The sequence below is a fragment of the Lampetra fluviatilis genome, chromosome 5 (genome assembly GCF_964198595.1).
Source record: "Lampetra fluviatilis chromosome 5, kcLamFluv1.1, whole genome shotgun sequence".
Taxonomy (NCBI): Eukaryota; Metazoa; Chordata; class Hyperoartia; order Petromyzontiformes; family Petromyzontidae; genus Lampetra; species Lampetra fluviatilis.
The window spans coordinates 13,505,671-13,575,054 of record NC_136279.1 but is presented as its reverse complement, the minus strand read 5'-3'; the positions used below and the strand labels follow the sequence as shown (position 1 = coordinate 13,575,054).

The window sequence follows — 69,384 nt, the reverse complement described above, 5'->3', positions numbered from 1 at the left end:
CAGTGTTAAGATAACAAAAGGGGTTCCACAGGGTTCCATTCTCGGCCCCCTCTTGTTCTCTCTTTATGTAAATGACTTGGGCACTGAACTGGATTATTCCAGGGTAAATCTTTTTGCAGATGACACGGTACTAATTACTGCTGGCCGCTCTCCGGATGACGTGATTGCTAAGCTCCAGAGTGATTTCAACAAACTACAACATCAGCTAGTTGCTCTTAAACTAGTCCTAAATCCTGCCAAAACCAAGGTGCTATGCTTCTCACCAGGACTAAAGCGGGAAGTTATTTTCCCCAAATTACATTCCTTAAATAATGATCAAATAGAGCAAGTTAAGATCTATAAGTATCTTGGGATCATCCTGGATTCAAAACTGAATTTAGAAGATCACATTGATTATATTGGGAAAAAGACAAAAATTAAAATTGGTTTTCTATATCGACACAAGCACTGCTTCCCCCCTATGTTCCGTTTGGAATTGATTAAAGCTACCATACTGCCTCTACTTGATTACTGTGACATTGTTCATAAATCAGCCCCAAGTACTGTACTGAAGAAGCTTGACTCAATGTATCACTCGGCCTTAAGATTTGCATTGAACTGCCCATATAGGACTCACCACTGTGACCTCTACATTGGGTCAAACTTAACATCTCTGAATGTTCGACGGCTTGTGCACCAGATCTTATTTATTCATGATGTACTTGCAAAAGAATCTGCAGATTACCTGCTGGATCTCATCTCTGTTTCAAAGAACAAATTTGGCCTAAGGTCTACACTCATTTACCAGCTTAATATTCCCTATTGCCGTACATATACTGGAGGAAGGGCCTTTGCTATTGATGCCCCCAGGGTCTGGAATGCTGTTGCCAATAAATTGAAACTTGAGTCACTACCTATGAGATCTTCACTCAAAACTGCTCTAGAGGAGTTGTACACCCCTAGCTGCCAGTGCTATTCAGTGACCTAAAATAAAATGTTTCGCTCCGGATGATCGCTACAAAGTATGACCTGTGTTTTGATTTAGTGTGCTGATCTTAAAGGTGGAGTGACTCATGCAGCCAGCTATGGCTGCAGGGTTTTGGTAGTACATGTTGTTTATGCCATTTATTGTGAAAATTCTGTCACAGTTCCTATGATTGCTTTTTCATTGCTTTCATGGCTTTATTTTGGTGATTTCGAAAAGTGTATTGGTTTAGCCATGTTTGTTTGTTGTAGTACAGAGTTAGACTGATGGCCTTAATCTAAGCTGTCTTGTGGTTGTTGTTGTTTGACTTGCATCCCACTGGGATTTTTGCACACAGCGTTGGTGTGCGGTGTTTTTTCTGCAATATTTTGCTGCCTTTTCTTGGATTTGCTGTTTGCACTTAGTCACATATTCACTTTAAGATGTTTTTTGTTCATGTTTTTGTTTGTTGCGGTTGCACCCGATTCAAGAGCTGAATGGCTCACAGGGCTATACCTAATAAATGAACTTGAACTTGATGTATAGTGTTCACGTGGGTGTTATGTGTTAATAAATAGTATTGCCTCCAAGTCGAGTGTGCGCCTCAATCGGACCCATTACACATGCACACATACCTCCCCTCAAAGATCCCCCGTATAGCTCGTTATAGCAAATTCTCGATTCCTACACTTTGGAAAAACAATTACCAACGTACTGATTATTACCATTTAACAATCGTGGCTTGAATACAACACTAACCCATATGACCAGCTCACCATCAGCGAGCCGGACCAATCAGTTTTTTTTGCGTGTTACTGGCTGGGCTACATGGTGGATAGCAAAGGACGGTGCAAGCAAAATTCACTTCTGTGTTCGGTGTTCCGCAGATCACCCTTCGCACACTTTTACAGCTCAACAAGGCTCTTTCACAACAGACGGACGTCTTTTATGAGAGATACTATCTTGAACAAGTTCCTTCCCTGAGTGTTTCAAACAACGTTGGGGAAAACCCATACCACATCGATAAACAAGAAACTCCAGTCAGGCAGGCACTTAAATCGCCAAAAGGATGAACACTGAAACAAAATAACTTACAGTATATCTGAAAGGCGCATTTCAACTGTAGATGCACGATGTATGAAAAGCAGGAAACGAACACAACTGCGGTTAACGGTCGGATCTAAGATAGAAAGGCCAAGTTAAACAAGTGAGTTTTCAAGACAGACTTAAATAGCTCTTCATAATTTTTATTTAAAGCTTTCGTGACTGCAGGGATTCATATTCTTGGTTCTTTCGGTAAAGTCACGTAGAAGGGAAGTAAAAAAAAAATATATAAAACAATAAAAATTCTCACGACGTTTCGACTGCAACACAAGCAATCAGGTGTGAAATCCACAGCAAGAAAATTTGACACTTTTTTCAAATTTATAAGGGAAATAATAAAATAATACAAATATAAACAATTAAAATTTTCACGACGTTTCGACTGCAACACAATCATCATCAGGTGTGAAATCCACAGCAAGAAAATTTGACACTTTTTTAAAAAATGTTTGCTGTGGATTTCACACCTGATGATGATTGCTTGTGTTGCAGTCGAAACGTCGTGAGAATTTTAATTGTTTTATATTTGTATTATTTTATTATTTCCCTTCTACGTGACTTTACCGAAATAACCAATAATATAGCTCTTCATTATAAAGGTTTTTGGGTTAGATCGCGAAAGTATATATGTGTCGTAGCCCTCCATCACCCGACACAGCCAGTAAGGTTTATCACGTAAAAACGCGACAGTTTAGTTACTACTTCAGCCCACCGCTGTGTTGGAGAGTAAATCCACGACATTTACAATTCGAGTACGACGTTTCGCTGGTAATCAAATCCAGCAGCATTTATCTGATCTAACCCAAAAAACCTTTATTATGAATAATATTTGGTCGCGAAAGCCTTTAACAATCGACAAAAAAATTACCAGCGAGGCAAAGCATGGTCATATAACTCCCCCCCCGCCTCCACGGCGTGAGGAGGGCTTCATCCAACAGTGGATTGTCAAGGCGAATCGCATACAGTCAGACACGCAGACAATTCACCTGGTCTCGTCGACAAGGGACGCGATTATACGCACCGTTTACTCCGAATCCGGTTACAAATACTGCGCTGTACAAACATGGAAGTTTCGTGTTATTCTGGTGGCTAACCATCCACAAACAATACAAAAAAACACATCGACGGAGATTTCTTTGGGGTCTTTACCAACCGCACTGACCAGCGAACGGTGACGTTGTGAGGAGGAGGAGGAGGCCGTCATCCGGGACTGCCAGCATGGACCGAGAAGAAGGGCGGTGTGGACGCACACCGCAAGAGAGATTGCGACACAGCGACCGTCCTCTTGCCATGGCCCCTTATCTCGTTCCCCTCATCCAGATGGACTTGGGACTAAACATAAGCCAGGAATTTGTAAACACACCGGCCCAAATTCGGGCTATGGGTCAACTTTTGTTTTTATGGGCTGTGCGGCAAACTGCATAGGGCAGTCCTCGACTTACGATTAGAATTCGCCCATGAGGCCCGTCTGTAATTCGGAGGATACCAGCTGTGACGAGGGAGGGAAGGGGAAATTACGCGGTTGAAAAAGCAGAGGAAGTGTGTTAATAGCGATAAGACTTGAGCTAGGAAATGGGTGTGCTGCAGACGCCGAGGCTAGAGAGGGCGAAGATGAGTGTAGAGTGATATATAGAAGACTTGGCGGGGATGAGGGGCAAGGGAAGAAATTAGGAAATCGTCCTCCATGGCTACTTCTAAGGTAGATAGAAAGTGGAATAGAAAGGGAGTGACAGGATTTCTGAGAAGATGGGGAGGACTTCCATAGTTGTTCGGCTTTACGGAGAGAACAACGGTCAGATTTGAGCGAGGGATTCAACCATAAATGACGTCACGCGATTTTGGCCGATTTTTGACTCCCCCCCCCCTCGTCACACGGCGGCACAAAAAGTCAGACCCCCCTCAAATATGACATGGATACAAAGCTATGCCCCCCCCCAAACCATATTTCCATTTTGAAAATAAAACGTGCTTCAAATCATTTTAAACTATTGTCATTGTAGTGCGTATTTAATGTGGCGCTGCACTCTGATGTTGTAGGAGAAAACATTTATTTAAAAGGAGGCTGTTGGAAAGCTGAAATTTAGCATAAAATTCACTTGAAAATATTCAACGTCTATCTAAATCTGCAGATGTTCAGAATATTATATTGAAATTATTTTATAATCATAAAATATTAAAAGTAATTATAACTATAAAGTAACTTGAAACTTTGTAGTAGAACGAAGCAAAATGGAGAGTACAATTATAACAATCACATATTCATTCCACAGAATAAAAAGCCCTGGTATAATCATTAAAATCTAAATGTTTAATAACAATCATTCAAAACATTTACATAAAATAGTTAATCATGAAATGTTATCAAAATGAGTGTTGTTATCATAATTATATTGACCCCCTCCCCCCCTCTAGGTGTGTGACGTCATTTATGGACGGCCCCTTAGGTGATGGGGAGCAGAGGTGTATGGCAATAGGTAGTTGAGTGAAGAGCATAGTGCCATAGATAGGGAAGAAGAGGCAGAGGCAGGGTGGAGGGAGAAAATATCAGTGATTGAAGGAAATAAGAGATGGGGGCGGTCAGGAATCAAGTGTCCAGGGAGTGAAGGTTGCGGCACAGAATAGGGTAGGTGGGTAGGTGGGGGGGGGGGAGTTGAAGGAGAAATGGGAAGGTAAGGAAATTGTGAGGGGGAGGAAAAGGTCGTTTTAGGGATGAGCAGAACTCAGTAGAGATAGGTGTCCATGGTACTGCCAGATGGGTAGTGGGGGGATGAAAGCAGGTGAAGGTCAAACGAGTTGATTAGGGGGAGTAGGACAAAGGCAATAGGGGGGCTGCTAAGATGGACCTTGAAATCACCAAGAAGGATAAAAGGATGGGAGAGCAGGAGGATAGAGGAGAGGAGGTAGTTGAGCTGTTCAAAGAAGGAGCAATGGGTGCCAGGGGACAGTAGATAATGAGAAAAGTGATTCAGTAGGGGGAGGCGAAAGAAGTGAGTTTAAATTCAAGAGGAAAATGACATCGTTACACGTGCAATACGAGACTACACCGACGGTCACCGACCGGTGGGATAGGCTCTGCCGCTTAGCCAATTAGATGGATGCAATCAATTGGGCCAAAGTCCAAGGGCGGAGCTCAAGGGTGCTTGTGGGTAACCATCGAGAGGGTTCGTGAGGGGGCGTGGCTATAGGCGGGGCTTGGTGACGTGTGAGAGGGGTTATAAGGGGAAGCAGAAAGGGGCTCGGGGTTAGTGTGTGGAGTCTGGAAGCGGGACCACGTCTCGCGCCTCCGGAACGCCAGCGGCCACGTGGCGGGCCGTAGGCTGTCTCCTTGCGCGCCGTCTGCCAGCGGTGCGCGGGAGCGGGGAGCGTGAGCGAGCCGTGCGCGGGACAGCAACGACTTACACCGCAGAACGAGGAGCGAGCAGTGTTGATGTAGGAAGAACGCGGAGCTGTCCAGCCGTCGAGAAATGAATAATAAAGAAGACACGAATCCAAGATCGTCGTCGAAGTGCTTTATTACACACGCAAAGGGAATGGAGGGCAGAGCTCCACGAGAGGAGAAGTCAGTACCGCCACCTTTCTCTCACTTCCTTGCATGAGAAGTTTATTTTAAAAGAAATTAACACTACAAGAATGGAACCGAAAAAGGTTATTAATGATCAAGCTCGCCTGTTATATAAGAGAACCAGATTCTCGTTTCATGACCCTGCCTCACTATAGCCGAGTTACTAGCTAGAATGGTCAAATCCCAGCGACACCGTTTTTCGCATCCATCCGAAGCCGGAAAGACCTTCCTCTACCCAAAACCAAGGAAATGAACGCGTGCTTCAGGGAATTCTATGAATCCCTGTACACCTCTGAATCTCCAACTGGCGAGGAGATAGACTCCTACCTAAGATTACCCTCAATCTGGATCGTCAACAGAGTGGAGAGCTTGGTAAGCCTATTCGCTCCTAAAGAACTACTTGATGCCATGGCCTTGGCACCTGTGGGAAAGGCTGCTGGCGCTGACAGCATCCCAGTGGAGCTTTACAAAACCACTTGGCACCCCTCTCACCTCCCAGTTAATTCGTTCATTCGTTTCTCAGTCCATTTGTCCTGGTGAGGGTCGCGGCGGCAGCATGTTGAATAGGGCAGTCCAGACCTCCCTTTCCGTGGCAATAAACTAACTCTTCCTGGGGAATTCCCATGCATTCCCAGGCCAGCTGAGCAACATCGTCCTGCCAGCATATCCTGCGCCGGCCCCTGGGATCTTCGCCCAGTGGGACGTGCCTGGTAAAGTTCCAGGGGGAGTCTATCGGGGGGCATCCTTACTGGGTGCCCGAACCATCTCAACTGGTTCCTCTCAATCCGGAGGAGCAGCGACTCGACTCTGAGGCTTTCCCAGATTACTGAGTTCCTCACCCGATCACGGAGAGTGAGCCCAGGAACCCTGCGGAGAAACAGCATTTTGGACCCTTGTAACCACGATCTCACCCTGTCGGTCATTACCCAAAGCTCATGACTATAGGTGAGGGTGGGAATGTAGATCGACCTGTAAATCGAAAGATTTGTTCAAGGACTTCCACTTCACTGCCACGGAACGGTGCAGTGCCCGCAACACTGCAGTCCGAACTGCCAGTCGATCTCCCACTTGCCATCAATCACGAAAAAGGCCCCGAGGTACTTAAACTCTTCCACTAAGGGTAGCTGTTCCCCCTCACCTGGAGAGAACAATTCACCATCTCCCAGGAGTGAACTGTGACCTCAGATTGGAGATTCTGATCCTCATCCCAGCCGCTTCACACTCGGCATCAAACCGTCCAAGTGCACGCTGGAGGTCACAGACTGACGAGGCAAAGAGGACAACGTCATCTGCAAAAAGCAGCAATGTCACCTCCATGCTACCATACTGGATAATCTCCATACCTCGGTTGCGCCTTGATATCTTGTCCATGAAAATCTCAAACAGGAGTGGCGACAAGACGCACCCTTACCGGGGTTTCCCTCTCCCCAGTAAAGGCCAAGCGCAGGGGCATTAAGCCGGTGTAGAAAGTCTCCTCTACGCTGGGGATATGTCGAGATAAATCCCCTTTTCTGCGCCTCTTCATAGAAGGTCCCCGCTTTTGGGTAACCCCTCGTTGAGAATGGGAGGCAATGAGATAAAGTGGCACAGCTGGAGAGTGGTAGGACTCGAAATAGTCGGTGACCTCTTGTCTGAGGAGGGCAACCCGTTCTCTTTTGAACAGCTGCGAGCAAGATACAACAGTCGACGGACGCATTTCTTTAGGTACTTACATATCAGAGATGCCATCACTAAAACCCCAGACAAGAATCTAGTCCACTCTGTACACCTGATAACATACTGGCTAGAGATACTGAACGTTTAATACAGACTAGCAGAGGCATACCGCGTTGTGCATGTTAAGGGATTTCAGACGATGCTTACCACTCGGAAACTCTGGAACAGGCTTCTGAGCGAAGACATTCCCCAACATAAATGAATCTAAATCTGGCGGGCCCCTCTGGCCCAAGATCACTACCACTAAATCTCATCCAATTCACCGGTATGACCAATGCCAGATGGTCCTCATTCCTACTGAGCCTGACTTGAGGTTCGCATGCAGGGAGGTTGGGGGGAGGGGATTGGTATTTCGGGTACCACCCCCTGGGGATAGACAGGAGGTAATCGCTGCTCTTGCGGGACTTACACTGATGAGAAGTTGACTCGGTGTGTGTAGGTTATTTTGTTTGGTAGATTTTATAATGTGCACTTCACCCCGCCTCCGCTATTTCTACCCCTTCTCCAACCCCACTCCTTTTCCCCCTTACTTTTGTTCCTATTCCCTTGTCTTCCCTTCTCCATATGAAAACCTGTGTTCTCGCTCGCAGTCCCTATGTGAGTGGGGAGCTGAGCCTCATCTTTTCCCCTTCCCTGAACCCAGGAGCACCTAAGTTCCGGCTTCAATCCGTGGAATTTCTGTAAATAAAACATTACGTCACTCGACCATTGTAGGGATATAGGAACACTGTCAAGGATGGATAACATAGTCTCCTAGTTGCTTCCTGTCTGATGTCAAATTCGTTCACATGGATTTGCGATTTCTTAAATTTAAAAGTGACCACAATTTGTATATTTTGTGAACGCGAAATTTCATAAAACCGAGCATTCGTACTTCGAGGAATACCAATAATAGGTGGGTAGGGTAGATGGGGGGAGGTGGGTGGAGGGAGGGGTGGGTGGGTGGCGGTGCTAATTAATTACAGATGCTAATGAGGACTGGAAGAGGCGATTCGTCTCGCATGCCCACACAATGGCTACGAACCCAGCAACCCTGGCTCAATTCCCAGCCGTGGCTGTATGTTGAACTTCTTTCGCACCGTACATAGCCAACCGTGACAATCAGAGCTGTGGGTGGACAACAGGCGTAATACTAAAAGCAATTCGTTTTCAATCTAGAAGAGTGTTCCTGCCTGGCTCCGACTGCTCCCTCCACCCACTAACATTCAACATAAATGCTAGGCACCTGCACGCACTGCGTTTCTTCATGGTGTATGATAAGTGTTCCATTTGATGTTTAAATATTTTGTTTTAAAATTCTTATTTGTATTTCTCACGTCAAGAGTGGAAAATGTTGGGGCTGAAGCTTGCCCCAGCCTTTACCATGGGAGTCAATGGGAAAACGATGATCGTTTTACGAGTTTTCTCTTACCGAGCAATTTTCGCGAAACGCATCTCGCTCGATAAGCGAGACTCACCTGTATACGCATAATACTTTATAACAACATTGCTCCCTACTGGAAAAACTTGGTATGACATGCCAAAAAAAAGTTGAAAACTCAGTGAGGCTTCCCTTGATAAATAAGCGTAATGAAAATTATATGAAATCAATCTAGTTATAAAAATGTTTGAATGTCCAATTAAAACTGCAATGTCTTCTCATCTGAAAGTCATTGGCCTTCTTTACCAATGATGAGTAATAGAACGTTTCAATGGAAGTAGTGTACATAGCAATCTTAACTTGTGGGGTCTTAACAGCAGAGAAACGCTGACCTGTTAAAAACTAAAAAATGTCAACCTTGAAATGTACACATTACGATAAAACGAACCACATATCGTCCTTTAGAGTGAAGACCTACAATGAAGAGAATGGCAGAGCAAGCCAGCACTGCATGGACAGTAAACCAGTGGATTACTTTCGATTACCATGGTTAGCCATGTACGGTGCAAAAAAAGTTATACAAACATAACGTGTTATGTTCCTAAAAAAAACATTAGTGGCATCGAGAGTAAACTTTGTTAGAAGGAATGGCGACTCATGGTCGAGACGAATGACACGGTGGCAGGCAACTGGAGACAACGCCACACTGACGATAAATATTGAAAGAATATCGTTATTTAAAAGTTCAAATGTTCAACTTGTATCAATTTAAGGGATCAGTTTCAATCGCTCCTCAATGAGCAAACATTTTGTAATGGGCTGATTTTGTGTATAAACTAAGCCACAATATGCATCCATTTTTAAATAGCTTCACACCTCCGATTAGCACGGTTTCCTATGTACGGTGCGAAAGATTCTAGGAATATTCATACAGCATGGCATTGACAACCACCAAAATGGTACAGCTGGTGCACCCTAACCTAAACTTATATTTACCAGGCAAAGCCCACTTGGCTATTAGCTCCCTTTCAGAAGCAATCTGACCACAAATGATAGCTCAACGAAGTGGCTTATCATGTGGACATTTATAGCAGCCAAATCTTAACGCATGTTTATAAATATAGAGGGGAAAACTGGAGGACCCGGAAAAAAAAACCCCATTCTACCACGGGAAGAACATGCAAACTCCAAATATACAGGTGTCAGGAACAGGACCGAACCCACGACCTCCTCGATACAAGGTGAGGGAGATGATATCTCGCCACCGCTGCTCCCATACATTACAGCAACAACAAACAGCTATATGGGAGTGATCTCAGTTACATTCATTCTATGATTCTTTTTCGTTGATTGATTATATTTGTTTACGCGAGTAAGACACATTCAGCCTCAAGCCTTTTTATATGAATGACCCGTTTTTTTTTTATACAACAGATAAAAATGTGACCCAAGGCCAGCCTTAGCATACAAGGTTCCCTCGGAGTTGACAACTGTGCCCCTCACAGCGTTAGGCTCTGTATGGTTGCCTTTGATCACTTCTCTGAACGCCTGATCTGCGTACAACCTGTGCCTGGTCCATCTGTGTGTGCAGCCTGTCATCGAGTTTGCTGTGTGTATAGCCTGTAGTGTGCTCTCCTGTCTGCATATAGCCACAATATGGAGCACAGGTGGTCATCCGCCAATCATCTCAGTCGGTCAACTCATGGCATCATGGTCTGTCCTGTTATCTGCCAGCGAGCCCTATGACAATTCACATGGCCTCAAGGTGCATCTCGCCTGGCACGAGCACTGGTGACGTCACCACCACTTCATGTTTAATGGCAGTTGTTGTATAGAGTCAGTTATGTGATAATTACCCGTCCACTGTGTTTTGTATGCGTGCTCATGGATGTGATGATGACCTTTAAAACTGATGTCTGGAAACCATGGAATGATCTTAATGTGTGCAGGCATATCGGAGTATGCTGACGTAGGACAGATCAGCCTTGGCATTGAAAGAATGCGTCAGATGTTATACATGCTAAATTGTGAATCATAGAAATGTCTCTTATCAGTGCTTGCACATCGTGGTTCCAAGATCATGAATCCCAGTGTGCCTCTCTTTGAATTATTTTGTTCCAGTCTTCATTGCCAAATGATGTCAACAATAGTCATCATCATCATCATCGCACACTGAGTGATGCATTGCAGTAACATATTTGCAGGTGGCTCAGTGAGAGAGCGAGCGGCTTTTAATCGGAAGGTTGCGAGTTAAAATCCTGGTCAGGGTTTGACTCAGTCCATGATCCCTCTGGGGTCGATTAAATAAGCCCCACTTTGTGGGGAAGTACCAAATGGGAATTCCTCCGGTACAGCTATTGAAGGCTTCACGAACTACGTGGTCAAAATAGATGTTAAATAATGTGGGAGCCAGAGGACATCCCTGTCGCACCCCAAGGTGTACAGGGAATGGCTCTGACTCCCGGCCACGTAGTTTTACCCGGGCCCGCTCACCATCATGAAGGTCCTTAATGATCGTGAGCAGAGGGTCAGGGACTCCGAAAGCCCGAAGAACAACCCAGAGCCCAGGCCTACTGATTGTATCATAGGTCAATAAAGCAGAGATGTAGGTCTGTTGGAATTCCCTACACCTCTGCTGTAGCAAACAGACAGAAAATATGGCTTCTGTGCATGACCGTTCTTTCCTGAAACCACATTGCGGCTCCGCAAGCTTCTCCTCAATGTGCCTAGCAAGGCGATGTTGGATAATCCTTGCCAGGACCTTTCCCGGCACACTGAGGAGTGAGATGCCCATGTAGTTGTTACAGTTTTTGCGGTCCTCCTTCTTAAAGAGGGGGGCCACCATGGCATCCTTCCAATCTTGTGGAACCCGTCCAGTTGTCCAGACTGTTATTATGATGTCATGTAGGCCAGTCTGTGCACAAACGCCACCCTCCCTCAGCATTTCTCTTGGGAGATCATCTCTGCCCAGTGCCTTTCCTGGTCTCAGACTCTGGATCGCCCTCAGTACTTCCTCAACAGATGGCACCTCAGCCAGCCACTCGTGGCTGAGGGATTTCCCCTCCCCCAGGACCTCACAGAAATGCTCAGCAAATCTGCAAACCTGTTCCTGGGAGTCGGAGATTGGGTCACTGTTCTTTCCCCTAATTATGGTAATAGGTGTGGCGCTGCATGTTACTTTTTTATGGAATTAAAGAGCGATTTGTGATCGCGGGCCACCACCCATCTTTGCAGCGCCTCACGGCTCGCCGAACCTCCGAGCGAAGGCTGCGGTAAGCCTCCTCATTCTCCGACGTGGGACGCTGTAGCCGATGAGAGTGGGCCTGTCGCTTTTTCTCAGCCAGCTTGAACACATCCTCTGTCAGCCAGGGTCTCTGGGGAGGTCTGGACCGTGTACACAAAGCAGCCATTGCAGCTGCATGAGTCACAGTCCTTAACCTCGCCCATTTCCCCTCGACATCAGGAGGAGTGGGGGACGATGCCAACCCCAGCTGCAAGTGATGATGAAATTCTCGCTTGGAACTTTCATCAGCTAGCTGAGACCATGCCACTAAGGGTTTGAATGGAGTCCTGGGTGTACACCCACCACCCGAGTGGAAGAATGGCAGGCGCATCTTACAGATGACAAGTCGATGGTCAGTGGGCAGATCAGCGCCACGGTAGGTCCTGGTGTCAAGGACAAAGGCAGACAAACACACACACACGAGGCACGCGCACACACACACAAACACTTTAACGACAACGATCCCCCATATAGTCTTAACATACTGTTGCAGAGCAGCGCCTATGAAGGCCGGCACGGCACACGAGGGGGTGAGTGGGCAGCTCCACGCCTGGCCACCATTCATCATCATTGACTCCCCAGTGGCGATGTTTTCACACCGAACCAGGTATTCATTTGAGGTTGCATCGACCTAGGGGAGGCACAGGACCCATTCAAGATAATCGTCACTGGTGTTGGTCACTCGCTGGGATTGTAGCGCAGCACGCTGAACATTGCACTACCGCTCCCCACACACAAACACGCACGGAGGCACGCGCGCACGCACACACTTTCACGCACTCACTTTCAGACGCAAACTCACTTTCACATACACACATGTGAGCGCAGGCGCACACACACGCACAACTCCTATGGTTTCTCCTGGAAATCCTTCAAGCCAGCTCCCTATCTTCTATGGCTTGCCAGGAACAGTCAATTTGATGTAGCCAAAGGGTTGTAAACTATAATTATTGTTTGACAATCTGTGCCTGCTTTCTTTAATCAAGTGAGTAACATTTTCCTCGTGTACTGCTTTAAATATGAAACAGTGAATATACTTTGTTAGGATTGTTTTTAATGCAAATAGCTTCGCTTCAATTTTGTGGTCCATTATTTTAGGCCAGATGCGCTATCTCTGCCACAGCAGATGTCACGGACAGGATGGGCTACAAGAGGCAAGATTAAGGCACCCCTATCTTACGTGGCCGCCAACAACAGCCTTGGGCAAACTGGCCAAGCCGATGCCCCAAGTAAGCATTCAAGGCCCCTGCTCGGATTTCAATTGTCTTATGTACAATTTATGGTAGTTTTCTATCTTGTGTAGACAGTGTTGGTTAATGCATAGGCCTAATTGTATCAGAATTGTATTTGTATAAGCTTTTTAGAAATTGTCACAGATTTTCACACAATGATTGACTAATGTGTTACGACCGTACACAAATATATCGATAACGTTTTGATTAATTGTTGCACATTTACATGGTTAGTACATAGCATAACTCAATCAAGCTGTGCATAGGAAGTGACCATCACAAAACGAAAGAGCCCTCACCATGAACAAGACAATTAAACATTCAATTAGGTTTTCCAGGTCAAAGTAAGCATGTATCATTGTGCAGGTAGTGACCGATATGTGGTTAGAGAGGGACGCCGCTGAAGCTACGCACTTTCAAATCTAGATAGAAAATTATTTTCTTAGAACTGCTTTTGTGTTTAGTTTGTTGTCCTTCCTCCACACCTCCGATTACCACGGTTGGTTACATACGGTGAAAAAAGAGGTTCAACATACATACATTTTCCAAAATCCAGCTTATAGATAAAACAAATATTTCGCTGCCATGCTATAACAGCAGGGCTCTTTGAAAAGTGCAGCATGTCCCTCGTTTTGATGAGGTAAATGTTACATGGAGTGATTCACCGCTTTCTGTTGGAATTGGTAACGGATACTCATCACGTAACACGATGGGCACATTTGTAATAAAATTGGAGGGCAAAAATCGTTTCATGCCAAGTTTCACGCGTGTATCACTGTGCTATGGCTGGAATGCCAGCGATTGAAGTATCTTTACTAGTCATCGGATGAGTGACGTTTGAGTTGAGCAACGCTTTTAGCAATGCAGTATTGGGCAATGAACAGACATAACTCGTGATAGAATGCAACTTAAATGCAGTAGAGACTTGTCTACATTTCTCGTCAAACACACCAGAATTAATACCGGTAAGAGTTTTGTATAAAATATAACGATTTATGATTGCCATGTCAATTTTGGGTTAGGCTACATGATAATTTGACCCCCCTCCCTTCCTCGCCCCGCCACCACCCAACACAGCCAAACCAATGATTTGTCACGTGTACAAAGAGTTTAAACCACGGTCGTAATATGTTACCTTCATCGCCTGGGATACAGGAGGTCGTGGGTTCGACGCCGACCCTGACGACGCCTGTATATTTGGAATGCATGTTCTCCCTCGGTCGCGTGGATTTTTTCACAGGTCCTTCGGCTTGTTTCCCTCCACATATGTTCATATTATTTGGCTGCTATAATTCCCCACATATGACAAGTTGCCATGTGTGGCCAGGTCGCCTTTGAAAAAGAGTTCATGGAAAGAATAGTTATCTGTAAACAGTTTTGACTCGGGGCAGGATAATAACATCAAACAATAGAGATGGGATCTTCAGAGCACAATAATGAAAGGGACCTGGGAAGCATGACGGTGAGGTATAGGAAGCCACACGCCCCAGGCTGATGAGAATTCTATCAAAGATTTGCAACCGTGGAGGAATGTTAGCAAGGCCTGCCGAGCCAGAAGTCTTCTTTACCTCCTCTCCAAAATGATGAATAAATTGCCCCCTCGGAATGGAGTCGACTTATTGGGTGATTTTAATGTCTGAATTGATGATGACGCGAGGATTTTGGTGGGTGTGAATATAAACTTTGGGCCAGTTATTCACAATACTGTTGAAACAGCAACTGGGCCGTGGTGGCTATGCGCATGGGTTGTGATCCAGCACTGTGGATGTTGTATTAACTCCCTTTTGGTGAGTTTGCCAAGAGAATTCGATACAGCGAAGTGCAGACTAACATTACCTGTCTATTCTGCATGGGACAGAGTGTTACTCCCCTTTCTGCATGGGATAGAGTGTTACCCCTGGCACGTGTGTTTTCTCTGGGTGGTCGTGTTTCATTTCACATGTGTAAATGCTCATTCATTGTCTAAAACATCTTAGCATATATGCAAATCCTCGTTCTTTATGCAAACACTAGGGGGGTAAGCTTTCCATTCAGCATGCAATGTCACGTGATAGTCAAGCCAATGCCCTCTTTTTAAATTAGCCAGATCAAGTGATAAATCAAATGTAATGAAGTTGTTTGCGTATATTTATTGGATAATAGGATAAAAGCATCAATGTTCTACCCTTGGGAACCTGGTTGAACATGGGTAGCTAAAGCCCAAATTCGACATTAATCTACCTTGCATCTGTAGTAAGTATTCAGGAGGCTTGACGACGGGATCGGAGGCACACTTATTTATTAACACCAACTTGTGTACAGTAGCGGGTACACACAGTACTTAAAGGGTTAACGTCCCCTTTACTCAACTAACAGGGAGACACAACATCTAACCCCGCTAACCTAAGCCCAAGTCCTCCACTACGGAGCTAAGGGAGGCTACCTATCCCAGCCCTGGTCAAGCTGGGATCCCGGCACCCTGAGTCTGGGCTCTCGGGGCCACGCCACCGGCTTGCCCTGGTCGGCCCTGACAAGGACAGCGAGCCAGGGGAGCTCCGGGGCCTATGCTAGCTGGTCTTCAGTCTTCGCTGGTTAAAGCTGATACTCCGACCTCGAGCCCTCCGGCTCACCACCTTTTATAGTACTCGGCCCCCGGGAGGGGCCCGTGGGGGATGCAGGTGCGGACGTCGGTGTGAGCACCTCCTCTGTGTACGGCCCTAACCACGCCCCTTGTGTTTGTTAGCCATCCGCGCCCATACACAATTACACCTCTACACATCTGTGCGCAAGCTGATTTCATTGCTTCTTCTCTCCTTGACTGTTAATCCTTCATTATTATTGACCATCAGCCATCATCATCCCTTCTATCTCCTGACTTGCGTTGACCAATCCCACCTTTTTCTGAATACGGGTTGAATTATACCATGAACCCGCGGTGGCGAGATGTTATCTCCCTCGCCTGGTGTGCATGGAGGAAGTTGGTTCGATACTGACCCTGACGATGCCTGGATATTTGGAAAAGCACGTTCTCCCTCGGTCGCGTGGTCGCAAGGACGTTTCTGCGGGTCCTCCCGTTTTGCCCTCTACATTTATAGACATGCGCTGAGATTCATTGACCGATGTAAATGTCCCCACACGATAAGAGCCACACAAGGTGTGGCCAGGTCGCCTCTGAAAAAAGAGTCAATAGCTCAGCGGGGTTTTACTCGGTTAATATAACAAATAGTTATGCACAATTAACTCCTCTATGTTATCTAAATCCACGCGACGTCTTTGTTGTTCTAATCTAGATTGTATCTAGATTTGTTGTTCTAATTCTAAGAACGCATCTCCCCCCGCCGCACTCTTTCCATCAACACGGGCGTGATCTTCCAGCCCCTGCTGTGCGCAGAGGTCCCGCCCACCGGTTCAACACGCGCGTCTTCACGCGGCTTCACAGACCCCGTGCGCGCACTCCGCTGCCCATATAAACCCGGGAGGGCGAGAAGACGAAGACGGCCAGGGGGAAGGAGGGGAGTAGCCCGCGCCGAGTGAAGTCTCGCGAAACGGCATTTGCGCGACCCAAAACTTGCGAGTGAGGTGGCGAGCAGCAGCAGCAGCGAGGGAAGGGCAGAGCGAGCGAGCCAGGGGAGCGACCCGCGCAAGTCACACGGCAGTAAGTGAGCCATCAAATTAAAACTCACTCTCTCATAACACGTGCGCACACGCAAACGTACGCACTCTCACGTGCGTCACATTTGCCTGCAACCGCACATACACACACACACTTGAAAATGTTGCATATTTCAGAAAGCCGGCAATTTTGTGGTAATCTCCTCGGCAAGAGACGCAGTTTTTGGCTGGCTTAATGTTTTCCTCCGACGTACAGTTTTGGAGATACAGAGCGCAACGGACTCTTGCATTCCCATAGATATAGATGAGGCAATCGCGTAACGGTGGGTGGTGTTGCTGCATGAGCCCTGGTGGCCGCCCGAGTTCGATTCCTGGACATGGCAACCAAGAGAGGCACGAAGAATATATTTAGAAGAATGTATTTGGTTTATTTGGACAACGTGATGATACCGTTTCAAAAAAAATCTCGAGGGAGCGACGTAAACAAAAAGCGAATTATTTGGTGCTGCTGCTGCTTCGTTGGCGGTGCTGCACAAGCACAACGAACAGCAATAACAACCTAGCATCCTAAGCGAAGGGTTTGTGTAATGTTTACGTGCAAATATATAAACGGTAAATAACACTGCCTTAAAGTTAAAAACTGAATAAGGGCATTTCGGGGAACAGCTGCCATATCACATTTCAGAGGCAGGTGTGTTCAAAAGGAGCAAATTCCACACAACATATAAGTAAATTTCGATTTAAAGCTTTCGCGACTGCAGGGATTCATCTTCTTGGTTCTTTCCGCAAGTAACATAAGTAATATAAGTACACCGCAAGTAACAGCTTCAGAATTGTTAGTACATATAATTTATTATTTTATCTTTATACGTGACTTTACCGAAAGAACCAAAGAATAATTCCTGCAGTCACGAAAGCTCCAAATTAAGTTTAGTACATATACCCATGTCTCCTTCTTTTCTGGTTTACAGTGAACAACCGCTTCATTTCGAATTGCCGGTTTGAGAGCTTTTACAGCAGTTGTGAGTGTAGCGTAATATTCAATTGTACTCGTGGTGTCATTTCTTGTTCTTGCACTTGGCCTACGGAATGTTTGGCTCCAGCTCTCCGAGTCGCTGCTCAAAAATCTCCGGTGCCACCACCCCACATCCAGAGCCCATGGAGGGACCCACAGCGCCCACGAACCAGGGCCCTCTGCAGGGAGAGCCGGGCCCCGTGCCACCCCCGCACGTGTACGTGGTGACGGGCGGCGCGGGCTTCCTGGGCGGCTTCTTGACCGCTCAGCTGCTGGAGCTCGGGGAGGAGGTCGCGGAAGTTCGACTCGTAGACTGCGCCTTCAAGGGCGATGAGATTTTGTCCTATCCAGGTACTGCGAGTTCCTGTGCAATGGGCACGGTGTCTGTGTGTCTGTGTGTGTGTGCAAGAATGGTGGGTTGTGTGCGTGCACGGTGTTTTGGTGAAGGTCTCATATTTTTGCTGACAATGGTGCGTGACAAATCTTGGATTGATTGCTCTTAAGCTCAACGATCAGCAGAGCGTACTGTTTGTGTAATCATTTTATTCAGATCTCCCCCTCTGAAGTTATGCTGATTTCTTTCTGAGTCTATGGCAGCTGTTTGTAGTCAACCGTGACGACGACTTCTTCTTTTTTCTTGAAAACTTGGTAGATCGACTCTCGAGATGACAATTCCTTTTTTTTATGAATCTCTCCCGCATGAACACAGTGCTTTTTTCTTGTCCATGTTCCAAAGCATTCAGAAGCCGAGTCATGTTTTCTCAGTTGCATGTTTTTGGTCACAAAGTTGCGAAGCTTCACATGCGTGGTAACGTTGTACAGATATTCCTGCTGCCCAACAAATACCAGGAGAATATTTCACACTTTTTCCGACAAGTTCATGGTTTTCTGCTGCCTCGTGATTGCCAATGCGTTTTGAGGTTGTCAGCTCACATCGCACATTGCAGATTGCCAGCACCTCAAGGTACACAAGCTACAAGTGACCTACACACTTGTCTGTGTTTGACGAACAATTCCCTTCAACGTATTAAGTGTGTGGAAGCTGCTTGGCCTGTCAATGCATACGGAGCTCCGAGTGTTCTTGGCAACAGTTATGCCCTCTCCTTCCTATGCTTGCATGCGTGCAGAGGCCGTGCGAGGCAAGATCCGCGTGATCCAGGGCGACATCCGCGATGAACGTGCGATGCGTGCGGCGTGTCGTGGCGCCCACGTCCTCCTGCACACCGCCTCGCTCATCGACGTGTGGGACCGCAACAGCGAGACCGAGATCTTCTCCGTGAACCAGCACGGTGAGATCGGGGGTTACGCTTCTAGAGCTGGGATCTTTATTCGATTAAGTCGATTATCCAACTACGTCATTACAATGTACTATTTTCTTTCGTGGTCAATTAATCAGGGACATTTAAAAGCATGGTGGCAGCCCTCACATCTTGCCTCATGAAGGTGGGAAACTCCCTACGAGCCACATCCAGCACGACGTGGTTAATTATTTCTGATCGAAATTAGGGATTTCGATCGGATCATTGGGGTGGGGGCACGTGCCACCCCACCCCCACACTGGCTCCGCCAGTGGATAAGGGTCTTAGTAGCAGGTACTGTATAAGAATGTGGGAGATGTGCAGATGGGATTATGAGGTCCTGCAGAGTTGAGGGAAATCGGAAGAGAACGAGAGCTCAGGGTCAATGACAACTCCAAGGTTTTGCACATGTTTTTATCAGTGTTTAGGAGGCGCATGTTAAATGTGAAAACATACGTTTAATGCATCATATTTTTCTGTCATCAATCGTGACTGCTCTGAGACCAGGATTTTAACTTAGGATCTGAGTGGTACCAGTTTAGCGCTCTAACCTCTGAGCCACCGAACCACGTGTTAAGAAACCATTAAGGACTACATTCCATAAGACTGAACTTTGATATAGAGTGTATCTCTCTCTCTCTCTCTGTCCCTCCTGCCCGATGCCCTGACTGCAGGCACGCATGTGCTACTGGAGGCCTGCGTGCACGAGGGTGTGAGCGTCGCCATCTACACCAGCTCCGTCGAGGTGGCCGGGCCCAACGGGCAGGGTGACCCCATCGTCAACGGCGACGAGGAGACTCCCTACAAGCACAACCTCTGCTTCACCTACAGCCGCAGCAAGGCAGAGGCCGAACGTCTCACGCTATCCTACGACGGCGCGTCTCTACCGGGCGGCGGCACCCTGACGACGTGCGCACTGCGCCCCATGTACATCTACGGCGAGCGCTGCCGCTTCTTGCGCTTGCACATAACCAATGGCCTCGTCAACGGGCGCGTGCTGCTGCGCGGGTCGCGCGCCAGTGCCCTCGTGAATCCCGTCTACGTGGGCAACGTGGCGCACGCGCACGTGCTGGCGGCGCGCCTGGCACTGACGGGCGGCACCGAGGCGGAGCGACGTCGCCCCGGCGGGCGCGTCTACTACGTGTCGGACGACACGCCGCCCGTCAGCTACTCGGACTTCAACTACACGGTGGCGCGCGACCTCGGCTTCGACATTCAGAAGCGGCTGCCGATGCCGTTCGTCGCCCTATACGCCATGGCGGCCCTGCTCGAGCTGCTCCGCTTCTTGATGCGGCCGTTCTACAAGTTCGTTCCGTCAATCAACCGTCAGCTCGTGGTCATGGTGAACACGCACTTCACGTTCAGGCACGAGCGCGCGCGGCGCGAGCTGGGCTACGAGCCCCGCTTCTCGTGGGAGGAGGCGCACGCCCGCACCAGCGAGTGGCTCGCCAAGGAGGTGCCCTTGATCGAGGCTGAGCTGAAACAAAACAAGAAATAACGTCTTCTTGGTTCTTTCGGTAAAGTCACGTAGAAGGGAAGTAATAAAATAATAAAAATAAAGCATAATGAAAATTGTATTTTATTATTATTATTATTATTTTATTTATTATTGTATTACTTCCTGCAGTCACGAAAGCTTTAAATCGAAATTTAAGAAATAAAGTGCCGTCGACGCTTTGGGAGCTGAAAGAAGATGCAACCCGAGGAGCAAATAGCTATTGTGGCTAGTTACCTAGGCCAGTAGAGTGTAGGCTGGTTGGCATGGGCCCCAGTGCAAGGAATAAAATGGAGCTGTCCAATTTTGACCCCATCTTCGTAGCCTTGCCTGCACACTTGATAACTACGCTAGTTATTCTATAGGCTGTGTCGCTAGGTAGTGTGGAATGCTTTGTCATTAGGGGTGGAAGAATGTATCGATTCATCATTTCATTTTAATTCTTAAGTCTAATAAATGCACTGAAGTATGAATTCATATATTTTTTAAAATGTGTTTTGGGTTTATGTCACCTTTGTTTTCACCATGAGGGGCGCTACCATTCATAACAATGTAAAAATATGTTTTATTCTTTTCAGGATTCATGACCCTGAATCACATGAATTTGTGGAAACCCCCAGGCGAACACAAGTGTGTCTCGCTTAACGAGCGAGATATGTTTTACGAAATTAGCTCGGTAACGCGAAAATCGTTCAACAATAATCGTTTTCCCATTGACTCACTCCCATCTAAAAAGCTGAGCTACATTTGAGCCCCAAAGTTTTCCAATCTTGAACAACTTTTTTTACGTGAGAAATCCAAATTATCACGTGATAATAAATGTAACACCGCACATGAAAAAACCACAGTGCATGATCCCCCGTATAGACTTTACAGACTGTTGGGCCAAGTGCTGTTAGCGAGCACCTATGAAGACCGGTACGGCACGTGATGGCTGGGTGGCCAGCATGACGCCCGATCACCTTTAGCTCCCTAGTGGCGATGTTTACACACCGCACCAGGTACTCATTTGAGGCTGAGTCGACCTAGGGGAGGCCCAGGACCGGTTCAGATCATCGTCATTGGGTTTGGCCGTGAGCGAGAATTGAACTCGAGTCGCTGGGTTCGTTACACCGCTTGATAACTGCTACGCTACCGCTCCCCTCCCGCCACCCACCGATTACAGTGCCACCATGAGGGCCCATTACCCCACATGGGGGCACGGCACGTGGCAGCTGGTAAACAAACAGCTGCAGGCCACCTTGGGCCCCCTGCCTCCACAGGACGCATATTCGTCGATCGGCCTCTGCTCGATAAGCAAAGATTTTGCTCTTTTTGCAAACAATTGGGTCAAAATTCAAATGTCTCTTTACGGCGAATTCACGTGGAAAGAACGCTCATTAGCGAGACACGCCGGTAATTGTTAGACTCTCTGTTATTGAGAAAAAAAAACATCCAAGTGATTCTCTGGTGCTCCTGTTTTGTTACTGGTGTGTGACTGTATTGATGTCACCACAGTGTCATCACGGAAATGGTTCTTTCGGTAAAGTCACGTAGGTGAAAATAAAACAAACAAAAAAAATCACGACGTTTCGGGCGCAACACAAGCGTCCGTCCTCAGGTGTGGACAACCACAGCGACAAAACAATCGCTAAAGTATGTCAAAGAGATGGCTGTGACGAGGGATTATATAGCTGAGGGGAGGGGGAGGAGCCAGGTACTAAAATGTTTTCCACGTTATGAAATAAGGATTATATGCTGGGTGAGGTGGAACAAGTGTTCTTCAACACATCTTGTACTATGAAGAAGGGTCATTGCTCTAAACGTTATGAAAAAAAAATCATTTAAGGTGGTGTTTTTGACGAATGTGTTGAGTTGTTTTTGTTATCGTGCTTTTTCACCACTGCCAACGCAGCATCACTAAATTACTTGCTTAATTATGTAACAAATGGGTCAGAAATGTTTCAGTGGTGGCTCAAGGTGGAATTGAACTAATGGCCGAGTGGTAACTGGCTTCGTGGAGGCGCCCACTGTGTTTTCTGATCTTGCTAGAATGTGATTCAAATCAAATGTTGTACCGATTTTACCAATTCGTGAGCATGTATGTACCATAGTCCATTGTGGGATGTTATCGTGTCTACAAATGTACACACATAAATATTTTCCCCAATACAGCCTTAAATTGTTTTTATAAAAAGTTGTCTTGTAGAGTCACTTGCTAAGGTTCATATAGAAAACCAAACTTTCCACGTATAGGGCATAGCAAAATGTAATCTTGTGACTAACCAGTTAAACATTAGACCTCGTTTAAAGCCATAAATAATCAAGTTCACTGCTGCACACCGCAATGCCTCTCTGCTCGTATAGCCAGTGGCGCAACGTGGCTGACAAGGGCACTGGTGCCCCACTCCAACAAATGTCTTCTCATTCGCAGCCCGGCGTCCGGGCTCCTCCTCCACGTGGTCCCCGGTGCAGTCTCACTGCTTGCACACTCCTTAGCCTTGCCACTTTGTATTACAGCTCATTGCCGTCATTCTGCACCCCATCAACAGTTTGAAACAACACTTCCATTCAAGAAAAAAACGACTTGTGGTGACTGTCGTATGTGTATCGGCCTCTGTATCTCTCCCTTTGTTATTGTATATCTCTCCGTTTTTGCCTCCATGTGCCTTTTAATTTGGATCTGTGTCTCTATCTCTGTATCTGTCTGTCTCTATGCGCCTGTGTCTATCTCTGTATCTGTCTCTATGCACCCGTGTGTGTCTCTGTCTCTCTGGAGACTCATACTGGCTGAATGTGCAAATGTGGGGGTCGCTCGCCCCCGAGATCCCTCCCTCGATAATGCTACCGGCCGGGCTAACATCCTCAATCGCCCCCCCGCTGCTAAGCGAACCGCTGCTAGGTTCCTCACCCATGGTGTGGGAGCCGTCGCCCGAGGATTCCCCTCCACCGCGGGTCCGCGTAATAGGCATGGTTAATTACCGAGTAGTATTCTGCCCCTCTCTACTACGATACCTCCCTTTCCTAATCGCGCGCCTGCAACCCACACGGAGCGAACGTACGCACGCCCACCCACACACACGCCGCTCCGCGCACTCCAACTCAACTCACGTTATGATCGCGCACCTGTATCACACACGGGGTGGACGCACGCACACACACGCAGCTCCCCACGCGACACACTGCTCAACAAGATCACGCGAGACCACGCTTCGCTATTAATGATTTATTATCTGCTACTCGCGAATTGATGCTAAGTCAGTATGAGTCGACGAGGCTGGCCTATCCTACTTCCCCTGGACCTATTCCCTATTTATCGGCTTTGATTCCAATTCACCTTCGCTACTCACGGTTCGAAGTATTCGGCGTCCTGCGGCTTTTCCTCTATGCTGTCGGGACACGTCACGCGGACGTCCGGAGGGCAGAGCTGGGAGCCGACTTGAACGCGTGCCTCTTAAAGAGAAGTGATGAGAGAGAGAGAGATCCCTACCTGGCTACGCTCCTTTTTATCCTAATTCCCGGACTCGGGCCCCTACCCCCTTCCCACGTACCGTGCGCCTTCGCTATGCTAATCGGATGTGCCGCAAGTTAATTCCTTTCTCACGCATGCCTTTGTTATTGCAGATTATGCGGCGGCGTCTATTACAAAGGTGCGCCGTGGGAATTTGTGCACGGCTCCCCGCGTGCGTCTGCCCTCCAGATTATTCATACCTTCAGCTCAATCATTTACCCACCCCAACAATTGTGCCTGCGCGCTCAAGCGCAACCATCCTAACCTTCCGTGACTATGCGCAAGAGCCCCTTGCGGTCCTGCTACTCATGCTGTCCCGTCCTTCCCCTGCTGGCCTCGTCGACGCGTGGGGGGGGGGGGTGTGGGGGATGCGTTTCAACCGTGGTGGCCGAATGCCCTTCGCCGCGGCCACACCATATTAAGGCCGGTCGCAGCGCCGCGGTGCAACGTAGCATCGGGGGAGGTCATCCAATTCCCTGATCGCCGGAAACCGTGAGAGTTAATCCCGATAAGGGTTTCTCGGATAAAAACCGGTCGATCAGGTGTCCTCCCCTTCCAGCTCTATGGGGGGGGGGGGGGGGGGAATGCGTGCGGGTGTGTTCATGTGAGGTGAGGTGAGGGGGACGAGGGGTTGGCTCCGTTGCTTGGTGGTGGCGAGGTCGGGGATGGGACGCCTGCCGAACGGCTTCGTGGCGGCGGCATCACACAAACACGCAACAAATACAGGTCCCCCGTCCAAGTATTAAGCCAGCTGTGGCAAGTAATGTTAGCGAACACATATCAAGGCCAGCATTGGGTTGAGGTGATATAAAGCGGAACGCCAGGTGGCTAAAACGTAGCGAGGTGGTAGTGTCGAGCCAGTCATCTCAGTCAACCCATGGCACCTCGATCTGTTCCGTGATTCTCTTGCCAGCGATCCTTCGACATTTCAAGTGGCTCCAAGCTGCACCCTGCTTGGCACATGCGCCGTGGTGCCGCCAGTCCGCCACTGAGTGGCGAACGGCGATTGCATGTTGTTGCGTATGTTGGTGCGTGAGCGCAAGTGCTGGACACCCACCCACCCACGCACCCACCCATCCCCTCGTGTCGGCCTTCATAGGTGCTCGCTCACAGTGCTGCACTGGCCCAAGCAGTCTGTCTCGGCGACAAGGCAGCATAGGAGATATTTGTCTCGTCAGTGTCGGACGCAGTGGCGCAATGGGTTGCGCAACATTCCCGGCCATGCCCTGGGTTAACCAACCGCTCAATGTGGTTTTAGAACCGGGTCAGGGCCTCCCTTGGGTCTACTCGGCCCTAAATAAGTAGCTGTAGCGGGCTGTAAACATCAGCACTGGGGAGACAAAAGGGGCTGGAGCCACGCCGTTCCCCCGTGTCACGCTGACATCGATAGGTTCCACATCGCCGCCTGCTGTTTGGGGATGGAATGACACGTGTCGGAACTGATTTCACCAAGAGGCAAGGAAGCACTGCACTGAGATAGAGGACATTTTTCATCTGGATCATTTACTGCAATTATATCTAGGTTTGCTTTAAGAATAATGTAACCCGGATTTTGACAGCGCATTCAGATGTTTGTAAAATTCATTAAAGATTGCAAGTGATCGATGCACATAACAATGGCCATGCAAGATGTGATGATGGTAACAACTCATTACGCTCTACTATGAGTTAAAACAATCTTGGATGGAAAACTACAGATACAATCTTAAAAGCAAACATATTGCAAAATCCCTATGTTGGTGAATCTTAATTTTCGTCTGATTTTTTTTTTTAACTTGGCAGTCGATGTATCCATCACCACCACTGGACAAAATCACAGCAGCGATGAGTTTCCCTTCGGTAGCATCTAGCACGGGTTTCATTTCATTCACCTCTACACAGACACACATTTTTGAAAATCTAATCCTGTAACGACTCTGCCGCCGCACCTCTTTACTCGTCACAAGTCAGGTCATGATTCGATTTAACAAAAGTCGAAAGCAGGAATACATTCGCTCTGTTCATCTGTCCGTAGTTCAGGATCACGATAACGAACACAATAATGCGATACAAACCAATTTGTAGTATGAAGTTGTGTTGCTATTAGGGATTTAACATAAAGGAAACAAGTTAAATTGTGCAATTGTTTTGTCACATCACCATGCGATGTCATCTCATTGCGTGGCTCTAAATGTGGTGCAGCACGCGAAACATCACAACACGGGTCCAGACTCGCACACAACACAAACGCACACGCACAAAATTATGTTTTTTGTTGAGATAAAATGTGATAAAGAAAAATAAACGATACACACAAGTAAACATTTACTATGTAGTTGCCAAAGCCTTTATATTTTGAAATGTTAACTTTAAATGTTATGCTTGAAAAGTTAAAAGCTATGAGAGCCCAATGAAAATAGGGAGGGCTTATTTGCAGAGCGGACCTGAGCTCAGATAATAAATGGGACGATGTACACCGAGGTCAAATTTAAGGTTATATTTGCAGTATTTTTAATGGAAACAGCTGAAATTTATGTTTCTTGATTGCACGTAAGCATAAAATATATGTCTGAAACAATTACCAATGGGGGATTTTTTGATCGAATATTGTGATTTTGTAAGTTTGCTTGGGCCTGACCCTATCCTTACCACTAACGTTAACATTGGCCGTATTAGTCTTTTGAGAATTTGCTCTACAATAACTCAAAACTTAATTCTAACTCCAACACCACCCCAATCCTAAACCATAACTTTCCCCATCCTAAATGTTGACACGAATACTCATCGTTTCCCTGGCAATAACACTAGCTCTAACACTAACACTAGCTCTAACTCTAACACTAGCTCTATCTCTAACAGTAGCTCTAACTCTAACACTAGCTCTAACTCTAACAGTAGCTCTAACTCTAACACTAGCTCTAACTCTAACACTAGCTCTAACTTTAACACTAATCATTTCATGAGAACACTTACTCCAATCACGAACATGGCTGAGAGTCACTGATTCCACCACTGTATAATGATATTCATAGTCCTTCCACAATCCATAACTCTAACATTTTGTCTAACAATAATCTTATCCCTATCTGTACCACACACCCTGTCTCTAGCATTAACCCTCCCACTATCTCTAACACTAATCATATCTCTAACCCCAGCACAAATATTGTCACTAACATGAACCCTATAGAATTAAATGAATCTCTCACTCTCTCCCTAGAATGAACTATCTCTCTAACCTTAGCCCAATTGTTATCACTAACAAGAACCCTATTCCAAACATGAATACCTGACCCGAAACAGTAACCATATCCCTAACCCCAACACCAACACTACCTCCATCACTACAGTCATGCTAACCATATAATTATCACTAACCACAGCACTACCTTAACTAGTCTCCAAATCACACCCTAAGGATGCACTGGTTCATTTATTAAGATACATTTTTGCACTCACAACACATGCATCAAATTGTGCATCTGGGAATCAATTAAATGGATTTGTATGATCCCTGTAGCTACTAGAGGGTGCTACATTTGCACAATATGTAAAAAAAAAAATGAATCGTTACAATTCTTTGACTCGAGAGGAGGCCACAGTGTCCATTGTCACATGCCCACAAACGAGTCATGGCCATGTGTTTAGACTTTGCCAGCTTGTTTCCGAAGTGAGGACTTGTCCACGAAGCCACGCGATCTCTTCCAGGACACAGCGTGCCCTGGGCGTTTCTGTGGGTAGGAACAGGATTAGGATGGTGTTAGGGGCAGAGAGAATGTTAGTGAATGTCAAACCAGAGCACAGTTGTAACGTAAACTCCACATAAATCGGAAAAGGCCTAGGCATTGGTGATGGAGGTGAATGTTCACGTGTTGTTGTCTGCCAAAGGGATCTGAAAGTCCTATTGGGCCCTCAGAAGGAAAAGAATCCCCAACCCTGGAAGTGACGCCGGCACTCACCCAGTGCAGGGGCTTGTGGGTAAGGCGACGGTAGAGCTCGAGGCCCGAGGGGGCACCGGGGCCGAAGTTCACGAGGGCATGGCGCCGGCGCGACGGTCTCTGGCCTGGGGAAAGAGGATCGGCAATATCAGCCGTCTGCCACTCACCTTAACCCAAAGGGCGTGGGTCATGGTTCCCAGCCCTGATCATGAGGGGCTGTTGGCTTGCGAGGTGGTCAGGAGATGACAGGGATTCATTTTTCTTTGTTTGTCTGTGCATTGAATCTCTGTGTGCCTCACCCAGCACTCCGTCAATAACGTGTATGACACCGTTTGTGGCCATCAAGTCGGCCTCGATCACCGTCTGCTTTTCGTTAATGGACATCACTCCACCTTTCTGCAAAAGGGGGTATAACGTGGGGAAGACGGTCGCGTTAGTGGGACCATCAATGCCATATAGCCTGCCCTCTCAACATATCAGCATCATCACAACTACCACCATTACCACAAGCTGCATCAGTATATATTGCATGTGCCATCATCAGCATGGTTTTAATCACCATCACCACTACCGTCAACGTGGTCACTGTGATTACCACTATTGCTAATATCATCACAATCACCACATAATCATTGTGGCAATTTAACAAGATGGATTAGGAGGGAAAATGCCACACAAAAGAACAAAAAACTCAACACACCCATGAATAACACTGGCCTTATGATAAATATATAGAAAATTAGCGACGTTTCAGGCAATGACCCTTCTTCATAGTATATTAATAGAAAGGCCAGAGAGATAGCGTTCATAAGAGTTGGAGATCGTAATTTACACCATGGGGCTTCATGAGAATTACATGAAACAAATTTTGATGACCAGATTTTAAATCGGCAAGTTAATAGTTACCTAATAGTAGCTATTTATTGGGCACAAAGGAACAGCAGTACTCCCCTCCCCCCGTTTGCCCCCCATTCAGATGCAGCTGGGGGATACTCATTTTGAGGTGAAGTGATCACGGCCAATACCAATGATGCTCCAAACATTGCCATTACTTCCAACCTTCTGCAAGATCCTGAACAGTCCATCCCGGCCCTCCAACATCTGCTCTGACAGTCCTATTCCGTGAGTGGAATTTTCATTTGCGTTATATAATAACATGGGTCTCTACGTAAGTTTGTGGGTCTCTATGATATGTCTCAATGTAAGTCATTGGTGACAAGGCTGAGGATCATCATACTTGAGAACCCGGTTTAATCAGAGGTGGCTTGACTTGACCTCATGGTCTCAGTGGTAATGGCTCAGCCCTCACCGTGATATCTTGAGAGATGTGCGTTTCAGTGCTCAGTGAGATTTCCTGAGTGATGTGAATCTCTTAGACATGTAAATCTCAGCGATTAGTGAGGTTTCCTGAGAGATGTAAATGTCAGCGATTAGTGATGTTTATTGCGATGTGAATCTCTGAGAGACGTGAATTGGGCCCCGTAAACCCAGCGATGGAGGTACGCGCACGGGGGTGGGTGGCGGCACCTGCGTGACGTCGATGGTCACGCCGCTGAGCGCCATCACCAGGTTGGTCCCGATGGGGATGAGGCCCCCTCGCACGAGGATCCCCGAGCTGACGTGGCTCAAGAGCAACTCCTGTAGTTCCCTCGAGTTCCCTACGACGCACACATACTCACAGAGTTAGACTCCTAGCTTTGTCACTGTTATTGTTTCAGATGGGCCCTTAGTGCAGATTAAATGTACATCCTTTACGTCCATGCAATGATGGGCCATAGCCTTCCATGATGTGTAGGTCGTGGGGGTTATTTTACTTAACTTCACAAAGCTGGTCAGTGCAGACTGGTGGAGGGAAGCATATACATGGCAGCATAGACGTACAGTAGCACAATGTATTTTGCTGTGCTGCCCACACCGTAGCCCTGCGGTAGCCTACAGCACCTGTTTATTGACTGTGGTCACCCATCCAAGCACTATTCAGGTTCAAACCCGTTTAGCTTCTGATATCTGGGTGATTTGATCATAGTCGAAAAATCTAAACGAATTAAATAAACCATAACATTCGATTGAAAGTAATTATTGACCGTTTTTGTTATAATGATTACGTGTATTTGTCTTTAATTGAATTTAATTGGTGATCATTAGGCCTGTAACAATTCACAGATTCATCGATGAAAATCAATTCTGATGTTCACGATACATGCATGAGATCGTGAGCATTCAAATAAACGATAATCCTAAAAAGTTGTATGTAAAGAATTGCGAATCGCACCCGAGAGGTACGATCACTGCAGAGACGGAGTGATGATATAAGTTCACGTGCGGGAGCGAGATGGACTGTGGAACTGAAGGGCTATGGGTGTGGGGGGCGGTGGAAATGGCGTGGGAGGTCTTCATCCAGGAGTGATTAGATCATGGATAATGATGATGCAAGTTTAATTCTAGGCAATTTGCGAACAAACATTACAAAGCATTTAATCCTCTATAATTAGTGTATGATTATAGATGATTACAATTATGGGCAGGGAATCATTCCAACCCGACTTTCTCTCCATACAGTTTGTCTTAGAAATAGCGTGAGTAAATATACCGTATCCTGCATATCATATTATTGGGGAGGTCCCATAAAACTTTTAAAGAAAAAAGAATATCGCAATTCTGAAGCTCAAGAACTGGACAGTGTGCGAAACAGAACTGACTTCACGTCAGCTGCACCTCCTCAAAGTGTACACCACGCAATGAACACCATGCGCATCTGTACAACATATAAGTGAAAGTTGCTTTATACCTTAAGGGGAAACACTATTTGTGTTTTAATATAATACGAATTTCTGAGAACTCAAACATAAAATACAAGTTGTAAATGGGCAAAAAAAATCCCGTCATGGATATAATGGGGTGTTGTAAATTAAATTGATGTACCAGGGGCACCCCAATCCTGAATTATCACCGCATATCAAAGACATGCTATGCATGATTTTATACTCCACTCATTACCAATACCGAACCCAAAACTCAATTCACGATTGGAGGAATGTGTATTTTGTCAAAGAGAAATCAGCGCCACGCGGCAGCGCTGGAACATACCGCTGAGGCGAGCAAGCTCAGCGACGGGGAGGGTCCCGAAGGCCTCGTTCGTCGGAGCGAAGATCGTGAGGTCGACTGGCATTGACAGCTTCTCCGCAAACCCCGCCGTGCGCAGCAGCGACGCCAGCATCCTGCGAGGGATCGGCACGGGTGGCATGCAGGTCAGCGAGCGGAACCGACGTCGGTGGGCTCCTCCACTCGTCTCATCGCGACGTGTGGCTTGCTGAGTTCAGGTATACATTGACATTTGATGAGCATTTATTACTGGTAGGAACCTCCTGGTTACACCAGCTCACAGGGGATTATGGTGTCCGTCGTGCAGGGAGGGTCTGGGTGGGGAGGGGAGGGTGGGGAGGGTGGGGCTGGGTGGGGGGTGGGGCTGGGTGGGGAGGGGCTGGTTACCCCGTGGTACCCTTATAAAACTCAACATTTAACCTACTCACGCCGGCTTGTGCCCGCCCTCACAGTCGGGCATATTTGCGGAATACACCACCCGCCGTTGACCCTGGCCATTGACCGAGCAACCCAACGTTCCTACCAGCTCCCTCCGCAGGAATGTGTTTTAATATTGGGTTGTGTTGCTACTAATTGTTAGGCTTGTAACAAGTCACTAACCCACTAATTAGATAACACCAGCTTTGGGATTACAATTTGATTCAAGAATCAATTCTTTGTTTTGTCTCGTATTTACCGCACACGCACACACCATACACGCACGCCGATACATGCACACACACTCAAAAACACTCGCTCATGCATATAGAGATCCCCTGCATAGCCTTAATAGACTGTTGGGGCAAATGCTGTTAGCAAGCACCTATGAAGGGCGGCACGGCACATGAGGAGGAGGATGGCCAGCATCACACCCGACCGCCTTTGTCTCCCCAGTGGTAATGTTTACACATCGCGCTAGGTACTCATGTGAGGCTCAGTCGATCTAGAGAAGGCCCAGGACCGGTTTAAATAATTTTCACTGGTGTTGTCAGTCAGCAGGAATTGAACTCCGGCCGCTGGGTTCGTAGCGCAGCGTGCTAACTGCTCCACTACCGCTCCCCACACTCACAAATATACACATGTACTCACATGCCAATACACACGAACCTATATAGACTTCCTAGCCCATCTACTCACGTGAATCGAGTGTCTGCTTCCAGCATGTTCATTAAGGTGCTGTGGGGAGGGGGGGGCAGGGGCTTGTCGAGGATGAAGACAGCCCCATTGCGCGCCGTCCTGTCCTTGGTGTCCACACACGAGCTCTCGATGCACAGAGCCTGCGGTGAGACCAACATGGACGGGAGAGTTCTAGTTCAGAAAGATTGTCCCAGTGTTCCAAATAATTTATAAACATTGGGATGTTGTGCTGGTTAAAAATTTCACGGCCTCATCCTCAACTCATGATATGGGCTACCTGCGTAATTGGCGGGACACATTCGACAACAAAAAATGCCCCTATACCAGAGTTCCTTCCATCATATTTCGTGCTATTTTTGGCCAAAGTAAAATCATTAATCTGCTTCGGGCACACATCTAATTGAACACGTCATGGAATAGCTATATTACTAATCTGGCTAATGAGACATTGAAGAAGCTTGGGTTTTTATCAATGCCAAAGTCTTCTGAACAATTATCACTACAATGCAAGTCAAACATTACGCTGTGTAGAACCCTTCCTCGCTGGGCAGTCCCAGTTCAGTACTCTACTGTAGTATTGGCTTGTGCATGCATTGCAGAATTGGTTCGTGATGTTTTTGTCATTTCAAGTATGTTGGGTTTTTTATATTGCTATTTATGTTTTATATATAAAAAAAACAATATGAACAACATTACAAGCTCCACATCATTTTTTTAATGGGAAATTATAGAGGCAGTGGGGGGGGGGTGGCGGTGTTAAGGACACGGAAGTGGTGGGGGAAGGGAACCCAGCCCTAAATAAGCCCGGTGTTTCGAGCACACGCTGTGCGGTTCTTCGCCGAGGCCCGAGTGCGTGGCCAAGTGCGGGAGTCACCCGGTGGTAGATGAACACTCTGAGGGTCCCCCCGGCGAGCGTCTCGAGCCGCAGGCCGTGGAAGAGGCGGTCAGAGAGGTAGCGCCCGCGCACCACGTGTGCCAGCATCTTTTGCTTCAGCTTCTCTCCCTTGTCCGCAGTGAAAGACTCTGCGGAGGAGAGGGGTCGCAAGAGACATGGGAGAGGACACGACGATCAGCTCTGGGGGGTTTCTCGCTCTCTCCCTCCGCCTGAAGGGGCTCGTCATCATCGTCACATCACAGCACAACGACAAGAGCTCTCGAGTCAGTACGTAATGAGTCACACACCCACCCCATTAGAGATTCGATAGTGTCACGATTCATGGTCCAATTTTGATGCAATAATCAATATTTGCACGGACTTGTTTTATTGTTTCTCATAGTTTTGTCTCTAATGAACAGTGTTATTTGTTCCATTAGCCTAAATTTAATATAACCATGTAATTATTTAACAATTTATACAAGTCATGTATAGTATAATAATCATCGCATGCACAATTAATTGAATTTAAGAATACATTTTATTTGTTGAATTAATTTCAGTGTTGCTCGCCTTCTTTGAAGGCCTCGGATTAAGCCCTGGGATTGTTTTTTTCTCTCAGTGACAGTGAGCTGCCATCATTGAGATCCTAGGTTCATCAGCCCATCACCACACAGTTCCTCTGGGTGAAAGGTTTTCCATGGAGAGTAAGTATAACACCTACATGCGGTCACGGTGAGGGTGGTAAAGACTAGGTGATTGTGGTTATGTTTTGGTGACGATGGTCAAAATTGGGTGAGGACTGGATGAGGATGGTGTTGGTTGGGTGACGGTGGTGAAGGTTTGTTTGAGGGTAGCTAAGGTTTGGTGAGCGTGGTGGGGACTCGGTGATCGCGGTGAGGGATCAGTGAGCGTGGCAAGGTCTATATGAGTGTGGTTATAGGTCAGACTATTTGTAGGCAGGGCGAGGTCTACCAGTCAAGGCGCTGTCCTTGACTGTGAGCAGGGTGTAGCTCTCCTCGTGCTGGAGTTGGGCCTTTGCCCCAGACTCTTCGAGCAGATCCATGAAAGTGTTGACGCCACTGTCTTCAGCCACATCCAGCACGTCCTTGGCTTGATGGGAGAGGCAGAGACGACAGAGAAGATGGTCAGGGATTTTATATCGCTTTTCAACACTGCAAGACATACATGGCAATTCCCTCCTGCTGGAGGGCCTCCGCACACTGTGCAGGTTTTGGAAGTTATTTGACTATACTTCTACATGCTGGTCAGTGCGGGTTGGTGAAGGTGGAAGTATAGCATATAGAAGTACAGCACAACATGAGCTTCAGTATACTGTACATCTCTACGGTTGTGGCTACTAATTATACGTTGTGGCTACTACTCACTTGCCTACTCCAGTTTTATCGGCAACCCAAAACATGCTGTGTGAGAAATGTAGCCTTGAGAACAACAACAACAACAGTGCAGCTGGCTGCACTGTCCTCTGCTGACTACCCGTAGCAGAGCCCTGCAGCCACCTATGACAGCCTAGTGTGCATGGTAGTAGTTCCCCATCCAAGCACTACCAAAGCTCAAACCTGCTTAGCTTCTGAGATCTGCACAAGTTCCGGTGCATTCTTACTTTGGCAGGTCATCACTTCATCACTTTCATCACTTCATCACTTTCGCTGAAGGGGAGGCAGTGAATCTGTACTCGTCGAATGATGAATACTCGTGGCAATAACAATCGTGTTGATCGTGATTAGTCAAACAACAGGAACTGCACTGCCAGGTGTGTACAGGCACAGCAGCCTGTGCACATGCATCCGTGCAGTGGCAACTGCTGAATTGGCAGGTGAGGTCGGGAACCAAGCCGAGTGAGGTTCTGTACTCATGAACCTATGACACATCACAGTCGATGTAGGCTATTCCTATCAGTGCTGTTCCGAATAGCGTGCCTGCTATTGTGAAGGTGCAAGTGTTGCGGAGGAGGTGACCAGTTGGCTGCTAACGCTCGTGTCTCACATCGAGCCGTGAGCCAAGTAGGATGCGGAGGTGGTTCCTTGACAATGATCGCAGTGTTTGTGTCACTCTTGAGAATTTGGATGGTGTGGAGGGTTCTTTCTTAATGGCAACATTTCATTGGTGTTACGTGAATACAAATGGAACCCTGTGTTGTGTCCTTCGGTTGACCGGTCACTGTTTCAAAGGTCCGTTCAACCAACAGGCCACGTTGGTGTGGGTTGTGGGTTCTTGAGTGGTAGAGAAACCCCTCATTTCATTGCTTCTGTTGATTAATTGACCATCATCACTGCATAAGTGACAGAGGCAACGAAACTGTGAAAATTTAACTGCCCTCTTGGTGTGGCCACAGTGAGTTTAGCAATTAGGAATGTTGATTTGTAAGTGTTCAGCAAATGTGAGGCTGTTGATTTGTGTGTCCATAGTTTATCTCCCTTTAATCGGCAGTCTGATGCCCAAAAAGAGAGGCTGCATTTTATTATTTCCCGGGTGAATTTTATTGCCGGATGGAGGTCAATAAAATTGAGGGAAAAGCACAAAAATAATATTATGACAATGATAGTCAAGATAATAAGTTATAATGACGACGATAGTCATAATGTTGGTGACCATGAGAGTGAACAGGGTAATAATGATTTACGAGAGTTATGATGATGAATTGTTCTGAAGGGCCAGTTGCGTTCAGTGTCTCGAATAGATCATCTTCAACTGATGTGGAGGTTTTGCTGTAAACACCAGAGGCCAGATTCACGAGTCATTTGTATCCATCTATCTGGCCCACCGTGACAGATTGGTGCATCGCATGTGAGACACACGCATTAGGGCCCTTAACACACCCACACACGCACGGCAGTCACACGCATGAAGGGCCATAACGTTTCACCATAAGCTGGATACACACACGCATGCGAAGACGAAAGTCAAAAACAAACAGGCCCATAAATCTTGAATATCAACCACCTCTTCTCATCCAATTACACTTTGATATAAAATATGTACTGTATAAGATATCTTGGTTGCCACCACTAGTTAAGTTTCAGGCATTCACATTGCAACACTTAACATCCCTGTTGGGCAATTTTGTTGAACATAGATTCGATGCCAGTGCTCACACATTGCGTCACACCTCCCATGTTTTCCCGAAAACTGGAAAATTCCAAACCATTCTCAATAGTATTCACAAATATCACTAACCACATCTGTATCAACAAAAAACAGAACTCTCAACAATATTTAGAACATGAACGTGCAGATGTAAATGTGTGCGTTAGATCACGTTTGTGTGGGTGAGAGTCAGTTAGAGCACGCGTGTCCATGTGTTCGTGCGTTTGCGTGTTTCCGTGCACGATTCACTCTGCACTATCGAATCCCATCAAATGGAGGCACACTCAATGGACTGGCTAGCCAACTTGTGTTCTCGATTGCATTTGCCTTTAATAGCACATAGGCGTATATGCAGTGGCATAGCGTGGTTGGCATGGAGCCTCCCCCTGTCCAATCTTGGTTCCTCTGTGTATCCTGAGACCTGGGCCCCTCCGGCCTGGAGGGTAGCAGTGCAGCTGCACTGCTTGCGCACTCGGTAACTGCACCAGCGGGCGTCCGAAAAATCCCCACCGGAGTCAGGCAGCACGAGGTGGTCGATGAGGTGCACGACGCCGTTGGTGGTCACGATGTCACGCCGCGTCACCTCGCCGCCCCCGCGCAGGCGGATCGAGGAGCCCTGGCACGAGGCGACGAGTGCGGGCGCCCCCCCGGCCGTGGGCAGCACCACCTCCTCTCCCAGCAGCGACTCGGAGCAGATCACCGAGCGCATCATGTGGCCCTCGAGCACCACTGCGCACAGCGGCGAGGAGCAGGGATTGGTGGGGAGGAGCACACAACGTGAGGAAGGACATCCTTGTAATAACATCGTCATCATCAACCACGCTCCTCAATCCATTCCTGAATGAAGGCCCCCAAAGCCACTGCCATCACTCACGATGCTGCGATGTGATAATCAACCTGGCACCTGCACACGAGCTGATTTAATAAAAATAACGTGGCTGATGATGAAATGATTACGGGCATTTATATTATATTTTAGACTCTAGGGGGAAGTGCTGCCAGCATGCGCCTATTAAGGCCACCACCGTACACTTCTCACGAATGACACTCATACCCAACAACCCGAGAGGGATGATTATCAGCGGAGTGTATTCCTGACCGTGTGAACTTCTGCTTGCCTCTGACTACAGGACCATTCGGTTTCAGTGATGTGAGTCTAATCCAAGACGCGGGAAGAGTTGTGATGCAGTGGTTAGTGCACTGCGTTATGAACGCGGCGACCTCAGTTTGATTCCTGGCCGCGGCCAATGCCAATGGATAGTGATATCTGAAACTGTCCTGGGAACTGAATTTTCACCAACCTGAACTAACCAATGGGGTGAAGTTTAGTCAAATAACCCATATGACACGCATAGTGTCGAAGGCCTTGATGCAGGGATGATTTGACACAAGGAAGAAAACAGAAATAAATGTAGATGATTGGGCATGATTATCATAAATTATGTTTTATAAGGACCCGAGGGAAGGAATGTCGAACAAATAGTCTACTACTGTATCACCGAACATTAAAACATTTGGGCCGCAAAACATTGTAGTTCGGATGTAGATTTGTTTCACACAGATCAGGGTCAGCCTAAAGTTCAACATTGCTTTAAGTGCCCTGATAAAGACTTAAAATGTTTAATCCCTATGATCGATTTACCAAGTAATTTGACTGTTGAGCGTATGATGCTAATCAGATATAAAGTTAGTTTAGCCTGCTGCCAGTTACTAGTAGGCTATATATACACATATATAGTTCTAAACATATATAAATTGTATTCCCCTCTGAACATAGGGTTTCCATCAAGCAACCTTACATGGAGCATGCTTTGGTAGAAACATCATCTTCACTTTGACACCGGTTAAATATCGCACAACGCAATCCTCGCGATGCCAAGAGCATCCACACAAATATAGCGACGGCAGCATTCCGACAACACGCCGACACAGCAGCCTGCCTCCCCCTCCTCCTCTCCCCCTCTCTATCCCTGCTCTTCACATTCTCCCTCCTGCTCCATCTCACTTCTCCAATGTCCCACCCGCACTCTCTCTTCCAATCCCTCTCTCCGCCTTGTTTCACAGATCTCCCTCCCTCGCTTTCATCCATCTCCCTTCTTTCACGCATGTGTTATCCCTCATGACCCATCGCCACTTCACTCACTCACCCTCTCACTCATTCACTTAGCCACCAAATTATTCATCCACTCACCCATGCACCCATTCACTCACTCACAATAACTCACGCCCACCCATATGATTGATCACCCACTCATTCGCTAACAATCGGCAGGAATTTATATACTTTTGCACTTAATCTATTTTACAAATAGCTCATTGGATTTTTCCAGGATAAATACTAATTCTGATTGTGATTATCCACTATACCTTTCTTTTATTCATCTCTCCATTCACCCATTCCTCCCTAACTTCTCTGTGAATTTATTTCTCCCTCCCTTGCGATTGATCTCTCTATTCCCTGCACTCTTCCTCCTCTCCCCTCACGCATCTTCTTTTTTCGTATGGCTGGTGTAGATGTACTGCAACAACTAAAATTTCACATTCAAGTAGTCAAGCCATATCACCACTTCAGGAGTAGCGACGTGGATCGCTGTGATGTCTCCTTCGTATTTGTGGACCAGGAATTGCGTCGTTATATGTTGTATGGTCTGTTCCGGATGACCACAGTCGTACACTGGAGAGTTTTTAATTTTCCATTTATGAATCTGCCATGGTTTGTGCAAATGCGATTTAGGGTGGACCAGGAGCTTAGTGGAGTTCTTTTGAACTCCATTCAGCTCTCAAAGCTTCATTGGGGTTGATCTCGTATTGTTGACGGTTAACCGCATGGGTCCAAAAGGGTTTTCATGACGTCAAGCAATGAAGGGGGACGTTATTGAGGTCCTGATGAATGGGAAAGATTTCCCAGAGAGTTGCAGCGTTGCGGCAGATGGGTGGGGGAGAGATTTGGGTGTTGGGGTCGACTTGCGGTGTTCAGTTTGACATCAACAAGTCGAGTGTTTCGACTTCTTGTCCACACTGGTGCACAGTACTCAGCTGCAGAGTACACAAGGACCATCATTGATGTTCACACCAGTGGTGCTGATACTACCCAGCATGTGCTTGCCAGTTAGATCACGCTCACTTAAGTCATCAGCCACTCCCAGAAACTGGAGGAATCGTCATCATAAATCCTTCACCACGTGCCGAGATTAAACTCCTGTGCCCCGTGATGTGGCCCTCATGGCCCCGTGCCAGCACCACTAAGGACATGCGTTCACACCATGGGAATGGGCATCCTTATCACTTCGTGGCTCATAATGGCGCTGTTAACAGCCTAAGTTAGCACTTCTGGACTGGGTTCAATAGTTAGGGCTATGTTGTGCCTCTCTCAGAGACTCAACCTGACCGTAGTAGGACAGTGAAACAGCCCCCTGTGACGGTATGGGTTCACGCATTGAATATTTAGATCCATTCTATCTGATAAAGATACTGAGATGTCAGTCGATGCTTTTTTTAATTTCTGAGTTAGAATACTGTGGCGTTTTGTTTGTTAACCTTGTCGATTCTACACTGTGTCGGCTCCAACTAGTTCAATATTGCTGCAGCCACAGTGCTCACTCGCGTATGCCATTTACAATACATTTACTCCCATCCTTTATTCACCACACTGGTTTGGTTTCCTATACATTTCATGACTGTTTTAACATTTTGCTGACTAACTTTGCTGAACTTTCGGAAGCTCGTTGCAGTCGTCTAACATTAGGAGGGGCGAGGAACTTCATTTGTTATGCTTCCTGCCTCCGGAAATATCCTCTAAGTCATATCAGGGATGCTGGCACAATTTTATCTTTTGAATCAAATAAAAACACACGTTTGTTTAAGTTAGCTTATTTTCAATCTGGATGGATTTCCTTTTTGAGTTTTAATTGTAAATCATTGTAAATCACTGTTGGATGCTCTGAAACGTATAGAGCTTGACGAAACATTCGCAGATCGCAGCTACGGTCAGAGCAGGTTTCTACCACCTCCGAACACTCCGAGGATTGCACCCGCTTCTCTCTGCCCCAGACCTGGAATCATTAGTTCATGCCTTTGTGTCAACACGCCTGGATTATGGTAACGCCCTCTACACAGAGCTACCAACTTGGATTGGTGCAGATGCTGCAGTTAGTGCAGAATGGAGCTGCCCAGATGATCAGGCGGGTTAGCCGTTTTGAACACATTACACTGGCTACCAGTCTGCTTCTGCATTCAATTCAAGGTTACTCTCCTAACCTATAAAGCACTGCATGGCTTGGCCCCTATTTACTGTACCCGCAAAACCACTTCTCCCTGCAATCCTCAGGCGCACACACACTCCGTTCCATGGGAACGGAAAGAATTGCCGAGTCGAGGATTGTTCAGCCACCGCTGGTGGGAAATGGGGCCTTCTCAAGCGCAGCCCCAAAAATCTGGTTCACCCTGCCACTGGACGTCCGAAACACGCCGAGTGTTTCTCAATTCTGTGGTCTGTACAAGACACATCTGTTCAGACTTGCCTTCCCATAACATCTAAAATGTAAGGGGGGGGGGGGGGTAAACCCTGTTTATTGACTTATGTATATTATTTACTACTTGTCTTTCTTATGCTATTGCGTGTGTGAACCCGAGACCTGGGTCTACTCTCAGAGGCTCATATTGGCCATGTTAGAGGAGGCACTCAGAGCAAGAACCTCTATGGGCTACAGTCTAAGCTCTGAGATGCACCCGGGCCCCAGGAACTGAGCCCAGGCTGTCAGTGGTGCTGGCTCGGTGCTGCAACACTGGCGTAATGAACTCTGTCTGCCCTGTGGTCTCCAAATGAATAATTCATTTAATTACGGCATTGGAATTCTGAATATAAATTTTAAATGAACATAAAAGCTCAGTAAACTGCAAATATCCAGGAAATACTGCTCCTAAGTAAACTGTGAATAGTTTGCCACAGATTCCCATGGGGTCATTTGTTGATGATTATAGAGAGAAAATGTTGTTTTAGACAAGGACGTTTGTGTTATTAGAGCATTCAAAGGTTTATCAAAACATCCGCCGTTTGGCCTTGTAAACGGCTGGGATAAGTTATGTTAGCAAGCACCTATTAAGGCCGGCACACCACACAAGGGGGGAGTGTGGCCTTGCATAACACTAAGCCACATATGACTCACCAATGCTGATGTTCAAACACCAAATTGGACATCAGATTTACAGTTGATCTCATGGAAGTCAGCATGGTGCTTCAAGAGGGGGGGGGGGGTCATTTGAATAGCACCAAACATCTTATTAGCACGGTTGGCTACATACAGTGTGAAAGAAGTTCAACATAATTACATACAAACGTGTGCTAAACCATCTTTGTCTTCCCAGGTATTAAAATATCTGATTCACGTGTTGCTGGCAAATTCTCGATTGTTCCTGATTTTTTGTGGAAATGTACCGATGTCTTCATCACCAGCAAATGGACAAATCATCAAAGTGATGCATTTCCGCCGTTTCTTCAGGATGTGAATCCAACCCCATGACCACACGCACCCTATATTACTCATTTAAGACTAAGTCAGTTTAAGGGGTGCCCAGGCTAGGTTCAAATGCGTAAATCTAGACCAGGGCTGTTCAAGCTTTTTTGGAGACCCTGGGCAAAATATCAGATGAGGCCCTATTTGAAGCCCCTTCAGCTCTTTTTAAGGCCTGGCAGATCTCATACCCAAAGCAGATTACCACAGATTACCACACCACAGATTACCACACCACAGATTACCACACCACAGATTACCACACCACAGATTACCACACCACAGATTACCACACCACAGATTACCACACCACAGATTACCACACCACAGATTACCACCCCACAGATTACCACACCACAGATTACCACACCACAGATTACCACACCACAGATTACCACACCACAGTTTACCACACCTGCCCCCTGTCTCTACAGCCCTTAGCTAACGATGTGTGGTGGTGGGTTCATGAGAGAAGTTGGAGGGACATGGAGCTGGGCAGTGGAGGCAGGGCTAAGGTGATTCTGTGGATTTCAAGTAGGAAAGAGCGGCATTGCCTTTGCTTAGGAGCTGAGAGGTAGGACACTATACGGATTAGTTGAACAAAAAGGGGTTTGAATCCCTGTCTTACATTCTACAGAATTGTCTATAACCCAATCTCTTGGTTGCAATACCTCTTCACTGATTGTTAATTTTAATATACTCGAGCACGAGTGTTGAATAGGACTTTCAAATGTCTTTGGTGAGTCACACACATGAACACATCCCTTTGTGTTGTCCAATAATAAGGTAAGAATGTCGACCAGGCCTTTGCAGTGACTGAGTAGGCAAAACTTTGAAACACAAATTTAATATGTTCTCCTCTAGTACCTGATTACTGGTGCCGTACAAAATCATTATACAATCCATTATAACATTGAAAAGAATGCCTTAAAAATATCATAGTTACTTGACTGATAGTATTGAATCAACCTGCTCCTACTCCCATACCATGAGGATTTTTAGCTGGAGGGATGCAATTTCTTGTCAGGCCCCTCAGTCCACCAAGTAAGGGGCTAATATTTCCCCTCCCTCCACCCCGTGGTGCCCGCTATGCCATATAATTCCCGAAAAACGTTGCCTTACTCTTGAGGGTTTTGGGGTCAGCCATGATGCGATCCATCGTCTCCTTTGGAACCTTTTCTATGGCCTCATTTGTCGGAGCAAAGAGCGTAAGGGGCCCCTCGGATGACAGGAGGGGCATCATCCCAGCCTTCTCCATCAAGTCCTGCACATGGAGACATGGAGACACAAAGCATGGAACACCAGAGATGCAGACCTGGGGACAAGGGGCATGGGGACAATAGAAGGTCATGCTAAGATTACGAAGTGAACATGAAGATTGGGGAAGGAAACAGGAGGTGATATAAAGTCTATGTTGAGTTTAAGGGTGGTCTAAACAAGGAGATTGAATACAGGAGAGACACTAGGTAGACCCCTTGGCAGCGTGGCATACAGAAAGGAAATGCAACGCGGGATGTTGACTATGGAGACCGTAGGTGATTTCGAGACAACAGCAATTGGCTGGTTAGATAAGTGTGAATGTATGTGAGTTGTACATGCGTGTGTGTGCAAAAGTGTGCGTGAATGTATATGCACGAGTGTGTTTCTATGCATGTGTCTGTGCCTGAGTGTACGTAGTACCTTCAGTGACTCCAGTTCAGCGGTAAACTCCACAATCTCAGAGATGCGGTTTGAGACAGGAACGATGACTCTGTCGATCGTATGAACCACGCCATTTGTGGCCAGAAAGTTTGGACGAATTAATCGAGCACAGTTTACTGTCACCACCTGAAAAAAACAACCACGACCATCATTTTGCCATCACCACGAATCTGCTGGAGGGCAGCTGCCACCAGTTCCCAAGAAGCATCATTCACACACCGTTCTACATCTCCGATTTGTCATTAGAGATCATATAAAACTGTGATGCATCGATGTCAGGAGGTAATGGCTCAGATACATTATGGGGTTTCTATGAAAAAAAAATTATCGAATAAGTGCCATGTATGACAATTAAAGTGATGTAGGAAATGGATAGGATGAATGAAGATGTATACATCCTTCCAAATATGACTCAACAGGATAAAAGTGCACTTGTCAAAAATATTGTTGAATAAATACATTTAGGATGCGGTGAATGAGACTGAAATTGTGATAAGCCACGCTTGACACACGAACCACAGATAGTTACACTCAGGACATGAAAACATGTTTACACACTGTACCAGTTACTCATTTTAGGCTGAGTAAAACTTGGGGAGGCCTGGGACCAATGCACATTTTCAGTGCTGATTTCAGCTTTGGCCAGGTATAAAACTCTGGTTACGAGGTTCATAGCACTGTTCACTAACCACCATGTCACTACTCCCATACACATACATGCGCATACAGAGACAAAGATCCTCCGTATAGCCTTAATAGACTGTTGGGACAAGTGCTGTTAGCGAGTACCTATGAAGGCCGCCACGGCACATGAGGGGGTGGGTTGTCAGCACCATGCCCCGCCAAATTTGTCTCCCTTGTGATTTTTTTACACACCTCACCAGGTACTCATTTGAGGCTGAGTCGACCTGGGGGAGGCCCAGGACCGGTAAAAATAATCGTCACTGGTGTTGGCCGTGAGTGGGAATCGAACTCGGGTCACCAGGTTCATGGTGCAGCGAGATAACCACTGCGCCACCGCTCCCCACACATGTCTATACACACAGATATCCACACATGCACACACACATGACTGTATACACAAACATCAATAAAATGACTATACACAAACACACGCCCAGACACAGATACCCACGTGCACACACACACGCCCATACAGATAGACACTCACACGCACACACATGTACACACACATGTCGTCTGCATGACCCCTGACCCCATTGCTGTGGTGGTTGATGAAGAGCGGTTGGTTCTCGTAGTTGGAGGTGAGGACGAGTCCGTCTCGGAGGTCGCTTGTGAGCAGGCGCCGGGAAACCATGTGGTAGCTCAGGGCATTCCTCAGCTCCAGATTCACATTGCTCACCAGAGCCTCTCTGATATCCTGGCCGCAGGAAGGCGGCAGAGGGAGGAGAGGAAAGGGGACATCACAGGCATGGACTCACAGGAAGCATTTCTGGTGCAGAAGCCATGGTCATGGTCTACACAGTGCCAAGAGGTAAATGGGTGCAGTGGAAACAGGATAGGGGATAAAATTGTCCAAGCGGGAGAGCCATGTGCTATAATAAAGCTGCACGTTGCGGACCCTATCCTTCCATGAGCTTCCTAACGTAATCTGCAAGCACCTGTATCCCAAGTACAGACATTTATTTTTTGTACAAACTTTTGTAAATGATTAAATAACAAATGCTGAAGCGCTGCCTATGTTTTATTATTATATTGGTGCTTGTAAAGAAGTGATAATAGCAGCAAGATTGTGAATGTAAATGTATTAATATACTTGGGAAGTCTACTGACATGGAACAACGACTGCACGAAAGGCATAAGAGTGAGGATCACAAAGGCAAAAGTAAAAAAATGGCAGGATTACATAACATCTGGAGAAGTAAGCAAATCAGCTACTAGACCAAACTGAACATTTTAAGAACATGCGTGTTTGGTACAGCTTTGAATGCCTGCAAGACTTGGAGATTAAAAAAGACTGACAGATAAGATATTGGCACTAGAAATGTATTGCTACAGAAGGATAGTGCATCTAAGCTGGACCCAAAGAGTGCCCAATGTAGAAGTAAGAAAACGACTGCACATAGAAGAAGGCCTGCTGCATGCACTGATGAGAAGGAAATTGTCCCTATTTGGACACATATGTGGGATGGACAACAACAGTAAAATTAAAAGTGTGTTGTTCGGAAAAATGGAAGGAACTGGAAAGAGAGGAAGACCTAACGGAGAATGACTTGACAACAGAAGAGGTTGGTGCCAGGAAGATGTGCATTACGTGGAAACATGACAAAATGTGCAATGGACACCTATGGGCTATCTGCCCATGGATCGTGATGATGATGTGATGATGATGATTGGTGCTTGTGAATGTTTAACCACCCAAAGCGATGACGGCCACAGTACCAGCAATTGTAAAGATACACAATGCCTTGTAAAGCCATATTATGGGTTCATGTATGGGCCGTACCTCAGACAGAGCCTCCCAGGCCTCGTCGCTGGGCGTGAAGACTGTGTAGATCCCGGAGGACTCCACGTTGGGCCTCAGGCCAGAAGTGTTGAAGTAGCTCTGTGTAGACATGGCCTCCACGTACCCCATGGTGTTGTAGACGTTCTCCATGGGTGTGACTGCCAGCAGATAATCCAGGCTTACATTTGGTCAAGACAGTGACATTTCTCTTGTCCATGCTGATATTGGGGAGGGTGCTTTTAGCCAACATATTGCTTGATTATCCTACAGATACTGACCCCCACCATGGGAATGTGGAATTTCCACCACTAGCTCAGGGCTTCCAAAGCCGAAGGGCATTGCTCCATTGCTCGTTTATGCAAGTGTATGAGCGTGTATATGTGTGTACGAGCATACTATACATATGTACGCGAGTGTACGTATCCCTTTTAAAAGGGAGTTGGGCATGGTTCTGGCCACGACACCCATTCGCTAGTTGTTCCAGCCTTAATAGGTGCTCGCAAACAGCCATTTTCAACAGTCTATGTAGGCTCCATGGGGAATCTTTGTCCTTTGTAGCCCTTATAAATCTGCAGATAAGATGACTCGGTGGCTCTAAATGTGGGCGAGATTGCTGTATATTAACATGGCATTCCAGTCTTGCATCGTGGCCACTGCAAACGAGATATAGCATCGGCGTCGACGCACTCGTGCCCAATTGCTCTCCACATGAATGCACTCTAATCGCTTTGACTAATCTAAGTGCTGTCTGCTAGCATGTATGGCATGTGAACACCAAGCCAGAAAAATACTGAACCCTTGCATGGATCCGTTCCGTGTGTAATAGCCATTTAGAGGTGCAATTATTAATGGAATGAAAACGATTCTTAAACTCACAACGCATGTATCCAATTGAGTGTGTCATGTATTACTTTTCATTTATGCTAAATATAAGCTGTTGCATATAGGTAAAGAAGTGAACAAGACTACAAACTAGACATAAAAAATCATAAACAATAAAAAAAAAGCCAACATTCGAATCGAATCAAAACCGAAATCATGGCAATTCATCTAAATTATTGTGGAAAGGTATGAATCCTTATATCTCACATAAGGATTCTAAACGATTATTGATAAATTATTAAAGCCCAACCCGATCATTGATTTAGCAATGTTATTAATTTATTCATAATAGGTTTGGACTTGATTATCGATTCCAAAGTGTATAAATCAACAACTGAATACCGTGACATTTTTGTAAAGAACGTTCAAACCACATGGTACTCCTCAGTCGCCACGTGGTACATTACAATGGACTCACACGTAAGAGACTGTGTTATTAACTTATTATTGTTAGACATTTTGATCATTACCATCAGCTATGATCTATCCACTGCTGGGTGAAGGCCTCCCAATGTCTCCATCCATACTTGTGTAATGAGCGACTTCCAGACACGACGTGTAGAGGGCTTCTTATTCATTTCTAACACTTGCAGGTACAACAATCACTGGGCGACACATATATACATAGGGCTACGCATAGCTGACTCACCCACACAGCCCCATCGTTGGCTGACTAATATAGCGACGACGACGATGATAGCCGTACAGCGGATCGGCCATGCGGCCGGACGATGAAGAGAGATGACGGCGAAGACAGTGACGGCAGCCAGGACCCGGATCCCACGACAGCCCCGAACCTCTGGTCCCGTCCCCCTTATATACTCCTCGGCGTGGCCAGGCCCCGCCCCGGCCACGCCCCCTTCTAGAATCTTCCAGCAGGTTCCCAGAGCTTCCCGACTGAACCCGCCTTTAACCTTTAGCCCAGTTACGCCCCCTTATAGTTGGTTATTATATCACGCCCCCTACCCGCGATTATCCCTCCTGGCCAACAGATGGCACCCTGTCATTACACTTGTATCGCACTAACGTTGTTGTGGATGCAGTTAAGGCTGTAGCTATGTCGTGACAGTGGTGGTGGCGGTGGTTGTGGTTAGGGTTGTGGTCTCTTACTTGCAGAGCAGCCATTTATGCCGTCCACCTTCACGTATCCCGGGCAGCAGTCATACGTCACCACTCTGTTCGAGATGCAAACACGAATATTCACAATAAGCTTCTGAGATTATTGGGGCAAATGCTTTTATTCAGCACCTGTTGTGGTTGGAATTATTTTCACAGTTGCAGAGCACAGGCCTATGGAGCGGCCAGAAACAGAGAGCAATTATGATAGACCAGCAGATAATAATTAACTGGTTTCTGTGCAGGGTGCTGTGAACTCGGGGAAAGCTACATTATGAGGGATTTCCAAAGTTGAGCAGTAAGATGAATGAGCGACTCGGATACATGTTTTTTGCTATGTTGTGGTTGTTGACCATGTTAAAAACAGCAAATCTGGTGAACGAGTCCTTTGACATTGGTAGAGAGATTGAGACGTGAGGTTCATGAGCACAAAAGCTGTTGCGCCTCTGATTAGCACGGTTGACTACGTACGGTGCGAAAGAAGTTCAACATACATACATTCATACGGCAGTAACGGTATAAGAGTAAAAAGGAATAGACTGACGGGTTGTGATGGAGTTATTGGAGTGAATCGGTGATTTTGGGAGGGTCAATCAACTTAACCACTTCACGTTGTACTGTATTTAGCCGAGAGCAGAATGAGATGTCACTGTAGTTCTCCCACTCCAGCTGGACTTGTGCTTTGTACAGTGTCAGTAAGTGATCAGAGGTGAAGAAAGCTTTGGCTCGAAAACGTAATCCAAGCGTCTTCAACACCTGCTTAGCCAGATTAGTAATGTAGCTGTTGTGACAGTTCACATTGAATGGTCGTGCTAAGCCGATTGATGGATTAACTTGGGATATGATGAGCATTGTTAAATGTGACCAGAAGAATAGTTGAATTGACATCTAGCTTAGGTGATATAGTATGAACTGGGTTGCCTTTGAGTTGCTAGTGATCCGGTATTTGTCACCCTGAACATGGGTTATTTTATAGCCAATGGCGACAGTGAAATCTATTACTACCTGCCTGGAATAGGTCCTCGACTGAATGACGAGGCCAGTATCATGTATGCTTAGCCACCTTTGTCTTTCCAGTGATCACGTGACAACATCAGTTGCAAGTGGTATTAGAACATGTATTGGACCTCCCTTAAGTTGACTCGGCCGTAAATGGTGTGGAGACAACAGTGACCGAATGTGGACCTCCTCCTCTGTTAGGCAAAGCTCTAATAAACTAAACTACAGTATTTTAATTTTACCAGGTAAGGCCCACTGAGCTATAAAGCCATTTTTCAGAAACGACCTAGCCACATAGCTCAACGAAGTGGTTTATCATGTGCAAATGTATAGCAGCCAAACACTCTAAATGCATTATTCTAAATGTGAGTGGAAAAACGGGAGGGCACGGAAAAAAATCCACGCGACCACGGGGAGAACATGCAAACTCAAATCTACAGCCGTCAGGCGAGGTAGTTAACATATCACCACCGTGGCTCCCTACGGTGGCGAGATACGTGCTCGCTTACAGCATGGCCTTTGTCATTGTATTTGTGTATCTATAACTGTAGTATATATGTGTAGTACCTATGCACATGAGTATCTGGAGTCTGTATATTATTGTGTAGGCATGTGCATATTTGTACAGCCTGTGACCAAATCACCCGGAATGTGCCAGATCTTGTCAGGTCTTGGAAACTAAACAGACTTGATCCTGGATATTGCTTGGATGGGTAAACAACATGAACGGTTGTTATAGGCTGCTGTGGGATTACGCGATGGGAAGCAAAGGGCAGTGCAGCTACATTCATGGTTGTAATTTACTTCTGTGCTCCCACGACTCTGCTGTCCACCTTCAACCCGCTCTCACCAGCATGGAGAAATATGGCCAAATTATTCCCACAAACCAGCCAGTGTAGGGAGTCCCAGGGCCGTCTAGGGTAAATGACACCGTGTAGACCCCACGACGCCTTCAAACCAAACCAAAAGTATTACATCTGACACCTTAACGTCGAAGCGCGGGGCCCCCCAATTCGCGGGGCCCTGGGCGGCCTCCCCAATTAGACATACCCTAGGGATTGCTCTGGGGAAGCTCATATCCACCAGTGGATTGACAAACGGCATACTTCTTTGAGCGTGTGTGCATGTGTCTGAGAGTATGTGCAACATATCGTGCAAGGAATTGCGTGAATGTGTCTCGTCTAAGCTTGGTGGGGCACGCAGTTGTGCATTGAGTCTTGCCACTTCAGTGATCTTGCACAATAAAAAGCAGGTTAATCAGCAATCCAGCGAGAATGTCTCTATCGGTAAAAATTAATCACGGTGAAATTCCTGCTTTAATGTTTTCTCAACCGGCAATGTTATTCTGTGCGTGTGTGACTGCTGTAGGTGTGTGTGTATGTGTAGTGTAGCGGTTAGCGCTACGCTGCGCTATGAACCCGGCGGCCCGAGTTCGATTCCTGCTCACGCTCAACACCAGTGACAATTATCTGAACCGGTCCTGGACCTGCCCTAGGTCGACTCAGACTCAAATGAGTACCGGCCTTCATACGTACTGGCTAACAGCACTTGTCCCAACAGTCTGTAAGCTACACGGGGGATGTTTGTCCTTTTATGTCACGGTGTGAGCTATGTGACCCTTTTGCTCGAGTAGTAAGTGAAAGCCTATGTGTGTAGGTGTGTGAATATTGGTCGTGGACCGACTCACCACCCTACCCAGCACAGACACTGACTCATCGAATAATTAGGGGCCGTCCATAAATTATTTTAAGATGTTTTCTTGTTCATGTTTTTGTTTTTTGTTTGTTGCGGTTGCACCCGATTCAAGAGCCGAATGGCTCACAGGGCTATACCTAATAAATGAACTTGAACTTGACGTCACGCGATTTTGGACGATTTTTTTACCCCCCCCCCCCCCCCATCGTCACACGGCGTCAGAAAAAGTCAGACCCCCCCTCAAATATGACGTCACAAAGCTCTTCCCCCCCCAAGAAAAATAAAACATGCTTCAAATCGCTTTAAACTATTGACATTGTAGTGCGTATTTAATGTGGCGCTGCACTCTGATGTTGTAGGAGAAAACATGTATTAAAAAGTCTATTAAATTAAGTAGAACGTGTTGTCTATATTTATTTAAAGTTGCGCATTTTTATGTGACGTCACATTTCTCAAACCCCACCCCCCTCGTTACACATCGTCACAAATGTCTGACCCCCCCCCCAGGTACGTGACGTCATTTATGGACTGCCCCTTATCGCGATTCAAATGAATGGATTGCGCTGACTGGTAGTGCTTCTTATGGCTAGTGAGAAATTGCATTGTTTTATCCTTTGGCAGGGTGATTAGCAACGTTCTATACAGGCCTGTGTGTTGATGTCGAAGTTGGTGTGCCAGTTCAGGGCGAATGTCTCAGGTGAATGTATCAGATGCTGCCAGCCAGAATGGTCGAAGTGTGTGGGGCATTGTTGCCATTACAGTACATACAATGACATATGAATATAATAGCACAATCTGCTACATATTCCATTCCACATGTGTACATATACAGCCCCCCCACCCTTTGTCAATCCACTGCTGGTGACGGCCTCCTCTCGCTGTGCGGGTTGTTTGACCAAACTTCACCACTCTGGTCAGAGTGAAAAAATAAGCACACAACTCTTATAACCTCGGTTATTACGAGTGCGCAGTATTCATTTATATATTGCAAGCTCATTCACACGCGGCGGCAGAAAAGCATGGTACAATAGTCAATTTTGCTCGGCTGCCCTGTGCTGTCAATAACACATGTTATGACTATTCAATACGTGTAGCATGACATTAATAATAATTTCTTTCTTTAAAAAATCGACAGTGATAATAGAGTCGCCGCATCGCCCCACCACGAGTGACTGCTGCACGTTACAACGGGCACGTTCCGTGTGTGCGGTCGGGGGTATATGAATACGCGTGTGTATTAATATCGATGCGTGTTGTATGTGAGGGCGTCTGCCCGCACGTACGTGTATGCATGGCGTGTGTCTGTCGTTAACTCGGATAATTTACTCGTCGGGCTATAAGTGTCCCATCTGCTGTCTTAACTACAGTATCCGCTGGCCAGAAAATTCCGGCGCAATTATGTCACAGCGTATATATATATAAAGTGCTGTCGTTATATGATTATAACTGGCTAATCGATGTCAGTAGATGCCGACGGACTGGCTCACGATGCTGGTGATGACAGCCTCTATCCACTGCTCCATAGTATAGTCTCCCATGTCACTGTATATGGTAGAAGACATGGAAATAGATTATTTAAAACATCTGAAATCAATGTTATGAATGTTGAAAAGGTTTTACAAGTGTCCTGCAGTCAAACATTTGCTTTTAAATGCAGTACAAAACATCAGTGACTCGTGATTAATATGGAATTCAGACCTAGTACAAATTACTGAATTAAGATTGAGTGGAATTCCTAAAGCATCTCAATGCGATTGCATCCTAAAAATCTGAATAAAAAGAAACTCACTGCATGAGATTGCGGTGAAAATGTTTTTTGGAGGATTGCCCTCCTCTCCGTGTTAGTGATTGTGTTATCAACATCATCTCTTGAGATGGAGAAATGTTTTTGGATCTCTTGCAGAGCAGTGCAACCCTTCGTGTTAAGAGAATGAGCTGTGGAAGCAGATATCACAGAGCTACATCTGAGATCCCTTCAAGTGACCTTTGGCCTATAAAGTAGAGGGCAACACTTTCCCACTACATTTTCCACTGAGAGTAACGTTTGTCACACAATCGTCAAAACAATTATTAGTAAATTTCCGAACTGAAGTATACCCAAATTAAGTGCAGAACAAAATTACATGTGACGGTTATTTTTGTGCAGGCAATGTTCACCGAGCTGACACCATGAACCCTTGAGAACCCGGTGGCTGTCTGGATTCAATTCCAGGATCTCAAAAGTGCCACCTCAACGCTCTGACCTCTGAGTGTCCTGGCCACCTTGAGAAGCGATTTTTACTTATTGGAAGGGGGACTTAGCAAATGGAGAGTGCTGGTTTGTACCAAACAATATATTCAGATTAATGGAAAGAAACACAGGCAGATGATAAGAGGAACATCTTTATCTTGGACTAGAACAAACCGATGAAGTCAGCCATGTGGACAGATTGAAGTGAGACTTCCAGACTGTGGGAGCAGCAGCAGAGAATGTGTAACCTTCCACTGAGTGAGGATTGACTCAGGATTTGACAGGAGGCCTTGGCTACTGGAGCAGAGTGGACTTAGGGGAGGGCGAGTAGTGATGTGAGAAGGTATAGGAAGGTTATGGCAGCCCTGTCTCATGTTGACATTCGTGTAAAAACTCTTTATGCACCATACTGGAGCATTATGGGTAAATACATTACTTAAATTATCTTCTGTATCTCCACTTCTTTTGTCTATTGGCCTACTGGCTTTCTAGACCCATTTTAACTTGGACTATGCTTAAGAAAGCCAACTCTGGACTGGTTTCAAGCTTCTGGGTCTCATCAGCAAATACTGCTCACTTACCAGATGTCATTGATGATTGCACGTTCTCTAAATGACGGGGTTTTGTCAGCCGAAATAAAATAATTGAAACTACTTCATTTTTGTATTTCTACATGCAAACGTTGTAAAGTCCTGCTAGTCTGGAAGTCAAACTAGTGTGGGTACAGTTTTATAATGGGTCCACACACTTGATTAGTGTAGCACTGCTTGATAAGGAAACATATAATTGGCGATGTATCTGGCAATGGCCCTTCAAAACAGAATATAAATATAGAGGCTATAAAGATGTAGAGTCAAAAAGATTCACTCTACCTCTCTGCTCTCTCTATGTATGCGCTATGAAGACGGCACATTACCCACAAATCACCTCTTCTAGAAATGTATTTCTTTTAAGGCAGTATAAACGACAAATGTATTGAGTTTATTGTTACGTGTGCTTGTTCAGCACTACCAATACAATATCACCAAATAATTAGATTAATGTAGAGTGAGTACTCGGAAGAGCATCTTATTTGGTTTCTGACTAGTGTGGCCCTCTGTAGTATTTCACGTTAGGGTTGGAGTTAGGGTTCCAACACACCACTTCAAGGAAGATCTGGCTACACACAATTCTACGTTTTAAAAAATCTTTATGAAAAGTCCACGAAGATTTTGATTTACGTGAGTGCGCCTGATTTTCGTCAGATCTCCGGAGAAGAGAATGGTTGAGCTTGGATCGTTCTTTGGGTGGGGGACCACCATACACAAAAAGGGGTCATAGACTGCACCGCGGCTACATCGTCAGCAGAGGGCAGTGCAGCAACATCCACTTGTATTGTACCACGTCCCTTCACCAACACACATTGACCGTCGTGGTGAAGTATGAGCTCATAACCTTCACAATACACACTGCGTGGGGGAAATGTTCCCATCCGGTAAAGGTTTGACAAAAGGGCTGTACATGTAGAGCACCACTGGAGGTTGATGAATACTCCCGATTGATGGCCCGCTGTGCTCACGTGTTCCTTGCTTATGGAAGAAATAGAGGCCACGGGGCTGGGCTCCGATAAAGCGTGACGCACACTGGCACCGTTTCCCGTGATATGGATGAATTAATGTGTTTATTGCAATGAAATAAATAAAGCTGGCGAAGTTTGTTCTAACGACTGAAAGGGCATGTCATCGAATAGATCTTGCAACAAAGACTTCTTCCAGATGATAGATTCCAAAGCGTCACTTGTTTATTAAACAAGGCAACCTTGGACAAGTTGTACACGCCCACACAAAGTTTCTGATTGGTTCTGCAGCTGTAATAGCAGAATTGTTTATTCGTGTACAAAAGTTTTATAAAAAGTAATATCATGGAAAAAATAACATGCCTTTAAAAAATGTACCGCATTAGATCAGTTCACATATTTTTTCGATGCTCAAATCACCCTGAATGCACCTGGTCTCATCAAATAAAAAAAAACTGATTTCAGCCTCATCATGAGGCCTCCTTTGCCAGTACCAAAATTTCATAGGTTTTTTCCCCTTTTTTCTGTCAAAAAAACTGAAACCTTTTTGTTTGCATTCTGACCGCTGGTATTGTGGTTAGTGTAAACATGATTCCTTGTAAAAAAAGGTTTAAGTTTTGTTGCCAGAGAAAAGGGGTAAAAAAACCTATGATTAGATTTCAGCCTGGTTAGTACTTGGATGAGAGAATACCGAGGAACACCAGGTGATGTAGGACTGACTGCGAGGTAGCCATCATGTGGCAGTACAGCGAATGATTAAATCTAAGCATGTGAAACTTTGATTGTTACCCCCTCGTATGTGTTGGTTTTCTTCGGTTACTCCAATTTCATCCCATATGTAAAATACTGTACTCATTTAGGAAGTTGGCAAACATCTCAGTGCATTATCCTCATGTATAGAGTCTTGAGACTCAGATAAGCTCTCTGTAATTTCTAAAGGGCATAATTTTTCACGTTATACTTAACTATTTTCGGTGAATGAGGTCTTTGTACATCCTCGTAAGAGTAATTATAGTCTCACTTACAAGGAACGAACTCATGAACCATTGCCACATGGCGACTTATTTCGAAAAAGTCGAGACCCTTTGTGTATTTGGTTTGTGCGGTTACATCTCACTGATGAGCCCCAACTCTACAGTTGGGAACTGAGTCTTGCGTTACAGCAGTGCATAGCGAACGCTCAAAATAAAGTGCTGTCATCTCCGCTCCTAACAGCTGACATGGTGATGGAACGGTGCCAAGGAGAGATGTATAAATATTATCGTTAATATTATTTAGGACGCATTAGACGCCAAAAAATGCCCGTGAAATGTCACGGTTTTAACTTCAAACTTTCCTTCCCATGATGTGTAAGTTTTCTTCCGTGTCCTACAACAATGCCTCGCCCCCGTGTTTCCCATGGTGTCCTCCCGCGTGTCCCTTCGCTCACGTGGGCTGCCCGCAGATCTTCCGCGCGTACCACTGCTTGCAGCTGGAGTAGTATTTCTTGCCGGTGCCTTCGATCTGTTGCACGGCGCACACGTTGGGTCTGTAGGAGAAGGAAAAGGTGCAACCACCATCACTGAGGATTTCCGAATTGACACTCCCGTCCATGACTTGACACCGAGAGCACACGATCACGTGACTTAATGCGATCGCAAAGATCATTTTAAAAAGGTTATATTTTTGGAATTGACGATAAGAGCATGTCATATTTGACGTCGAAGATGCAGTCTAAATTCAAGAAATTGGAGTTAATATTCAGATACTGTGTGTTAAAACAGATTCAGAGTTTGCTTGTCTTGAATCAATACTGCTGAATGTATGCGCTCCCAGAAGGCCGTGCGGCTAATGGGTTGTGTGAGGAATGCTTTTATTTTTACGTCAAGGGATATTTTATGCTGATCTGTTTTCATATTTATAGTCTCTACAACGACGTTCATGACTATTTTAAGTTATTTAAGTTATATTTAATACGAGATGCGAGAATGGGAATTGTTCCCATAGCCTGGCGTGAATTGTATTGCGTTCATCATCGAATAACAGACCACGACTTTGGACAATTCGCGGAAAGTTTAACACTCATTGGTGATTATAAAGTAGCGAATGAAAGCAATTAACGCATAATATTATACAGTACACAGTATTATAGTTTGCCAACAGTTGAAAATACGTAACTCTCGTCATTTACAGCCCCTTCTCAAGCCACTGTTGGATCGAGGCTTCCCCGACATCGTGGAGGTCATGGAGGCTAAATTTTGATTTAAAGCTTTCGTGACTGCAGGGATTCATCTTCTTGGTTCTTTCGGTAAAGTCACGTAGAAGGGAAGTAATAAAATAATAAAAATAAAACATAATAAAATTATTCTCACGACGTTTCGGCCTCGACGGACCTGGTTTTCACCTGATGACGGCTGCTTGCGTTGTGGCCGAAACGTCGTGAGAATAATTTTATTATGTTTTATTTTTATTATTTTATTACTTCCCTTCTACGTGACTTTACCGAAAGAACCAAGAAGAGGGGTCATGGAGGCTGTTTGACCATACTTCTCCACGATGGTCACTGCGGGTTGGTGAAGGGGGGCGGGCCCAGGACCGGTTCATATATCTCTCGCCACTGATGCTAACCATGGCCGGGATTCGAATACAGGAAGGTAGCGGTATCCACTGACCACTGGACCAACGCTCTCCACCCAGCCTCCCATTTATGCAACTCAGAATATGCAGATATTTTGTGAAATTAGAAACGTACAATTCGACTGACAAATGTCTATATTCTTGGTTCTTTCGGTAAAGTCACGTAGAAGGGAAATAATAAAAGGATACAAATAATAAAAATATTTGTATTATTATAAATAATACAAATATTATAAATAATACAAATATTTGTATTTTTTTCGGTAAAGTCACGTAGAAGGGAAATAATAAAATAATACACATAATACAATATTTGTATTATTATAAATAATACAACTATTTGTATTATTTTATTATGTCCCTTCTACGTGACTTTACCGAAAGAACCAAGAATATGAATCCCTGCAGTCACGAAAGCTTTAAATAAAAATTTGACAAATGTCTGTTCACGGCATATTGTCTTTGATCTCCGATAAGTAAATGGGTCACAACAAGTTATATATATTTGTCCAGACGAGGCATAAATATACACGCAATAGTCATGGTTCGCCGTCTGGGAATGCCCGCTGGTTATGTGAATAAGCTGGCGCCTCCATCCACAAAGTGAGCCCTTGTCAGCGAGTGGAACGAACGAAGCTCCGTGCCCAAAGGCGTATTGCATCAATAACCTGTCTTATGCGTGTCAAACGTTCTATCATCGTCGGCCGTGGTCTATATACTGCTGGATAAATGTTGGCCCATCAGCATCAAGTGCCATGATTAATACGATGCTGGATGAAGGGTTTTTCCATCGTTGTCGAAACATGATCTATCCGCTGCAAGATGAAGCTCTCCACTCTCTACGCCGTCGCCACCCCTCGTGGCATTGCGATTCCACAATTCATCTCACTCCTGCACGTACATTAATTTATCTCCTCTGTCCGTTTCATACACCGGCAAATGCATTTACAAAGACACAGACTTCTCGCATAGCCTACACGGGCTGTTGAAGCAAGTTCTGTTAGTGAGCGACTTTGAAAAGGCTGTAACGGCGCATGGGAGGGTGGTGTGGCTAGAATGACGCCCAGAAATATGGAACCATAATGCATTATGGAGGAACAATGATACAAATGTATAGCAAAAACAAATCCCATACTCTCACAAACGAGTTTTCAGATGAGAAAGACCTGTGGCTATTTCCACAGTTAAATAATAATTGGTCACCAAGTGTCTGCTTCTCTTTTTACCTGTCCATACATGAAATCCATTCAGTTCAAATATGTGTGAAGATCCCCCATATTTCCGTTTATTATTCTGGAGAGAATTGTGCCACGTGCAATTGTGCGCGTTAATGCTCCCGAGTGGGTGGTGTGACCAGAACCGCGCTGGGGTGACGCCTTTGTCTTGTCACCCCCAGCATTGATGTTGAGGCAGGGTATGTGCATGATGGTCTGCAGGAATCGAACTCAGCCCCTCATCTATTGCCTCACTACACCACGTACAAAGACAAAACATAAGTCAAGACTTTTCACAGACTGTAATTCAATTGACGTTAGCGAGAACCTATTAAGGTCGGCACGCCGCACAAAAGGGTGGTGTGGTTATAAACACGCCCAACCACCTTTGTCTCCCTAGTGCTGATGTTTAGACACCGCGTTAAATACTAATTGATGGCTTATGCGACCTAGGCGATGCCTAGAACCGCTATTGGTATTCGCCACTGTGGTGAGCCGTGTTCACGAATGGAACCCAGCTGGCCAGATTCGAAGGGCTGCGTGCTAAAAGCTACACCACCGCTTCACCCTGCACCCCATAAACACAATGACGCATACAGGCGACACCATGGACACAGGTATGCAGATTAATCCCACTCTCTCACGCACACCGGCCCGCTCTCGTGCCAGTATAAGAATCCCATATTTAGACTGAGTAAACTTTTGGATCGGCGCTTATGTGTGTAAGCGACTGGGGCACACAAGTGAATCATACATCACGCTAACTCACCGACACTTTGACATGTACGCACGTAGGCGAAAAGAGACACGGGCCCATAGGACTCATACATTGAAGCAAGCACTCACTCAGACACAAACACACAACGTTACATACAGATACACACATGCATAAAGACATAGACACACACCCAAATAAAAAGAACTACTAAACACAACGAAATTCACACAATCCCATACATACAGACTCACAGACACAAAGATCTCCCGTATAGCCTGAACAGACTTTTGCAGAAAGTGCTGTTAGCGAGCACCTATGAAGACTGGTACGGCACAGGAGGGATGGGTGAACAGCACCACCCTGGCCGTCCTTGCCTCCACAGATTTAGATATCGAATCAAACACTTGTGTAAGGCTGAGTCAACCAGGATGGGCCAAAGACAGTTTCTGATGCCGCTTGCCACTGATATCCGTAGCCCGGAATCGAAATCTGGTCGCCGGATTCCTGTACCACCGCTCCCTATATTAATACTTCTACACAAAGCCAAAGATCAGCGTATAACCTATCCGGTCTATTGGGGGAAAGTGCTGTTGGCGAGCACAAATTATTTTTTTTAAGGCCGGTACTATGCAGCAGGGAGTGGTGTGTCCAGCACCATGCATTGGCCGCATTTTCCATGCTGATGTCTTACACCCCAGGTACTAATCAATTGCTGAGTCGACCTAGGTAAGAGCCAAAACCACACACTCGGACGCACGCAGACACTCACACACCTTACCCCTGCTTGTTCCCGCGCACACGGCTGTGGTACAGGTGTTTGTCGAAGGCAGATCCCTCCGAGGGGACGACGGTGACAGCGGCCAGCAGCAGGCACGCGACAAGCAGCATCATCCTCCTCCTCCCTGGGGACCCCGCACTGCAGGGACCTGGCCGGGTCGGACGCCGGCTTTATGGGAGGCGGGACCCGGGAAGGACTTGGGGGGCGGGATGTGGGAGTGAACGGCTGGCTGGTGTCCGTCACATGCAGAGACCGAGATCTATCTCCCCTATAGCTTGCGGATTAGATTGCTGGGGAAAAGAACTGTTTAGCCGACCCAAGTTGGTGTGGATAGGATTTCAACTCAGGTCGCCGGGTTCGAAGGGCGGTGCGATAACTGCTGTGTGCCACTGCTCCGCACGCTACACACGCAGCGCGCGCACGTGTCGCGTGCTAGTTTCCTGGAAGGGTTCCGAATCATTAAAGAGCGTAACCATGTGCACATAGACAATGTGCAGCCCTCTTTGGCCATGAACTTATCGCTGGTGGAAGAGGGCATCCCCACGCCGTGCGGGCTGTGGATTTAGTTTCAGTTATTTTCATTTATTATTATTTTATTTTATTATTATTACCTACGTGACTTTACCGAAATAACCTAAGATTATGGGCTATGGAAAGTTATCTCTCACTACGTCGGTCAGCGCGAGTTGGTGAAGCGAGCAGCATCGAAGCACAGTACAACAATGAATATTGCTGCACTGCTCCCTGCTGACCAAAACGCAACAGAACCCCGAAGTTGCCTATGATGATCAGGCGCGCAAATGTGCCCCTCGTCCGAATGACATCCAGGCTGAGCCCTACTTAACCTCCGGGATCTGAAGAGATCGGGCGCATTGCGGGTGATTTGGTTAGGGGCATGAGAAATATAGATCCGTCCAAAGGAACACAACAATCTTGTCCTACTCGTGAACGGAATGTTGAATAAATGCATTTAGGAAAGAGGGAATGTTACTGGTAGGAACCTCCTGGTTACACCCGCCCACATGAGATTATTGTGTCCGTCCGTCCGTCGTGCATCCAAAAATGGGAGGGGTGGGGCTGGGTGGAAAGGGTGGGGAGGGGAGGGTGGGGAGGGGCTGGGTGGGGAGGGAGGGGCTGGGTGGGGGGTGGGAGGGGTGGGGCTGGGTGGGGAGGGGCTGGTCACCCCGTGGTGCCCTTATAAAACTCAACGTTTAACCTACTCACGCCGGCTTGTGCCCGCCATCACAGTCGGCCATATTTGTGGAATACACCACGCCACACTACAATGACAATAGTTTAAAGCGATCTGAAGCATGTTTCATTTGGGGGGGGGGCAGAGCTTTGTGACGTCATATTTGAGAGGGGGGGGGGGGTCTGACTTATTGTGACGCCGTGTGACGAGGGGAGGGGGGTCCAAAATCGTCCAAAATCGCCTGACGTCATTTATGGACGGCCCCTAACCCGTGCGGAAGCGTTTGGAGGAGAGTGAGAGCAGAGGCAGGGAAACCAAGGAGCATATAGCGGTGGATGAACCCGGGTGAAGCTGATCTCTATGAACAGCAGTCGAAGTCATTCCCTGTCCATCAATGGATGTAACCTAGCTGTCCGATGGCTTCTGCGCTCTCCAGCACGCACAGTGCACATCAACCAATCCACAGAAGGCAATTTAATTCATTCATTTATTATGGGAACATATAATGTGAAAATATTCATAGTCTTTGTTCTTTAATGTTTAGCAGAAAACAAGGGAATATAGATATTTAGTCTGACCTTGACCCTCCCTCACCTATGAAAATGCACATATATTGTTTGATTGTTCTAGTTTCAAGAAAAGGCTCGAATAAATGTGCGCTAATAATGTCAGCATTATAGTCGCGACCTGCATATTTACAAGGAGTAGTGTTTCGAGGATTCGTGAACTTTATTGTTTACGCCAGTGCCTTTTTTCCTCTCCAGATTTTGTCGCTAGGTGGCACACGTCTCACATTATAAAATACAAACATCGATTTCCTTGCGCAACGTAAAACTACGAGAGTGCTAAATGCCAGAGTAAAATAGTTTTAGAAAATTGAGCTGAGATATGGTTAAACTTATAAAGTGGCAAATTGTGCCAATGTGTAAGCTACAATGTGGCTATAATTGGACAAGTGGAGATGAGACGGCTGTAATCATGAGTACATTACTGTTTGGGATATATAATATAATCGACCAGTTCTTATTGTATTTTTGCTGAAGACTGACATTTCTCAACACTTTCGTGGACTGTTAGGAGAGTGAAATTCGCACTCTCAAATCTCAAAATCTGAACAGCGAGCAAAGCAATTAAGACTTTGATAGCTGCGTCCCCACGCTGCTCAGAAACATCGCTTGAATCATCCTCGACAGCAACCTTTTTGTTGGCTACTCTACCCCTTGTTGAATTTTGTTTCAGGCGAGAACCCCTTTGCCTGGCACAACATGGTTCTGAGAAATAAATGTACAAATAATGAACATCAATATTTTAACCAATTGTCCATTTTGTTAGCTACCCCACACTAGCTAGCAAGCGAATGGAACAATTCTAGATTTGAAGTTTTCGTGACTGCAAGGATCCATACTCTTTGGTTCTTTCGGTAAAGTCACGTAGGTGAAAAAATTATAAAATAAGAATAAAATACTATTTTAAATTTTAGTTATTTCTATTTGATTTTATTTTTTATTTTATTCTTATTTGAATTTTTTACTTTATTATTTTTTCACCTACGTGACTTTACCGAAAGAACCAAAGAGTACGATTAGAACAATTCAACAGGTGCTCTGCATCCACGGCGTAATTTGTTCGCGCTCGCTGGTTACTCTTGGAAACCCACTTTACTTACAATCAATTCGTTTAGAAATGCCTTTTATATCGATCAAGGTTACCATACGTATTTAAATGTTATCGTAGTTATTTTACATTGGCAGATTCATACGTGATTATTCACCAATGACTCTCATGTACGACACAATTTCACGCATTTATGAATGACCCCTGGTGCATTGCCACGTATTTAACCCCCCAGGGGTCAGCGTGCAACCCCCCACGGGTTGAGAACCGCTACTCTTACACAACACCCTAGCTACTTCTTACTTTTTGGGGAAGTCAAGTGAAATACACGTCTTTAAATACACGCATTTTAACTGTTGCTTGCAAGCCAGAGATGCTCTAACTCAATGGGCTTTGACGTGTTTAAAATACTTGTTCTCACGGCCAACGTAAATAACCCCAGTAAACTTGCTTTGCCATGTGGCTTTGGAACCGTTTGGCCCAACGTTGGCCCAATATTCCATGTTTACTGGGACGATGATTGTTGCATTCCTGAAAACCCATACGGTTTAGCCGTATTATTGGACAGGGAAATTGATACGGCGTACAGACGTTTTAAAACATGTGTTTTTGTCTTTTTGTTGGTGTTTCACCCTTGTGATGGGACTTTGTGGGGTGAACGTTGAGATTTATAGGGGCACGGGGTGACCAATAAGGTCTGAATTGGTTTGTAATAAATTAGGGCACTGATAAGGTGTTGACAGATAATTGGTTGTATTATGTATTATCATGGCTTGTGTTTCGCGTACGTTATTCTAATAAAGAGGCTACTGAAATGATGTGTACAGTATTTCGTTTTAATTTACAAAGTCATATTTTAACGTTGATATATTTCTACCTTTAATAATAAAAAATGTATTGGACGTTTCCCAAGGTACAATAATCATTTTTCGTATATATTTTAATTATGACACTAATGATTTTAACTTTTGCTCGCTTTATATTGATGACAATGTTTATTTAAAGTATTCAAAATTAAACGGTCGCTTCAGGCTCTGTCGTCATGGTAACGGTTCGCTTCTTTCAGTTTTTTTCCTATTCAATTTTTAAACCGAAAAATCATCACATCTTATACCGTATCGCTTTCTTTGCTATTATTAGTACTACTACAAACAATGAATGTTATTTGTATTAAGTCGTTTAAAAAAAAAGTTTAAATAGTTTAACTTCCTGTGGAGGGTGACGTCACATCCGGCGTGTCGTCAAGATCACCGCTTGCGCGTGGTTTGCTGTTAAGGCGGCCGGCTCCGTTAACAAACAACAACCAAATCTTGCAAACGTTTATTAATAACCGCTTTAAATTACGTTCCACTTTGCGAAGAGGCATGTCTCAGCAGGGAGCCGCGTTGCAGAACTACAACAACGAGCTCGTGAAATGTACGCGTTTCCGTGTCTACTATTGTTGGTCATATAGGACTGTAATACGGTAATAACCGTTCGTTGTGTGTCGCCCATATAACATTAACATGGGGTTTTTGTTTACAAAATGCAATGTTGTACTGTACAGCTATGCTCACCACCTTCACCAACCTGCATTCATTGACCAGTATGGTCAAACAACGCCGGCAACCCGCACTGTGTGTGGAGGCCCTCATCCAGCAGCTGTTTGACAGACGACAAGGGGTTCGTTCCCTTAGGTTTTCGTACGTATCAACCCATAGGGTTTACCCGTATTCTTGTACAGGGAAATTGAGTTCTCAGATCCAGAGAACTCAATACGGGAAAACAAATGTTGTCAATGTTTCTCTCTTTAGATTGGAATTTGTAGGATTAACGTTGAGCTTTATAAAGGCACGGGGTGACCAATGACGTCTGAATATGTCTGTAATAAGAAGGTAGGCACTGATGAGAGGTTTGACAGGTATAGGGTTCACTCCGCGGCTCGTAAAACCTAAGGCCACGCCGCTCACATTCGCCACCCCTGAGGTGGCTCGTGATTTTGGCCTTATCAGAGACGTTTAACAAGTACACTTGACCTGGGTGCAAACCCTGGGTCTTTGTTCATCTTGGTCACCAGGTCATTCATAATGGTCAAGTCCAATAATTAAGGCGATGCTGCTGAGAATATGGTTTCAAGTTCGAGTTTCAGCCACCCGTTGCTTAAAGCCAAGTTTACAGGTGTAGTGAGCTGATGGTCTCAATCACGTCAGGGAATGACCCCACATGTAAAACCATTACATTTGAATGTGGTACTGGCATATTCCAGGTGTGGAAAACAATGTTTTGACATGTGATGGACACTCGTTTCAGAGCATTTGAGAGATGTGCGCCTAGTGTGAATGAAGAGACCTCCAGGGCTGTTTTCTGACAAGGTTGTGTACTGCTTTCCGTGAGAGATGTAAATGTATTCACCATGATGTGATGCCGATAGCATAGCTAGAACGTAAGAGAAAATTAACCCAACACGTTTAAAAGATGCTTAAGTGTTAAGGAACCGGCGTCCAAGGGCATCCAGCCAATAAAAGCAAACAGAGCAGCGGGTATTGGGGAGGCTCAGGGGGCAGATTGAGCATATACAGCAAGCAGTGGCTTAACTACATTATCAGCTCAGGGGGTGCGGCAACCGGTGAGGTGGGGCCCCAATCTTTGATGTCTCCCAAGGTCGCACCCTGCAATGTATCGCGGCTCCTCTTGCCGAATCACATCATGACGCTCATGGTCTGGAAAATGGAATGCTGTAGGGACACTCGGTTTTAAACACGTTTTGTTATTTTACACTGGTGAAAATATATCCCATGGTGGTTGCCAAAGGGGCCCCAACTCTTAGCTTTGGCCACCAGGAGGCACCCCCTGCCCCCACGCTCGTTAGACTACTGGGAGCAAAGCAATCAGAGGGAGAGATGGGGGCGAATGTGTACGTGTGTATATTTTGGATAAATGTCACTGTATATGGTTGTATATGCCTATATATACACACGTCTTTATATCCAAGTGTATACACATGTGTATGGTTATGTGCACGTGTTTTTATGTGATTGTATACGTGTGTGTGTGTGGTTGTCTCTATTATATGTGCAGATCCGGGAGTGGTGGACCCAGTGATCTGGGTTTGATTTTTGGAAGATACATATCATAAGCCTCCCCTATGTCAACTTGCTCTTAAAGTAGATGGTGCGATATGTGAACATCAACACTGGGGAAACAAAAGTGGTTAGGCATGGTGATTGCCACACCACCCGCCTTTTGATGGTTGCTTGCAGGAATTGTCCTTGCAGTCTATACAGCCAAACGTGGGATGTATGTAGCTAGTGTTTGTGCAGCATATCTGAGTCTAGAAGTCTGTGTGTGTGTATATATAAGAATGCATGCATCAATGAGAATTATATTTCGTGCATGTATATGTTTAAGTGTGTAAAATAAATATATGTAGTGCAAGGTTCTTCAAATTTCAATCCCCGGAAGGCTCTTGTAGTAGCCCACTTGAGCTTTTTGCCTGCCGAGACACAGAGATACAGATGAATGAAAGAAATAAAAAAAGATACAGGTGGTAGACTTGGAAACAAGGTACAATTTAGTAATCACGTGTACGGATATCATACCATCACAAAGACGTTTGAAGTCATAACGGCTATACATGTATGATGTCACTTGGCCCACCATCACATACTCATTTTATGATGTAACCAGTAACCTGCTGAAATATATAGTTGAAGAAGCTTGATATATTGTGTCACAGATGTTCACTAACAGCACTTGTCCTTATTGCCTATAAGACCTAACGAGGATCGCTGTCTCTGTGCATGTGGTGTGTGTGTGCAGGCCTGGAGGAGCTGTGCGCACGGCGCGATGTGGCGGCGCGCGAGGTGGCCGAGGCAGAGCGCGAGAAGACAGAGCTGGAGAGGGAGCTGCGCTCCATCTCTGAGCGTCTTGCTCGCACAAATGAAACGCTCGCTGCCCGTACACATACACGGAACCAGTATGAGCGCACTATCGCGCAGACCAAAGCTGCGTACACCAAGGTGAGAGGATACACTCATACACAAGTATCATCGAGACACAGTACACAGAAAGCATATGCAGTTTCCACAGCACTGAGACACCACATCACAGTAATTACAACACACAGCACACACAATACAATAAAACCACATACGATAAACTATACATGCATGTAGACAATAAAGTACAGGCAGACATTGCCGAATGCAGGGGTTAAGTTTCTGAAAAATGCCGTATTGGGCAAAACCGGTTTCGACAAATAATTAACTTCCATGGGAAAAATAGGGTTGTGTTCCTGGGTCCAAAATGATCACCCCCACGCTCTTTGTTTAACTAACTACACGTAATTTCCACCATTGTTATTGCACTAGAGTGTGCGGAGTTTCTCTACATTTCTTGTGTGTTCGCACAATCGTTGTTATTCAATTTCACTTCAACACAAGAAACACATCCCCATTACTCTTCCCACACTGCGGCACTGACGTCCAATGCTCAATCCGAACGTCACTTGGGTGTTAATGATCCGCCATCTCGTCCATATGAACAAATGTTCTGAACAAGTGGACAGCTAGATGCTTGCGGCAATATGTGAACATTTGCTTATTGCTTTTGTGCGCATTGATTGTATTACATTCACACACAAAATATACACATGCAACAACATGTATGATAAATATTTTGTTCTCACAGTTTATTCATTCACACCTTCCAACGGATGCAGCACTTCTCACGCACAAGGAGATGGAAATCTTGAGTTGCGTTAAACCACGTGTAACTGAAACATGACCCCTGTATTCCAGAAAACAGACCTCGTTAGGTAAACCATGTATAGCCAAAACACACATTCGATACAACCGTTTTGCACGAGGTTTTCCTTAAAAAATAATGACAACATGCATAATAAAACTCGCAACAAGAATCATTCATCACTGCATTTGTGTACTTACATATGCTTACCCACACATACAAATATTCACACACATGGACACCCACTACACAATCTGAGATGTGCACAATCCTCATGCCCCCCCCACTCCCCTTGCCTGCCTGTTTATTCCCAACACTGACTTCTCCTCCTCTCACCCAACAGATTCTGGAGAGCTCACAAACGCTGCTCACAGTGCTCAAGCAAGAGACGGGTGGTGGCCTGGGCCGCCTGACAGAGCACACGGGCAGCCCCCGCACAGACTGTTGACATGACACAACAACAGCCCCATTTGCCACTAAGTGGCAGTAACATCACCACCACACCGATGTGCCAGGCTAAACATTACACACATACACCTATGTATACGGGCTATGGGTTTCTCTAGGAATGTGTATGTGCTCTTGAGTGTATTTTATTTTTCGGATTGGCGTTGGGAGTGTGCATGAGTGTGGATGATAGCATGTGTGGGATTAAACGAGTTAGAATGTGTGTATTTGAAGACGATATGTATAATTGTGTGCGTGTGCGGTTTAATAAGTGTGAATTTTTGAATTGTTGTATTCATTACTTTGCTGTGTTACATGACCTGCATTGCGGGTTCAATTCCTGACACAACGCAGGTGTTATCTCAAATCTGATCACTAGGGTTGCCTTGGTATTGCAATACTACGATATGCATATGCTACAACATCCACAATCTTATCGTCCGTTTTGCAAAATATATTTTGTGTTCATCTTTCGTCATTTTTCTAAATATTTTATTTCCTCACAATTATATAACAATCCCAATGATTAAAGTTGTAAAAAAAACCCTAGAAAATATTTTCATTGATAAATATCCAGAGTAATAGATGGCATGGTGATTATATGATGTAATTTCCATACTTTCTTTAATTAATTTCATTGTTATTCGTGTGACAATATTTGTTATAATTATAATAGCTTGTCATGATTAGAACAATTATGGCAGGCTTATGATGAGTGAACTGCAGTTAAAGTAGTCTTCATTTTTCTAGAACAGCAAAACGCAAAAACAATACAAATGTGAAATACAATTGCAGTACAAAGATATGGGAAACTGATACCGCAATATTCGTAATTTTTTTATTTCGTATTTTGACATGTACCGTAAAAAATATGGCAACCCTATTAAATATTCCAAGCGGTCAACACCAACAAGTACAAGAGACAAAAGAGTCGAGGGGGTATGTGGCGCTGTCTCCACCGTGTATTTTGGTATGCCACCCTTAATATATACTTGCTTTTAACAGTAGCTGACGACCTGTCGAGGTTTACAGGAGGAGCCCTGCTTATAGGTGTGTTGCGTGTGATGCTGTCGGGACTATTTAGAACATTTTAAATCCAAAACGTGATTTTAATAACTTCTGTATTCAGCTGTTTGACATACATTTTCCAAAGTTAAAGTCCGATATGAAATGTACATTGTAATAAAGTCTTATATTTGTATTAATAATGTTGTGGCTTGGTTTATTATAAGCTTAAGACGGAAGCTTGTGTTGCCTCCAAAACGTCGCGATTTAATTTATTTTCCTTTTTTTACCTACGTGACTTTACCGAAAAAAAACAGAGTATGTACCCTTGCAGTCACGAAAACTTCAAATCTAGAAGTATAAGCTGTTCTTGTTTTGCGCCTGCTACCCTACATGACAGTTTTCCCCGATCGCCTTGATTACTATCGGTTCTGACAGCTTTAATGGTTTAACTTTATTGCTTTCCAATTCAGGTTGAAATCGGAAATGGAATAACTACTCTTTGTTTTTTTCAGTAAAGTCACGTCGGTAAAAAAATAAAATAAATGAAAACAACTAAATTAAATCACTAGTGATTTACGTGACTTTACCGAAAAAAACAGTATGAATCCTTGCAGTCACGAAAGCTTCAAATCTAGAATGGAATAACTATCCATAGTTTGTGATGCCCTCCAGGTAGCTCTTGAAGCAATCAGAGTCCACTATGCACCACAA

The 69,384-nt window shown here is 45.7% G+C and overlaps 3 protein-coding genes and 1 long non-coding RNA gene across 6 annotated transcripts; 3 read left to right on the top strand and 1 right to left on the bottom strand.

Annotated features, from left to right (window-relative positions):
* Positions 1-16,449: 16,449 nt before the first annotated feature.
* On the top strand, positions 16,450-27,980 carry LOC144932591 (3 beta-hydroxysteroid dehydrogenase/Delta 5-->4-isomerase-like). Of its 3 annotated transcripts, XM_078856808.1 has the most exons (5): positions 16,629-16,834; positions 17,895-18,157; positions 18,934-19,095; positions 19,779-20,621; positions 27,957-27,980. In XM_078856808.1, the coding sequence occupies exons 2-4, from the start codon at positions 17,950-17,952 to the stop codon at positions 20,600-20,602; spliced, it is 1,194 nt and encodes a 397-aa protein (XP_078712934.1). In that variant the 5' UTR covers positions 16,629-16,834; positions 17,895-17,949; the 3' UTR covers positions 20,603-20,621; positions 27,957-27,980. The 3 variants fall into 3 exon arrangements, with proteins under 3 accessions (XP_078712935.1, XP_078712934.1, XP_078712933.1); XM_078856809.1 differs by lacking the exon at positions 27,957-27,980 and having other exon boundaries at positions 16,450-16,834; positions 17,945-18,157; positions 19,779-22,748; XM_078856807.1 differs by lacking the exon at positions 27,957-27,980 and having other exon boundaries at positions 16,630-16,834; positions 19,779-22,748.
* LOC144932590 (transforming growth factor-beta-induced protein ig-h3-like) lies at positions 26,007-59,818 on the bottom strand. Its single transcript, XM_078856806.1, has 16 exons — positions 59,688-59,818; positions 55,791-55,889; positions 47,877-47,941; positions 45,885-46,042; positions 44,634-44,798; positions 43,397-43,543; positions 42,839-42,980; positions 36,717-36,935; positions 34,074-34,211; positions 33,099-33,247; positions 32,225-32,364; positions 31,094-31,224; positions 29,534-29,664; positions 28,306-28,402; positions 28,028-28,131; positions 26,007-27,799 (listed from the first exon to the last, which is right to left on the bottom strand). The coding sequence occupies exons 1-16, from the start codon at positions 59,798-59,800 to the stop codon at positions 27,713-27,715; spliced, it is 2,085 nt and encodes a 694-aa protein (XP_078712932.1). The 5' UTR covers positions 59,801-59,818; the 3' UTR covers positions 26,007-27,712.
* On the top strand, positions 33,207-36,942 carry LOC144932592 (uncharacterized). The gene is made up of 3 exons (XR_013636922.1): positions 33,207-33,386; positions 33,721-33,805; positions 36,808-36,942. It is a non-coding gene; the product is annotated as an uncharacterized LOC144932592 (long non-coding RNA).
* A 3,907-nt stretch (positions 59,819-63,725) lies between the features above and the next one.
* Positions 63,726-68,864, top strand: LOC144932244 (microtubule nucleation factor SSNA1-like). Its single transcript, XM_078856189.1, has 3 exons — positions 63,726-63,909; positions 66,292-66,491; positions 67,562-68,864. The coding sequence occupies exons 1-3, from the start codon at positions 63,858-63,860 to the stop codon at positions 67,664-67,666; spliced, it is 357 nt and encodes a 118-aa protein (XP_078712315.1). The 5' UTR covers positions 63,726-63,857; the 3' UTR covers positions 67,667-68,864.
* Positions 68,865-69,384: the final 520 nt, after the last annotated feature.

What these genes read in the sequence shown, in the direction of transcription:
- LOC144932591 (XM_078856808.1), top strand. Translation starts at nt 17,950, where the DNA reads ATGGAGGGACCCACAGCGCCCACGAACCAGGGCCCTCTGCAGGGAGAG. An exon ending in TGAGATTTTGTCCTATCCAG is followed by an intron (nt 18,158 to 18,933) that starts GTACTGCGAGTT and finishes GCATGCGTGCAG; the next exon opens with AGGCCGTGCGAGGCAAGATC. An exon ending in CTTCTCCGTGAACCAGCACG is followed by an intron (nt 19,096 to 19,778) that starts GTGAGATCGGGG and finishes CCCTGACTGCAG; the next exon opens with GCACGCATGTGCTACTGGAG.
- LOC144932590 (XM_078856806.1), bottom strand. Translation starts at nt 59,800, where the DNA reads ATGATGCTGCTTGTCGCGTGCCTGCTGCTGGCCGCTGTCACCGTCGTC. An exon ending in TGACCATCGACGTCACGCAG is followed by an intron (nt 28,403 to 29,533) that starts GTGCCGCCACCC and finishes CCCCTTTTGCAG; the next exon opens with AAAGGTGGAGTGATGTCCAT. An exon ending in CGTTATTGACGGAGTGCTGG is followed by an intron (nt 28,132 to 28,305) that starts GTGAGGCACACA and finishes CTCTTTCCCCAG; the next exon opens with GCCAGAGACCGTCGCGCCGG.
- LOC144932244 (XM_078856189.1), top strand. Translation starts at nt 63,858, where the DNA reads ATGTCTCAGCAGGGAGCCGCGTTGCAGAACTACAACAACGAGCTCGTG. An exon ending in CAACAACGAGCTCGTGAAAT is followed by an intron (nt 63,910 to 66,291) that starts GTACGCGTTTCC and finishes GTGTGTGTGCAG; the next exon opens with GCCTGGAGGAGCTGTGCGCA. An exon ending in CCAAAGCTGCGTACACCAAG is followed by an intron (nt 66,492 to 67,561) that starts GTGAGAGGATAC and finishes CTCACCCAACAG; the next exon opens with ATTCTGGAGAGCTCACAAAC.